This window comes from Zalophus californianus, chromosome 13 (assembly GCF_009762305.2).
Source record: "Zalophus californianus isolate mZalCal1 chromosome 13, mZalCal1.pri.v2, whole genome shotgun sequence".
Lineage (NCBI taxonomy): Eukaryota > Metazoa > Chordata > Mammalia > Carnivora > Otariidae > Zalophus > Zalophus californianus.
The window spans coordinates 61454041-61526129 of NC_045607.1; positions in this window are offsets into that span (position 1 = coordinate 61454041).

Here is a 72089-nt window from a genome sequence, read left to right on the forward strand (position 1 = left end):
ATGTGAAACCTAGAGGTTCATTTTTCATTTATGCCCTCCTCTCTTCCAAGTCCTCAGTCAAGCTCTACCAGGGACTGGGACAGAAATACTATCAAATGGGAAACACAGAGACTAGAGGATTGTCAACAGGCCATAGGAAACCATGGAATAGTGCAGTCAGATGCAGTAAGAGGTAGGTGGCAAGCAAGGAATGAATGCTGGTAGGGTTCAATAAGCCTCAAGGCAGATAATATGCAGTGAAACTACTTTATAAAAGAAAAAAGGATGCAAAATGGTGATTAGGAAATAATTCCATGGTTATGGTAGAAAAGTCCCAAAGCCTTCAACTGAACTACATGTGACTAAAAAAGAAAAGAGAAGCTGGAATATTGCTGGAGGAACACATGGTCTATCAAAGCTAGAACAACTTCTTAAGGTTTTTTCAGGGAAAACCAAGTTCAGAAATCTTACCCTCTTTTTCTCTTTCTTGCTTTGTTTCCCTATCACCCTTGCTTTCTTAACAGCAATCAATGAAAATCATTTCCATGAAGAATACACTGTAGTGAAAGCACTGTCATCAGGCCTGATTGTAATTCCACCTCTGCTACTTAATCACCAGTTCTGTGACGTTTGGCCAATGCTCTCACCTCTCTGGACCTCAGTCTCCCGAGGGTTAGGCTGGTTGATCCCTAGAGTCCTTCCTGATTCTCAAGTTCTTGGATTTTCTAATTCCAGACTTAAAAGTCTTTTTCTACCCCCATTTTTATTTATTTATTTTTTTAGTGTCTGTTTATCACAGGCACAGTCCAGATGGATTTCTCAGATCTGCCCGTTCCCAGAATCCACGACCCAATACAGAAAGCTTGATTATGAGTCAGGAATCTATAGAGACTTTTTGCTATAGTGGCCTAACTTGGGAAGAGATGGTATAAATTTTTTAGTTGGTCTCTCTGCCCGTTGGTGAACTGAACCCTCAAAACACCTCAGGTTTGCCTAGGCACTGGAAATTTAAGAAGGTTAATACTTCTAGGTAAGACTCAGAGCTGATGAATTATTTATTATTTTCAATAGGCATATCTCAGAACGAGCAAGATATGGCATTTTACTTGTAAGAAAATCACATTGTGGTCAGAGTGGCATGGGAGAGGTTGGTTTCACTTGGTGGAATTTTCCTGCTTCACTGACCATGGTTCACAGTGAGAGTTGAAACCTTGTAGGCTCAAAACTGTGAGTTGGCAACAAACCTAGAATGTGTCTAAATCTCTACATGGATATTAACCAGATTCCCAGAGATTACTACATAAACTTGGATATCAGGTTTTTGGGGTTTTTTTAATAGCGTTACTTTTTTAAATTTTATTTTATTATGTTATGTTAGTCACCACACAATACATCATGAGTTTTGATGTGATCCACGATTCATTGTTTTCATATAACACCCAGGGCTCCATGCAGTACATGCCCTCCTTAATACCCATCACTGGGCTAACCCATCACCCCACCCCCTTCCCCTCTAAAACCCTCAGTTTGTTTCTCAGAGTCCATAGTCTTTCATGGTTTGTCTCCCCCTCAGATTCCCCCCCTTCATTTTTCCCTTCCTTCTCCTAATGTCCTCCATGCTATTCCTTATGTTCCATAAATAAGTGAAACCATATGATAATTGACTTTCTCTGCTTGACTTATTTCACTTAGCATAATCTCCTCCAATCCCATCCATGTTGATGTGAAAGTTGGGTATTCATCCTTTCTGATGGCTGAGTAATATTCCTTCGTATATATGGACCACATCTTCTTTATCCATTCATCTGTTGAAGGGCACCTCAGCACTTTCCACAGTTTTGCTATTGCAGACATTGCTGCTATGAAAATTGGGGTGCATATGGCCCTTCTTTTCACTACATCTGTGTCTTTGGAGTAAATACCCAGGAGTGCAACTGCTGGGTTATAGGGTAGCACTATTTTTAATTTTTTGAGGCACCTCCACACTGTTTTCCAAAGTACCAACTTACATTCCCACCAACAGTGTAAGAGGGTTCCCCTTTCTCTACAACTTCTCCAAATTTGTTGTTTCTTGCCCTGTCCATTTTTGCCATTCTAACTGGTGTAAGGTGGTATCTCAATGTGGTTTTGACTTGAATTTCCCTGATGGGTAATGATGATGAACATTTTTTCATGCGTCTGTTAGCCATTTGTATGTCTTCTTAAAAAAAGTGTTTGTTCATGTCCTCTGCCCATTTTTTGACTTGAATATTTGTTTTTTGAGTGTTGAGTTTCAGTTCTTTATAGACCTTGGATACCAGCCCTTTATCTGTAGTCTCATTTGCAAATATCTTCTCCCATTCTTTGGGTTGCCTCTTTGTTTTGTTAACTGTTTCCTTTGCTGTGCAGAAGCTTTTTATCTTGATGAAGTCCCAAAAGTTTAGTTTTGCTTTTGTTTCACTAGCTTTTGGAGATGTATCTTGAAAGAAGTTTCTGTGGCTGATGTCAAAGAGCTTATTGCCTATAAAAAATCCTCTAGGGGGTGCCTGGGTAGCTCAGTCATTAAGCATCTGCCTTCGGCTCAGGTTATGATCCCAGGGTCCTGGGATCGAGCCCCACATTGGGCTCCCTGCTAGGCGGGAAACCTGCTTCTCCCTCTCCCATTCCCCCCTGCTTGGGTTCCCTCTCTCGCTGTGTCTTTCTCTGACAAATAAATAAAATCTTTAAAAAAAATAAAAATAAAAAATCTTCTAAGATTTTGATGGATTCCTGTCTCACATTGAGGTCTTTCATCCATTTTGAGTTTATCTTTGTGTATGGTGTTAGAGAATGGTCGAGTTTCATTCTTCTGCATGTGACTGTCCAATTTGCCCAGCACCATTTATTGAAGAGACTTTTTTCCATTGAATATTTTTTCCTACTTTGTCAAAGATTATTTGACCATAGAATTGAGGGTCCATATCTGGTCTATCTATTCGGTTCCATTGGTCTATATGTCTGTTTTTGTGCCAGTACCATGCTGTCTTGGTGATCACAGCTTTGTAATATAACTTGAAATCAGGCAACGTGATGCCCCCAGCTTTGTTTTTCTTTTTCAGCATTTCTTGGCAATTTGGGGTCTTTTCTGATTCCATACATATTTTAAGATTGTTTGTTCCAGCACTTTGAAAAATGTCATTGGAATTTTGATCAGGATGGCATTGAAGGTATAGATTGCTCTGGGTAGCATAGACATTTTAACAATGTTTATTCTTCCGATCCATGAGCATGGAATATCTTTCCATCTTTTTGTGTCTTCTTCAATTTCTTTCATGAGTGTTCTGTCATTCCTAGAGTATAGATCCTTTACCTCTTTGGTTAAGTTTATTCCGAGGTATCTTAGTTTATTCCGAGGTTTTTGGTGCTATTGTAAATGGAATCATTTCTATAATTTGTCTTTCTACAGTTGCACTGTTAGTGTATAAGAAAGAAACTGATTGGGGAAAGATGGTGGAAGAGTAGGAGACCTGGATTTCGTCTGGTCTCAGGAATTCAGCTGGTTAGGGATAAAACCATTCTGAACACGTACGAACTCAACAGGAGATCTAAGAAAAGAATAGTTGAACAGAAAAGTGACCACTTTCTGAAAGGTAGGACATGCAGAGAAGTGAATCCGAGGCGATATCCGGGAGGACAGACAGCGGGGTAGGGGACCTCCATCGGCCACTGTTGTCAAGTGATAGAGCCACGGAGCACAAAATTGGAACTTTTAGAAGTTGGTTCCTCCAAGGGACGTTGCTCCAGTGGCAAAACGGGGGTTGGAACCAGAGCGGGACAGTGTGCTCTCAGGACCCTCAGGGTCACAGAAAGACCAGGGGTGCCTGAGTGTGTCAGAGCTCCTGGGTATAAGAGCAGGGAAGCTGGCTGCAGAGATGGAGCCCAGGCACGAGCTCTCAGCTCTGGGTTGCCATAAACTGTGATCGGCAACACAGTCAGGTCACTGCTTCTCCAGCAGGGAAACAACAAGTGGCAGATCTGGGGAGACTCCCCTTCCTCCCCTGGGAGGAGTGGCATGGGAGCACACCGCAGGGATCTGCTGGGTTGGGAGTCTCCACACTGAGTCGGGTGCGAGAGATAGAACCGCTTTGTCACAAGCTGGGTGAGCACAGAGTACGGCCAGAGACAGGGGAGACGGGAGTGATTGACTGCTTTTCTCTGGGGGCACACTGAGGAGCAGGGCCCCGAGTTCTCAGCTCCTCCAGGGCAGAGATTGGGAGGTTGCCATTTTCACTCTCATCCTCCAAGGCTGTACCAAAAGCTTTCAGGGAACAAAAGCTCCCGAGAGCAACCACGAGCAGATTACTTAGCCCAGACAGGCAAGGGCGGGGCAATTCCGCCTCCTGCAAAAACATTTGGGAACCACGGCAACAGGCCCCTACCCCAGAAGATCAGCAAGAACAGCGAGCCAAGACCAAGTTTACCGATCAATGAGAACGGAGGAACTCCAGAGCTAGGGGAATACTGCACATAGAATTCATGGCTTTTTTACCATGATTCTTTAGTCTTTCAAAGTTAATTTTTTTAACTTTTTTTTTGAATTTTTCTTTTTCCCTTTTTCAACCAACATCTTATCAATACCTTTTTTAAAAAAAAACATTTTTATTTTTCAGTTTTAGAGTCATATTCTATCCCTTCAGAGTAGTTACCCTTATTTTTGGCATATATATATATAAGTTGGTTCTCTCTTTAAAATTTTGAGATACAGCTTCTTCTAACAGATCAAAATATACCCTAAATCTCTAGTGTATGGCTTTGTTCTAGTCTCCTGCCTGATCACATTCTCTCCCCTTCTTTTTTCTTTTTTTTTTAAATCTGCTTCTTTCTTTTTTCAAACAACTTCTTATCTTATCAATTCCTTTTATAAATTTTTTTATAATTTTCATCTTTACAGTCACATTCCATCCGTTCATCGTATCAACCCATATTTTGTACATATGCAAGTCTTTCTTTAAAATTTTGGGAGGCACTTTCTTCTAACAGACCAAAATACACCCAAAATCTTGCGTGTGGCACTGATCTATGCACCAGCCTGATCATATTTGATCATAATCTGTTTTTTTGTGTGTGTGTTCTGTTCTATGTCTGTTTTTGTCTTTTTTCTTTTTCTTTTTCTTTTTCTCTTTCCTTTTTCCTTCTTTCCCCTTTTTTCCCCCTGGTTTCAGGTCTTTTCTGAACTATTTACAGAATATCCTCTGGGGACATTGTTACCCTGTTAGCATTTTGTTCTCTCATTCACCTATTCTCCTCTGGACAAAATGACAAGATGGAAAAAAAATCACCTGAACAAAAAGAACAAAAGGTAGTACTGTCTGCCAGGGACTACTCAATACGGACATTAGTACGATGTCAGACATAGAGTTCAGAATCATGATTTTAAAGATACTAGCTGGGCTGAAAAAAGCATGGAAGTTATTAGAGACACCCTTTCTGGAGAAATAAAAGAACTAAAATCTAACCAACTCTAAATCAAAAAGGCTATTAATGAGGTGCAATCAAATGGGGGCACTAAACACTAGGATAAATGAGGCAGAAGAGAGAATCAGCGATATAGAAGACCAAATGATGGAAAATAAAGAAGCTGAGAAAAAGAGAGATAAACAACTACTAGATCATGAGGGCAGATTCGAGAGATAAGTGGTACCATAAGGCAAAACAACAGTAGAATAATTGGGATCACAGAAGAAGAAGAAAGAGAGAGAGGGGCAGAAGGTATATTGGAGCAAATTATAGGAGAGAACTTCCCTAATGTGGGGAAGGAAACAGGCCTCAAAATCCAGGAGGCACAGAGAACCTTTCTCAAAATCAATAAAAATAAGTCAACTCCCCGACATCTAATAGTAAAACGAGTCTCAGAGACAAAGAGAAAATCCTGAAAGCAGCTTGGGAGAAGAGATATGTAACCTATACTGGTAGAAACATTAGATTGGCAACAGACCTACCCACAGAGACCTGGCAGGCCAGAAAGGACGGGCGTGAAATATTCAGAGCACTAAACGAGAAAAATTGCAACCCAGAATATTATATCCAACTAGGCTGTCATTGAAAATGGAGAGATAAAAGCTTTCAGGACAAACAAAAACTAAAGGAATTTGCAAACACGAAACCAGCCCTACAAGAAATATTGAAAGATGTCCTCTAAACAGAGAGCCTAAAAGCAGCATAGACCAGAAAGGAACACAGACAAAAGACAGTAACAGTTACCTTACAGGCAATACAATGGCACTAAATTCATATCTTTCCATAGTTACCCTGAATGTAAATGGGCTAAATGCACCAATCAAAAGACACAAACTATCAGATTGGATTAAAAAACAAGACCCACTGATATGCTGTCTGCAAGAGACCAATTTTAGACCCAAAGACACACCCAGATTGAAAGTGAACGGGTGGAAAACGATTTACCATGCTAATGGATATCAAAAGAAAGCTGGGGTGCATTCCTTATATCAGACAAATTAGAATTTAAACCAAAGACTGTAATAAGAGATGAAGAAGGACACTATATACTACTTAAAGGGTCTATCCAACAAGAAGATCTAACAATTGTAAATATCTATGCCCCTAACATGGGAGCAGCCAATTATGTAAGGCAATTAATAAAAAAAGCAAAGAAACACATTGACAACAATACAATTAGAGGGGGGACTTTAACACTCCCCTGACTGAAATGGACTGATCATCTAAGCAAAAGATCAACAAGGAAATAAAGACTTTAAATGACACACTGGATCAAATGGACTTCACAGATGTATTCAGAACACTCCATCCCAAAGCAACAGAATACACATTCCTCTCTAGTGCCCATGGAACATTCTTCAGAATTGATCACATCCTAGGTCACAAATCAGGTCTCAAACGGTACCAAAAGATTGGAATCATTCCCTGCATATTTTCAGACCACAATGCTTTGAACCTAGAACTCAGTCACAAGAGGAAAATCGGAAAGAACTCAAATACATGGAGGCTAAAGAGCATCCTACTAAAGAAGGAATGGGTTATCCGGGAAATTAAAGAAGAATTAAAAACTCCATGGACACCAATGTAAATGAAAACACAACTGTTCAAAACCTTTGGGATACAGCAAAGGCAGTCCTAAGAGGAAAGTATATAGCAATACAAGCCTTTCTCAAGAAGCAAGAAAGTCTCAAATACACAAACTAACCCTACACCTAAAGGAGCTAGAGAAAAAAACAGCATATAAAGCCTAAACCCAGCAGGAAAAGAGAAATAATAAAGATCAGAGCAGAAATCAATGAAATAGAAACCAAAAGAACAGTAGAACAGATCAAGAAACTAGGAGCTGGTTCTATGAAAGAATTAACAAGATTGATAAACCCCTGGCCAGACTATTAAAAAGAAAAGAGAAATGACCGAAATCAACAAAATCATGAATGAAAGTGGAGAGATCACAACCGACACCAAAGAAAAACAAACAATTATAAGAACATAGTATGAGCAACTCTATGCTAGCAAATTAGATAACCTGGAAGAAATGAATGCATTCCTAGAGATGTATCAACTACCAAAACTGAGCCAGGGAGAAATAGAAAACGTGAACAGACCTATAACCACTAAGGAAACTGAAGCAGTCATCAAAAATCTCCCAAGAAAATAAAGCCCAGGCCAGATGGCTTCCCAGGGGAATTCTACCAAACATTTAAAGAATTAATACCTATTCTCCTGAAACTGTTCCAAAAAGTAGAAATGGAAGCAAGACTTCCAAATTCGTTTTATGAGGCCACCATTACCTTGATCCCCAAACCAGACAAAGACCCCATCAAAAAGGAGAATTACAGACCAAAGTCCTTAATGAACATGGATGCAAAAATTCTCACTAAAATACTAGCCAATAGGATCCAACAGTACATTAAAAGGATTATTCACCACGACCAAGTGGGATTTATCCCTGGGCTGCAAGGTTGGTTTAACATCCGCAAATCAATCAACGCTTTAACATAAAAATCAATTAACAAAAGAAAGAAAAAGAATCATATGTTCCTCTCAATAGATGCAGAAAAAGCATTTGACAAAGTACAGCATCATTTCTTGATCAACACTCTTCAGAGTATAGGGATAGAAGGTACATACCTCAAAATCATAAAAGCCATCTATGAAAACCCTACAGCGAATATCATTCTCAATGGGGAAAAACTGAGAGCTTTCCCCCTAAGGTGGAATGAGGCAGGGATGTCCACTATCACCATTGCTTTCAACATAGTATTAGAAGTCCTAGCCACAGCAATCAGACAACAAAAAGAAATCAAAGGCATCCAAATCAACAAAGAAGAAATCAAACTCTCACTCTTTGCAGATGATATGATACTTTATGTGGAAAACCCAAAGGACTCCACCCCAAAACTGCTAGAATTCATACAGGAATTCAGTAAAGTGGCAGGATATAAAATCAATGCACAGAAATCAGTGGCATTCCTATACACCAACAAGACAGAAGAAAGAGAAATTAAGGAGTTGTTCCCATTTACAATTGCACCCAAAACCATAAGATACCTAGGAATAAATCTAACCAAAGAGGCAAAGGATCTGTACTCAGAAAACTATAGAATACTCATGAAAGAGATTGAGGAGGACACAAAGAAATGGAAAAATGTTCCATGCTCATGCATTGGAAGAACAAATATTGTGAAGATGTCAATGCTACCTAGAGCAATCTACACATTCAACGCAATCCCCATCAAAATACCAACCACTTTTTCCCCTAAATGGAACAAATAATCCTAAAATTGGTATGGAACAAGAAAAGACCCTGAATAGCCAGAGGAATGTTGAAAAAGAAAAGCAAAGCTGGAGGCATCACAATTCTGACTCCCTGCTCTATTACAAAGCTGTCATCATCAAGACAGTATGGCACTGGCACAAAACAGACACATAGATCAGTGGAACACAATAGACAGCCCAGAAATGGACCCTCAATTCTATGGTCAACTAATCTTTGACAAAACAGGAAAGAATGTCCAATGGAAAAAAGACAGTCTCTTCAACAAATGGTGCTGGGAAAATTGGACAGCCACGTGCAGAAAAGTGAACCTGGATCATTTCCTTACACCACACACAAAAATAGACTCAAAATGGTTGAAAGACCTAAATGTGAGGCAAGAGTCCATCAAAATCCTAAGGGAGAACAGGCAGCAACCTCTTCGACCTCAGCTGCAGCTACCTCTTCCTAGAAACATCACCAAAGGCAAGGGAGCATGGACAAAAATGAGCTATTGGGATTTCATCAAGATAAAAAGCTTTTGCACAGCAAAAAAACAGTCAACAAAACCAAAAGACAATCAACACAATGGGAGAAGATATTTGCAAATGACATATCAGATAAAGGGCTAGTATCCAAAATCTATAACGAACTTATCAAACTCTACACCCAAAGAAAAATGATCCAATCAAGAAATGGGCAGAAGATATGAACAGACAGTTTTCCAAAGAAGACATCCAAATGGCCAATAGACTCATGAAAATGTGCTCAACATCGCTCGGCATCAGAGAAATCCATATCAAAACCTCAGTGAGATACCACCTCATACCAGTCAGAATGGCTATAATTAACAAATCAGGAAATGACAGATGTTGGCGGCGTTGCAGAGAAAGGGGAACCCTCCTACACTGTTGGTGGGAATGCAAGCTGGTGCAACCACTCTGGAAAACAGTATGGAGGTTCCTCAAACAGTTGAAAATAGAGCTACCATATGATCCAGCAATTGCACTATTGGGTATTTACCACAAAGATACAAATGTAGGGATCCGAAGGGGTATGTGCACCCCGAAGTTTATAGCAGCAATGTCCACAGTAGCCAAACTGTGGAAAGAGCCACGATGTCCATCGACAGATGAATGGTTTAAGAAGATTTGGTATATATATACAATGGAATATTTTGTAGCCATCAAAAGAAATGAGATCTTGCCTTTTGCAACGACATGGATAGAACTGGAGTGTGTTATGCTGAGTGAAATCAGTCAATCAGAGAAAGACCTGTATCATTTGAGCTCACTGATATGAGGAATTCTTAATCTCAGGAAACAAACTGTGGGTTGCTGGAGTGGGGGTCGGGTGGGAGGGATGGGGTGGCTGGGTGATAGACATTGGGGAGGGTATGTGCTATGGTGAGCACTGTTAATTGTGCAAGACTGTTGAATCACAGATCTGTACCTCTGAAACAAATAATGCAATACATGTTAAGAAAAAAAAAAGAAAAAGATGGTAGGAAGGAAAGAATGAAGCGGGGGAAATCAGAGGGGGAGACGAACCATAAGAGACGATGGACTCTGAAAAACAAACTGAGGGTTCTAGTGGGGTGGGGGTGTGGGAATGGGTTAGGCTGTTGATAGATATTAAAGAGGGCACGTTCTGGGTGGAGCACTGTTATGCACAAACAACGAATCATGGAATACTACATCAAAAACTAATGATGTAATGTATGGTGATTAACATAACAATAAAAAATTTAAAGAAAAAAATAAAACTGGTACTCAATTAAAAAAAGAAGAAAGCAACTGTTTTCTGAGCATTGATTTTGTTTCCTGCCTCATTACTGAATTGCTGTATGAGTTCTAGTAATTTGGGGGTGAAGTCTTTTGGGTTTTCCACATAAAGTATCATGTCATCTGCCAAAAGAGAGAGTTGACTTCTTCTTTGCCAATTTGAATACCTTTTATTTCTTTTTGTTTTCTGATTGCTGTTGCTAGGCCTTCTAGTACTATGTATAGAAACATATACTGGCCATGTAGGTAGCATGACTGTGAGTTATTTTCAAGATAAATGTTAGTAAATAATAGGACAGGGATACATTAAAATGGCAGAAATCACTCAGAGTTATACTACACAACTGACTTACGGGAAATAGGGACTTGGAACATGAACATACACCCATTACTCAGGTCATTCTCATTTTAATACAGGATCTCACTTAAACTTTATAACAGTGTTGGGAATTTGACACTCTTAATCTCCATTTTAGAGATGAGGACACTGATAGAATTCTATATCATTTGGATTTTGGTAATGTCTCAGGATATCCTCTATCAAATTTGATGTACATTCACTGAGACATGTTCCCTTCTTCCTGTATATTGTTGGCTTTGAGCACTCCTTTTCCTGAACATTTATGGTTAAACAATCTCTTTTGCTTTGATTCCTTCATGGTTCAGATGTGTTAATACTATCAATAAGAATATTCTCCTTATCATTGAAATCAGTCTACATACTGATTTTTATCATCTAACACTTAAGATACATTCATATTTTCAATTTTTTTGTGTGGCAACTCAATGTGTCTTCCATGACTGGATGTTTTGATCTCACCTAAATCAGTTGCTTATCTAAGGCAGATTACTGATGGCAGAACTCCAAGCAAATCTTCACATTTGCAATTCTCTCAGTGGATAAAAATAACCTATCACAACAATATCCATTATAATGACCACTTTATTCTTTCTTTTTGTAATAAGACCTTGTTACTGAGCTGAGGCTTTGCATGCAATAAGAGAAGATTGGCTTTTAAGAATTAAAGTCATCAATAAGTTTGATCTTATGGTCTTGGAAACCTTGGGGTGACTTACTTTAATTGGGATTAGAGATGCTGCTGTCATAAATCCAAACAAACTTACTGAAAGGCAAATCATTAAAATAACCCAAGTGCGTAAATCCACAAACAAAAGAATCTGGGGACAAATAATTCTGCACTAAAGGGTAATAAACATTGAAGAGAAGTTACAAAAAACATAGATGGCAGAAATAACTTGTCCAAAAGATAGAATTGGCAAGTGAGTTTATTAAAGAAAAAAATGGTGAAGAAGTCAACTGAAAAATAGGAACTAAGATTGAAATAAAGATAAAAATTAAATTGGTCATTTTCTTTTTCTCAATTGTCTTTATTAATCTTTCTTGTTTGATATATAAAATCTGTGCTGCAACTGACTTTCAGATTACATTACTGAGAGTAATAAAATGGCATATACCTCTCTTGGCAAGTCTGTTAATCCACTGGACTCATCAAAAAAAGTGAATGGTATAGTAGCAATAGTATGGTAGCAGTCAGAAAAAGATATTTAATCAGATGACCAGAAAATGGGAATCTGATACCAATTTTGCCACTGGCTTATTGTACTAAAATGTGAGTCACTCTCCCTATATATTTCAATAGTATATATTACACTGTATGCATATATGTGTAAATATGCATATTATATTATTATTCTTACCTTGACTATATCAGAGTCCCTTTCAGACTCTAAAGTAAGAGTGACTTTTTCTTAGGATCACTATTAAGATCATATCATCACTATTAATACACATATATTATTATATATTACATATAACTATGTATAAATTTGAGTCTAAAACTGCCTTGGGGTAGGTTATACCTACTGACTCAGGTTAGGTTTGGAGGAAAGATGTTAAAAAGACAAAGGAGCTATCTAGGTTAACTGCTTAGTGTAGAGAAGAGCTCCAAAGACACCCCAATCCTGTGAGATTATCGTACACTTAGCTTGAAGCCAAAGTCAAGGGAGCTGGATGATATTGTCTTTTTGAGATTTCAAGGCCAGACACACCCATTTCGTCGAGGTAGGTAAAGGTTAGGTGGATGTTTGTGCTAGCTGAACAGGGTGTTCTACTATGGATAGGGCAAGACACAGTGGATTATTCTTCCTCTCCATTTTCCCTTTTTCTAGTTTCCATGAAGACTGCCACCCTTCAGTTACCATTAGCTTTGCCACTTCAGCCAGGCAAGAAGCAATATTATTACTCAGGTTAACTCTTTCTGAAATTGTGCCATAGCCCTGAGGGCATGTGTTGCAATCTGCAATCTGCAAAGTCCCCTCAGCAAAATAAATATATACCATATATAAACCATCTGAGAATGAGGCATTTCCACATGTGAAACATGCACCCTACATGTGTTCTCCCTTTCTTGGGGACTCACCTTTTCCTGATCCTTCCCCTAAATTCTGAGAACACCTCAAAGAATCTACCTGTGTATCTACCACAGCCCTGAATAAGTGTGGACTAAAATAATCTGTTTAGCTCTGGTTTCAACCTGTAATCATTTGAGGAGGCACACTTTGCAAAATTCTTCTAGTAATATGTAGTGACTACAGCACCTGAGGATCTTGGAGAATTTGAGTGGAAATTGGAAGCATCAAGCTCACTACTGATACCACCCCCAAGGAAATGCCATGGGGGAAAACATTGAACTTGCACTTGGAGGGTCCTAGTTTATCGAAGATGCTGACTGGGTGTGTGTAGGCTGTGGGCCTGCCACAAGGCAGCAGAAGCATCCCCCAGGATCTATTTGTGAAAAGTTCTGTTAACTTTTATTCATTGTTGTGCAGAAACCTTAAGGATTCTCAGCACTGCCTAGAACCAAATGGTGTTTAAAGCACTCTTGGGAATCTTCGGTTGGGCAATGAACTTTATCTTTGTTTTGTTTTTTTTTTAAGATTTTATTTATTTATTTGACAGAGAGAGACACAGCGAGAGAGGGAACACAAGCAGGGGGAGTTGGAGAGGGAGAAGCCGGCTTCCTGTGGATCAGGGCGCCTGATGCGGGGCTCGATCCCCCTGGGATAATGACCTGAGCCGAAGGCAGATGCTTAACAACTGAGCCACCCAGGAACCCCTGAACTTTATCTTTGATTCCAAAGGGTGGCTCTTCATTGTTACTGCTGAACCAATTCTCCTTTGTTGCCCGAGGTGGCAGAGATGAACCTATGGATTCAGATTCCACGTGTAAGAATGCTATTTCCCCAAAAGGGCAGATGTGTTGTCATCTTATAGTCACCAAATCTGGAGAAAAAAAGTTAGAACATCTTCATTTCCCTTCCAGAAGTGTCTTTTGTAACAACATATTTGGAAGTTGTCCATGAGTCCGTTGACTTCTTCCATCAGAGAGGAGATTCCTGCCCCTCTCCAGATTCATCTTCTATCATTTCCCCCTAATCATTCTTACCTAACTACAGTCATGCTGTTAATAACTCCTGTAGATCTCATGTTTTGTTATTCCATATAGCACTTATCACTGCTTCATAGAAGGTGTATATACATATTTTATGAATGTTTATGTGTATGAATATATATATATTCATTGTCTGGTTCCTCCAATTAGAGTGTGAGTTTCATAAGAGCAGAGATTTTATCTGTTTTATTTCTTGCTCTATTCCAGGCATCTAGAACAGTACCTGGTATATAGTCAGCATTCAAGAAATATTTGTTGAAACAATGAGTGAATCTCAATTTGAGTTTCCAATGTGGTGCATTGATCAACATCAGCAGTTCCTTCACCTAGATATCCATCAGCATCACTTGGAGGATCTTAGATTCCAGGGCTCTACACCAGATCTACTAAATAAAAATATCAGGAGGAATCTGATTCAGAAATCTGTATTTTTAATAAGCCTGCTGGTGTTTCTTATGTTCACTAAGGCCTGGGAACCAGTGATCTAGGCCACAGGTTCAGGAATATGGGAGGAAACATAAAGTTAGCCTGTGGATATTGAGGTCAGCTTGGATTTGATGCCCAACTTTGCCATTTACTTGCTATTTAGATTACTAAATCTTTCTGAGCCTCAGCTTAAAATGAGCAAATACCAGTATCATAAAATATCAGAAATTCCAGGTTCTTAGGCCATGTAAGAGTCAGAAAAAGAGCTTAACTTTCCCATGGCGACACCCCATGGAGGTTGTATGTGTAGGGTTAGTACTATAGAACATTAGCACCAGTACTACTGTATAATCATAAAGCATCAGCCCAGGGGTGGATCACAGATTATCACTGAACCCCTCTGTTCAACACCATGAGATCCATAATATAGTAGTCCAGATGTTTTCTCATTGATAATGTGGAGGGCAGAAAGCTTACAGGTGGATGGAGTCAGGTCTGAATCAGGGACCTAAGAGAGTTGAACCATATGGACAGCTCTTTTTCATGGACTACTCAAGCTATGGCATAAGATCCTCTGACATACTTGCCCATGGCTGTGTTATTTGAGCTGAAACATAATGCAGGAAATGAACATTGCTTCAAGCTTAATTCACAATCCCAACATACCTTTCTCCCAAGTTGGAAAGCCTCAGGAAGCATTTCATTTTTTATTACTACTTGATAGAAAGTCTCTATGAAATCTGTTCAGCAGATTATTGGAGGTGTGAGCACTCCTGTTTAGCCACTAATGGCAACAGTATTAAGTGTAACTAATGCATTTGGTATTAGTGAATATAATACCAATGTAATTTCATAGCAATTCTCACATTCTTTTCTATTAAAATTCCATTGGATTTCCATGTATCAAGCCTTAGTACAGTCTCACAGGTACTTATATTATGGATACTATTTATTTCTATGAATATACAGAGTAAAAAAGAATCTGGGTTGCTTCCTGCTAGTGTTTTTTCTCATTATTAATCTTGTGTGCTACATATTGCTATTCATATTTGTTCAGTGAGCACTTCCTGGTTCATTGATTTTCCTAAGGAGTTGAGGGTGAGGGGAAATGCCTTCTGAGAAAGGGTGAGTATGTCCTGTCACTCACAAAATAGACTCCAGTGGTGCATCAGTAACACCATGGTCATTTGTTAGCAACTGTATTAACCATGTCCTAACCATGTTTGCTTTTTCTCCCACCGCAGTATATCTCAACCACACAGGGGCATCTAGAAATGTTATCTGAATTTTTTTAAAGTGTGTCTAGATGAGAAATTACTAGAGATCAGAAAAATACATTTCTAGTGACCCAATTTGAACCAGCAATTAATTAACTATGCATAGAAATGTTACTTAAAGAAAAAACTTTGTCAATATGCTGAAATTTCTTTTATAGATTTGTGATTAACTGCTAATTATAGACTAATTACCCTCTTTTTTATCACTGAGGATCTTGAGCGTTGACACAGAACCTATAAATGATGCTGAGGAGACAAGTGTGGATGTAATATGCTTCCACGTTGCCTAATGTGCTTCCTTCACTGCATGAGCAAAGATAAAAGGAGGAAGACCGTCCCCGTGTTACTCAAGGAGCAAAGCTGGCAGCCTGAGAAACCTGGTGTGAAAATGCAGGGATGGAATTTTCAGCAACCAGGAAAATGACTCTTGTGAACTTCTGATTTTATTTCAAAGAGAAGTTGAAGGTGATTGATAAGAGGGAGAAAATGGGTTTTGTTTCTAGGTAGCAGCTTTGAGATAAATCCTGGAAGCAACTGGCTTGAAGCAGTGTGTGTGTGTGTGTGTGTGTGTGTGTGTGTGAGAGAGAGAGAGAGAGAGAGAGAGAGAGAGATACAAAGACAGAAACTGAGACAGAGGGACAGAGAGACAATGCCTATGTGTGTTTGAGAGTTTGTCTGCCAGTGAAAGAGAGAGAATACTTTGTTTCCTCAGAAAATGAAATGGAAAAGTTCAATAGAACAGAAGACAATGTTATTGCTACTGAGGGAAGGATTCAATCATATTTGGTGGCTGCTTTGCAGTTGCTTGAAAGCTACCTTGATAGAGCTAATCTCACTACTCTATAGATATACTTCCTTTTCTATAGTAAATAATACCATAAGCCACTTCTGCTCAAGTTTTATTATCACTATAAACCTGAAAGTCACTTCTTGTGTCATTTAAGTCAACTAGAAAGACAAAGTACCCAGCCAGGTTGTGTTTGACCCAAGAAAACAAAAAACCTTCAACTCCCTTGGGTCTCAAAGTAATGTATTGAAAACTTCTGATAAAGGATATATACCTATTCATTGCTGTAGTGGGGTAGAAAGTCAGGTGCCATCCACCAGAATGTTTCCATAATGACAGGTTTTCTTAGGTCTGTTTTATATACTGCTTTATGCCCAATACCCAGTACAGTTCCTTGTACATATTAGGAATATGTACAATAAATATTTTTGGAATAAGTACACTGTCCTGTTTTCTTTTATCTGATGTTTCTGCTGAGTTCCATCATGCAAGGGAATTTTTATTCCATCTACAACAAAAATTTCTATTTTCTTTCTCTATCTCCCCCCTTTCCTCTCTATCTCTCCCTCTTCCTCTTCCTTTTTGTGTCCCTCTCCTTCTCCCTTATAACACACACATACACACACACACATGCACAGAGGCACATTCCCAGATGCTATAACATAGAAATTATACTATAGTTTTATTTGTCTAGAACTCATAATTGTTTTTCTGTTGTTTTGACAGGAAAATATAGGAAGTCTTAAAAAGAATAATTATCATAATGATTTATTAAGAGAAGTCACAGAAGGGAGTATCAAAAGAATCACATCTAAGAAAGAAACTTAAGATCTTTTCTCCAGATGGTCACTATTTATTCTGTTCAAAATACTGTAATGCATTAACTTGTATGTTTAGAAACCAAAAACTTCTTGATAATGAGAGCAGGGAGATGACCAGTATTTGGATTACTCAGGATTTTATAACCTAAAGTTAAGTATTCTTATATTCCACCAACTTTGCAATCCCTCCTCTATTTTTCCAGCAATTAAGAACCTATCAGCAAAGGGAGGGAGCAAGATGGCGGAGGAGTAGGAGACCTGGATTTCATCTGGTCCCAGGAATTCAGCTGGATAGGGATCAAACCATTCTGAACACCTACAAACTCAACAGGAGATGGAAGAAAAGAATAGCAGCAACTCTCTGAACAGAAAAGCGACCACTTTCTGGAAGGTAGGATGTGCAAAGTGAATCCAAGGCAATATTCAGGAATAGAAGGCAGGGAGAGGGGGCCTCCGTTGGCCGCTTCTGGCAAGTGATAGAGCAGCAGAGCACAAAATCGGAACTTTTATTTTTTAATAGATTTTATTTATTTATTTGAGAGAGAGAGAATGAGAGACAGAGAGCATGAGAGGGAAGAGGGTCAGAGGGAGAAGCAGACCCCCCGCTGAGCAGGGAGCCCGATGCGGGACTCAATCCCAGGACTCCAGGATCATGACCTGAGCTGAAGGCAGTCGCTTAACCAGCTGAACCACCCCGGCACCCCCAAATTGGAACTTTTAGAAGTCTGCTCCGCTGAGGGACGTCGCTCCAGTGGCTAAGGGGGGTGAGGGGTGGGGGATGGGGAGGGTAGTGGAATCCACTCTGGGACAGTGTGGTCTCAGGACCCTCAGGGTTACAGAAGGACCATGGGTGCCTGAGTGCAACAGAGCTCCCAGGTATCACAGCGGGGAAGCTGGCTACAGAGACAGAGCCAAGGAGTGGGCTCTCAGCTCGGGGTTACCATAAACCATGATCCACGGCACAGTTGGGCCACTGCTCTTCCAGCAGGGACCCAACAAGCGGCAGATCCAGGGAGACTCCCCTTCCTTTCCTGGGAGGAGTGGCACAGGAGCGCACCACAGGGATCTGCTGGGTTTGGAGACTCCACACCGAATGGGGAGCCAGAGATAGAAACACTCAGTCACAGGTCAGGTGAGCAAGGAGTGCAGCCGGAGACCAGGGAAATGGGACTGACTGACTGCTTTTCTCTGGGGGCTCCCTGAGGAGTGCAGCCCCGAGTTCTTGGCTCCTCCAGGGCAGAGATTGGGAGGCTTCCATTTTCATTCTCCTCCTCCAAAGCTGAACGGAAAGCTTGCAAGCAACAAAAGCTCACAAGAGCAAACCCGAGAAGATTACTTAGCTTGGACTGACAAGGGCGGGGCAATTCCACCCCTGGCAAAGACATTTGGGAACCACGGCAACAGGCCCCTCCTGCAGAAGATCAGCAAGAACAGCCTGCCAAGACCAAGTTTACCAATCAATGAGAATGGCAAAACTCCAGCGCTAGGGGAATACTGCACATAGAATTCATGGCTTTTTTACCATGATTCTTTAGTCTTTAAAGTTAATTTTTTTTAACTTTTTTTTTTTTGGAATTTTTCTTTTTGCCTTTTTCAACCAACATCTTATCAATCCCTTTTTTAAAAAACATTTTATTTTTCATTTTAGAGTCATATTCTATCCCTTCATAGTAGTTACCCCTATTTTTAGCATATATATATATATATATATATATATATATATATATATATATATATATATATATATAAGTTGTTCTCTCATTAAAATTTTGAGATACAGTTTCTTCTAACAGATGAAAATATACCCTAAATCTCTACTATATGGCTTTGTTCTAGTCTCCTGCCTGATCACATTCTCTCCCCCCCTTTATAACCCTCTTCTTTCTTTTTTAAACCAACTTTTTACCTTTCAATTCCTTTTATAAAATCTTTTATAATTTTCATCTTTACAATCATATTCCATCCCTTCACTGTATTAACCCTTATTTTTGTGCATTATATAAGTTTTTATTTCTTTAAAATTTTGGGAGGCATTTTCTTCTAAGAGACAAAAATACGCCCAAAATCTAGTGTGTGGCACTGAACTACGCACCAGCCTGATGATATTCTGTTTTTTTGTTTTGTTTGTTTTTGTTTTGTTTTGCTTTTAACTTTTCTTGCTTTTGTTTTGTTTTGTTTTTGTTTCTTTTTATCTTTTTCTTTTTCTTTTTTCTAGCTTTCCCTTTCTTTTCCCCCAGTTTCAGGTCTTTTCAGATTTGTATAGTCTATAATTTCTGGGGACGTTTGGTACCCTGTTAGCATTTTGATCACTCATTCATCTATTCTCCTCTGGACAAAATGACTAGAGGGAAAAAATCACCTCAACAAAAAGAACAAGAGGCAGTACCAACTGCCAGGGACCTAATCAATATAGAAATTAGTAAGATGTCAGAACTAGAGTTCAGAATGAGGATTCTAGAGATACTGGCTGGGCTTGAAAAAAGCATAGAAGTTATTAGAGAAACCCTTTCTGGAGAAATAAAAGAACTAAAATCTAACCAAGTCAAAATCAAAAAGGCTATTAATGAGGTGCAATAAAAAAATGGAGGCTCTAACTGCTAGGAAAAATGAGGCAGAAGAGAGAATTAGTAATATAGAAGACCACATGATGGAAAATAAAGAAGAGAAAAAGAGAGATAAACAACTACGGGATCGTGAGGACAGAATCCGAGAGATAAGTGATACCATAAGATGAAACAACATTAGAATAATTGGGATCCCAGAAGAAGAAAAAGGGAGAGCGGGGCAGAAGGCATATGGGAGCAAATTAAAGCAGAGAACTTCCCAATTTAGGGAAGGAAATAAGCATCAAAATCCAGAAGGCACAGAGAACCACTCTCAAATAAAATTAGGTCAACACCCCAACATCTAATAGTAAAATTTATGAGTCTCAGAGACAAAAAGAAAATCCTGAAAGCAGCTCAGGAGAAGAGATATGTAACCTACAATGGTAGAAACATTAGATTGGCAACAGATCTCTCCACAGAGACATGGCAGGCCAGAAAGGACTGGCATGATATATTCAGAGCACTAAATGAGAAAAATATGCAGCCAAGAATACTATATCCAGCTAGGTTGTCATTGAAAGTTGAAGGAGAGATAAAAAGCTTCCAGAACAAACAAAAACTAAAAGAATGTGCAAACATGAAACCAGCCCTACAAGAAATCTTGAAAGGGGTCCTCTAAGCAAAGAGAGAGCCTAAGAGCAGCATAGACCAGAAAGGAACACAGAAAACATACAGTAATGGTCACATTACAGGTACTACAATGGCACTAAATTCATATCTTTCAAAAGTTACCCTGAATGTAAATGGGCTAAATGCCCCAATCAAAAGACACAGGCTATCAGGTTGGATAAAAAAAACAAGACCCATCGGTATGCTGTCTACAAGAGACTATTTTAGACCCAAAGACACCCCAGATTGAAAGTGAAGGGGTGGAAAAGCATTTACCATGCTAATGGACACCAAAAGAAACCTGGGGTGGCAATCCTTATATTAGACAAATTAGATTTTAAAACAAAGACTATAATAAGAGATGAAGAAGGACACTATATCCTACTCATAGGGTCTATCCAACAAGAAGATCTAACAATTGTAAATATCTATGCCCCTAACATGGGAGCAGCCAATTATATAAGGCAATTAATAACAAAAACAAAGAAACACATTGACAACAATACAATAATAGTGGGGGACTTTAACACCCCCCTGACTGAAATGGACAGATCATCTAAGCAAAAGATCAAAAAGGAAATAAAGACTTTAAATAACACACTGAACCAAATGGACTTCACAGACATATTCAGAACATTCCATTCCAAAGCAATGGTATACACATTCTTCTCTAGTGCCCATGGAACAAATGATCCAGTACCCAAAGAAGAAATGATCCAATCAAGAAATGGGCAGAAGACATGAACAGACACTTTTCCAAAGAAGACATCCAAATGGCCATATCATAAAAGCTATCTATGAAAATCCCACAGGGAATATCATTCATAATGTGGAAAAATTGATAGCTTTCCCCCTAAGGTCAAGAACATGACAGGGATGTCCACTCTCACCACTGCTATTCAACATAGTATTAGAAGTCCTAGCCACAGCAATCAGACAACAAAAAGAAATCAAAGGCACCCGAAATGGCAAAGAAGTCGAACTCTCACTCTTTGCAGATGATATGATACTTTATGTGGAAAACCCAAAAGACTTCACCCCAAAACTGCTAGAACTCATACAGGAATTCAGTAAAGTGGCGGGATATAAAATCAATGCACAGAAATCAGTGGCATACCTATACATCAACAACAAGACTGAAGAGAGAGAAATTAAGGAGTCGATCCCATTTACAATTGCACCCAAAACCGTAAAATACCTAGGAATAAATCTAACCAAAGAGGCAAAGGATCTGTACTCAGAAAACTAAAGAATAGTCATGAAAGAGATTGAGGAAGACACAAAGAAATGAAAAAATGTTCCATGCTCATGGATTGGAAGAACAAACATTGTGAAGATGTCAATGCTAGCTAGAGGAATCTACACATTCAAAGCAATCCCTATCAAAATACCATCCACTTTTTTCAAAGAAATGGAACAAATAATCCTAAAATTTGTATGGAACCAGAAAAGACCCCGAATATCCAGAGGAATGTTTAAAAAGCAAAGCAAAGCTGGTGGCATCACAATTCCGGACTTCAAGCTGTATTACAAAGCTGTCATCATCAAGATAGTATGGTACTGGCACAAAAACAGACACATAGATCAGTGGAACAGTATGGAGAGCCCAGAAATGGACCCTCAACTCTATGGTCAAGTAATCTTTGACAAAGCAGGAAAGAATGTCCAATGGAAAAAAGACAGTCTCTTCAACAAATGGTGTTGGGAAAATTGGACAGCCACATGCAGAAGAATGAAATTGGACCATTTCCTTACACCACACACAAAAATAGACTCCAAACGGTTGAAAGACCTAAATGTGAGACAGGAGTCCATTAAAATCCTAAAGGAGAACACAGGCAGCAACCTCTTCGACCTCAGCCGCAGCAACTTCTTCTGAGAAACTTCCCCAAAGGCAAGGGAAGCAAGGGCAAGCAACCTAGAGCAATCTATACATTCAGTGCCATCCCTATCAAAATACCATCCACTTTTTTCACAGAATGGAAAAAATAATCCTAAAATTTGTATGGAACCAGAAAAGACCCCGAATAGCCAGAGAATGTTGAAAAAACAAAGCTGGTGGTATCACAATTCCGGACTTCAAGCTCTATTATAAAGCTGTAATCCTCAAGGCAGTATGGTACTGGCACAAAAACAGACACATGTCAATGGAACAGAATAGAGAACTCAGAAATGAACCTCAACTCTATGGTCAACTAATCTTTGACAAAGCAGGAAAGAATATCCCATGGAATAGAAAGTCTCTTCCACAAATTTTATTGGAATAATTGGACAACCACATGCAGAAGAATGAAACTGGACCATTTCCTTACACCACAGACAAAAATAGACTAAAAATAGTTGAAAGACCTCAATGTGAGACAGGATTCCATCAAAATCCTAAAGGAGAACACAGGCAGCAACCTCTTCGACCTCAGCTGCAGCAGCTTCTTCCTAGAAACATTGCCAAAGGCAAGGGAAGCAAGGGCAAAAAGGAACTATTGGGAATTCATCAGGAAAAAAGCTTTACCCAGCAAAGGAAGCAGTCAACAAAACCAAAAGACAACCAACAGAATGGGAGAAGATATTTGCAAATGACATATAAGATTAAGGGGTAGTACCCAAAATCTATAAAGAATTTATCAAACTCAACACCCAAGGAACAAATGATCCCATAAAGATATGGGCAGAAGACATGAACATACATTTTTCCAAAGAAGACATCCAAATGGCCAACAGACACTTGAAAAACTGCTCAACATCATTCGGCATCAGGGAAAAACAAATCAAAACAACAATGAGATACCACCTCACACCAATCAGAATGGATGAAATTAACATGTCAGGAAAGGACAGATGTTGGTGAGGATGTGGAGAAAGGGGAACCCTCCTACACTGTTTTGGGAATTCAACCTAGTGCAGCCACTCTGGAAAACAGTATGGAGGTTCCTCAAAAAATTGAAAATAGAGCTACCCTATGACTTAGCAATTGCATTACTGAGTATTTACCCCAAAGATACAAATGTAGTAAACTGAAGGGGCACCTGCACCCCCATATTTATAGCAACAAAGTCCACAAGGGCCAAACTATGGAAAGAGTCCAGATGCCAGATGTCCACGACAGATGAAAGGAAAAAGAAGATATAGATAGATAGATAGATAGATAGATAGATAGATAGATAGATAGATAGATAGATAGATAGATATACACATATATATGGGAGGGATGGGGTATCTGGGTGATGGAAATTGGTGAGGATATGAGCTATGGTGAGTGTTGTGTATTGTATATGACTGATGAATCACAGACCTGTACCCCTGAAACAATACATTATGTGTTAATAAAAATAAACATTTAAATTAAAAAAGAGATATAATAAAGATAGCTTGAGTTTCTTCCTGGGAATGACTGTGAAACAAAAGTTCCTCAGCCCAAGTCTTTGAAATAAATCTTTGCACTTGTCCCTGGTGAAGTAAGAATCCCTTGCCAGAGCCAAGAAAGGCTAATGAAGTAGCAACATCAGCTTCTCTTAGAACACCGTGGTGCTACTGATGGACCACTCAATAACTTGATGCCACTTGTCAGGAACTCATTGAGGTCCGGCAAATTTTATCTAAAAATTTTCATAATGTAAGGAACTGCTGGGGAAAAGGATAACAAGACAAGCAAAGAAAGTACAGAATCTTCTTTGAACTATATCATTGCTAAAGATTAGAGTAGATCAAAGAAGGAGGTTATATTGAAAAGTGTAAACTGAAATTTCTTAGTCTTGACAGATATCATCTCTAAGGATTAAATTCAATGGCAATGTTTTCAGTTTTAACATTAGAATCATTAGTGTTAAATGACTAAATCTAAAGAAATGTTGCATGACTTAGTCACAAATAAATGCCTTAATGAACTTGAAGGGAAATTAATGTCTCTAAATGAAATTCCTAACAACCTGTAATTACTACTCTGTTTTCTACTCTGTTTTACAACTGAATTTCACCTAATTCTGGGTTCAGGAAGGTAACACAAGACACAGAGAGATCACCGGACTAGATAGACATTAGAAGAGCTGATTTTTAGTCTTTCATCTGCCAATAACTAGTTGTGTGATCTTAGGAAGGACACAAAATCATTGTGGCTTATTTCCCTTCTCTGCTAAATGAATAGGCTAAACTAGATAAATTTAAGACTTCTTTAGACTCTAAAACATTAAAAATGTGTGGCTCTAGAAAAGGGTTTTTAACATATATTTTTTAGAACCCTCATTCTGTAGGATGAAAAAAAACAGGTCTTGGTTCAAACAAATGTGGGCAATCTACAGGTAAGCAAAGTTATTTGATTTTTTTTTTACTACAGAATATTTCTGAACCATTGATATGTAAATATGCTTCCTGTATTCATTCATTCTATCAACAGTTATTTATTAAGGGCTTACCATGTACTAAAAACTAAAGATACTCTGTTGAGTACAAGCAGGCATAGTTCTTGTCCTCATAGAGTTTACAATCTAGTGGGAAAGGTAGACATTTATCACATAATTATACAAATAAAACATTAAATAATCATTGTAGTACTGCTTTAGAGAGGTACACAATGCTATAAGTGTGCACAAGAGGAGATTTCAATCTGGTCAGGGAAGACCAGGAGAGATAATAACACCAAGAAGGAAAGACAAGTTTAGTTGAGGAGGAAAGGGGAGGAGATTTCTAGGTAAAAAGAATATGTTTAAAGGCCCTGTGGTGGCCAGGAATATATGAGGGACTGGAAAAAGTCTCTAAAATTGAGATACAGTAGACAATGTTTCTCTCATTATTTGCTCTTAAAACTCTTCCTCCTCCTCCCCCCTTCTTTCCTCCTCCACTCCTCCTCCTCCTCCTCCTCCTCCTCCTTCTTCTTCTTCTTTTCTTCTTCTTCTTCTTTTCTTCTTCTTCTTCTTCTCCTTCTTCTTTTCTTCTTTTCTTCTTCTTCTTCTTCTTCTTCTTCTTCTTCTTCTTCTTCTTCTTCTTCTTCTTCTTCTTCTTCTTCTTCTTCTTCTTCTTCTTCTTCTTTCTTTCAAAAGTGCACCATGGAAATCATGTTCCCTGAAACAGACTTTTTATAACACTTCTTTAAAGTAATTTAATATGTGTTGGCTCTGGCTTGGACCCTGCCTAAGGGGACTGATTTCTGGAATGCCGACGGATCCTACTACATGTGACCACTTTCCTGAAGAAGACCACTTTCCCTCATGTTTGCTTCTTCATGCATAATTTTTCTTTCTGCATTTGGCTTATTTTACTTAGCATAATGATCACCAAATTCATTCATGTTTTTGTAAATAACAGGATCTCCTTTCTTAATGCTGAATAATACACCATTTTATATATCACATCTTCTTTATCCATTCATCCATCAGCTGACACTTAGAGTATTTCCATGTCCTGGCTATTGTGAATTATGATGTAGTAAACATGAAAGAATGGATATCTCTTCAATGTACTGATTTAATCTTCTTTCAGTATATAAGTAAAAGAAGGATTGCTGGATTATATGGTAGCTCTATTTTTATTTTTTTGAGGAACCTCCATACTGTTTTCCATAATGGCTACAGTAATGTACATTCCCACTAACAGTAGATCAGGGTTCCCTTTTCTCCACATCCTCACCAACACTTATCTAATTTCTTTTTTTATAACAGCCATCTTAATAGGTGTAAGATAGTATCTTATTGTGGATTTGATTTGATTTGCCCTGACAATCAGTGACTTTGAGTACCTTTTCATATGCCCTTTTGGCCATTTGTATGTCTTCTTTGGAAAAATGACTATTCAGTTCCCCTGCCCATTTTTAATTGGATTTTTGTTTCATTTTGTTTTGTTTTGTTGTTGCTATTGAGTTGTATGAATTCCTTTTATATTTAGATAGTAACCTCTTATCAGATATATGATTTGCAAATATTTTGCAAATATGGAAAAATTTGTTAGACTGGATAATGCCAGTGAATATTTTTACATACCATATATTTGTCGTGTAAAGGATGCTTGATGTCTAAAACTATGAATTGATTGTATATGTGAGGTATAGAGGAAGGTGAGATAGTAAAGAGAAAAGATTTATTTCAAAACTGACAGCACCTTTTCCTCTTTCTTCAGAGGTGCAGAGCAAACCACTTTCAGAGCAAAGATTTAAAGACAAATTTCTTCATCAATTTGAAGAGGAAAATATGAGATTTCTGATAAAGCCAAGATTATCTTCTGAAATGGAGATGATCACAATAACAATGGACTAAATAGGTCAGGTAGTATAAAAGGCAACAATCATTGCAGTTAGCATTGAAGTGATATTATCTTTACAGGGAGAATAGCCTGAGATTGGGAATATTTTCAGTAACCAAAATAAAATAGAACAAAGAAAAGCTACAGTGGCTTAAAAATAGGGGTTCATTTTTCTCCCATCATAAGAAGACTGGGGGTAGGCAAATGCTCACTTTGGTCTAGTGGCCTGACAGTGTTTCTATAATTTTATTTTCTTTTTCTCATAGTCAGAGATGGTTGCCACAAATCCAGTTATCCAATTACCACATCTATATTCAAGATAGGAAAGCAAAAGTTTTTCTAGTGACTGTCTCCCACAAATTTCCCTTTACATCTTAATTAACTAGAATTGGGTCATATGACTACCCCTAGCTGTAAAAGAGGCTAAGAAAGACGAGACAGGATAGTCAAAATTGACTTGGACCAATCCTGATTCATCATCAGAAGCCAAGCAATTTGTTGCTTAATGAAATGGGGTTTCATTAGGAAGGAAGAAGAAGGGAGATGGGATGTTGTGTAAGCAAATAATAGTTTTCTCAATGGGAGACTTTGGAAAGTTTGTTATTGCTGCTCCCGGTGTTATTGTTCATTTTGTTTGTTTGCTACTTTAGTCTTGTCCTGGAGAAGTTGGAGATTCAGACTCCAAGTCAGGGAGATATCATCAAATCATTCTTTTTGGTTGGAGGCAAACTGGACTCTAACATGGCACTAGGGTGGAAGTTCCCATACATTTCCTTTCCAATATTCCAACAGAGAAACTACCTTATAAATACTTCCTAGAGAACTTATTAAAATATACCTTTCTCAGCCCCCTCCCACTCAGGTATTCCAATTCACTAGGTCTGTGTTTAACGGGGTACTACACAATTCCCACGTTATGCTTCTACACAGGAAAGCCTGGCATTTAAGGAGGATTGGGTCTGGAGATTATGAGAACATAATGAGCATGTACGCCCTTCCTCCCCTCCCCGCCCCCACCACATTAAAATCATTTTCTAGTGTCCCTAAGCCTTGATGATAATCTTGTCAGAGCCTGGTCTTTGTCATGCTAAGGGAATAAAGAGATAGTCCTGGGCCAAAATTTGGGAAAAGGCAGTATAAGGATGAAGATCTAGAGCTTGGGGGAGACAGTTATACAACAGTGAGGGAGATTTACAGAGGATCAGAGCCACAGTTGGTGCCAGATAGCTGGCTAAGGTGACAAGAGCAGCCAGAATAGATTTGTGAAATGTTGTACACATCTTCAGCGATACTCAGAAAAACCCAAGGAGTAGAATCAGGATAAACACTGGATTTCTTGGATTAGGTAGGATGGAGACTTAGATTATTTCTGACTGGGCGTTAAAGGAAAACGTGACCCTTGAGGACCGGAGATGTATGGATACCTGGATTATGTTAATATTTATTGACTACATAAAAAGAAAAAGAGAAAATGAAAGAAGCACTGAATGAAAGCCCATTGTGTGAAATACACCATCAGGGTTACCATGGAAGGCAGGTAACACTGAATCCATTGGTGCTAGTGAAGAATCTGGACTTAGATTAAATAGGGGTGCATGGGTGGCTCAGTTGATTAAGCATCTGACTTCAGCTCAGGTCATGATCTCAGGAGCCTGGGATAGAGCCAGCATTAGGCTCCCTGCTCATCAGGGAGTCTGCTTCTCCCTCTCCCTGTGCCTGTCCCACCACTTGTTCTTTCTCTCTCTCTCAAATTAATAAATAAAAATTTTTAAAAAGATTAAACAGAGGGCCCCTGGGTAGCTCAGTTGGTTAAGCGACTGCCTTCAGCTCAGGTCATGATCCTGGAGTCCCAGGATCGAGTCCCACATCGGGCTCCCTGCTCACCGGGGAGTCTGCTTCTCCCTCTGACCCTCTTCCCTCTCGTGCTCTCTATCTCTCATTCTCTCTCTTGAATAAATAAATAAAATCTTTTAAAAAAAGATTAAACAGATATTTACAGCTGCAATGTGATAAATGGTAGAGACTGCTTTTGAGACAAGATCATTTATTCCAAATCTTTTGTTCTTTTCATGACATCATTTGCCTCTCTACATATATATAATCTTCTGTCAAATTAGAAAGTGACACTGGTGAATTGTTGGAATCTAAGCATGAGGTCTTTACCACCTGTTGCTGTCAGTCACTGAGATTTATTCTGTTTGTGCCCACTAATGGTGAAAGCCCCTTCCCCAACCTCTTTCCCATTGTAGCCAAGCTTGTGATGGATATACTTTAAAGGATCCTGAGAGATTCTTTTGTTCTTAGGAAAAAAGGAAGGAGATTGAAGATAATGCATGTGTAAGTGGCTCTAGGATTTCATGACCCAAGAAGACCTGCACAGATTATTAAACAGTTTCAAGTGACTTGACCATGACATGGAGCCTCCAGGGAACTACAAGATCATTGTCACCACTGTCCCAGTGGATGAAGCTGAATGACTCAAGTACTCTCCAGCTCTCAGAGAAAATGAAACAGGAAAGAAAGCAAATGGTATTTATTTGCCTGGGCCACTGGGCCAGTTCAGCCATTGTGAATTCTCTAAGGCATCATTGCTGTGGAATACGTTTGCACACATATATTTACTTTGTGGAATAGCCAAGAATCCAAGAACAACTGGTTGAGTTGACCTTATGGAGGAACAGGCTAGCTATTAAAAGCAAGGCCCTACTCATTTCCCCTTTACACTGTCTCACCTATTCACTATCTCACTCATCTGTTTATATTGCTTAAATAAAAGTTGTATAAGTTCAATACATACCAATAGCAGGTATAACAGGCTAGGTTATGCTGCTGTAACAAATAACCCGAAATTCTAGCAGCTTAGAACAACCAAGGTGTTTTTCTTGCTTCTTCTATGTATCCACTGTAAGTTGGCAGTGGCCTTTGCTCCATTTCATCCTCATTCAGGGAGCACAGATGATGGAGACACCACCACCTGGAATTCTACAGGTCAGTGGGGCAGATGGAGAGAGAGGTGGAGAATCATGCATATTAAATTTCATTTCACTTACATTTCACTGGCCAAAGAAAATCAAATGACAACACACTTCAAGTGTTATGGGGAGTGCATTTCTTTCTTGTGTCTAGAAGGAGAGGGAAATAGTATATCAGTGAAAAATAACAATGTCTGCTACAAAAATTGATGTGCTACTACAAAAAACGCTGTCTGTTAATTTGATCCAATGCACCACAAACTGGAAATGGCCTCAGAGGTTGTATATTTACAAATTAAGCTTTCCTTGGTACCAGTGCAAATCCTGACCTGGACGACAAATTTTGCAAGGGACACTCTGTAAAACACTGACTCCAGAAACTTCTCGGCAGCATCGATACATTGACATTTCTCCACCACCATTCTTCCCATGCCTAACTTGATCTGAGACACAACAGCCATGTGAAAATATAAAATCACTGGTTTTTGTCATAATTGATTTCCTTAAGGACTCCAATTTTTTCATCCCAAACTCATACCTGAGCTTTACTCTATCCTGATACATTCTCCCCAAAGGGGCTCAATGATGCTGTGAGACTCACCACAGAGAGGGAGCTCTTATTTTATGTTACCTGGTGATTTAAAAGTAACTTGAAGTTTTATTGCTTGTCTAATTCAAACATTTCCAAGCCAGAATAGGTAAATTAAAATAACTTCCTTAAAAAGACTGATCGACTATTTCTGCACAGGGGTTATGTGCCTTCCCCTTACCTTCAGTCAGTGAGGGGTTTTTTGGGACTAGAATTGCAGTGAATTATGAGATGGGATTGAGAGGCACCTGGGTGGCTCAGTTGGTTGTGTCTGCCTTTGGCTCAGGTCATGATCCCAGGGTCCTGTGATCAAAACCTGCATTGGGCTCCCTGCTCAGAGGGGAGCCTGCTTTTCCCTCTCCTCTCTCTCTCTCTCGTCTCAAGTAAATAAATAAAAACCTTAAAAAAGAGAGAGAGAGAGAGATGGGATTGAGCTGTGGCATGCCTTATGTCCCAAACTCATAGGCTGAGGAGCATAAAAACCTATCAATGAAACCTACTATGTGCCAGAGTTGATACCAAGTGGTTCTTAAACCTAGGAGGTCCAGGGGTTGATGCCAAGAAGTTCATGAATACCTATCATGGAATGCAAGATTGTTGGCATTTATGCATATATCTGTTCTTCTTGGAAGAAGCTTTGTAGTTTTCATCAAATTCTTAAAAGGATCATGATCCATAAAATATCAAGAATCTGATAAATAAGAAAGTTTATGCTCTCCAGAAATTTATATAAACCTGGAGTTTTCTGAAGGATAAGTGCAAGTTGCTTTACATAACAGATGTATTCCTAAAAGTCAGATATGAATCACATAATATTTAAACTGTAGTGGTACTTATGTAAACTAATCCTTCAATAAGATGATCATGGACTATTTTATTAATTTTGTATAAGTTCAAATTTTGCAAAAGGGAAATATATAAGGTATTTCAGATAAATTGTATTTCCTAGGTAGCATCAAATTACGTGTTAAAATTCATAAGACATAAACATATGCATATATGCACACACACACACACACACACACACACACACGTCTTTCATGTTCCCGAACTTACAGGTCATGGAGGACACATCAACATACTCTTTACATTATATTTCCCTTCTTCTATGTCCATGCCATTCCCTTGTGCCACCCTCTCCCCATAGTCCCATAGTCCAGGATATTTTGACAATTTTCTTACCACTTCTCTCAATGACAGGGCCACTTGTTCAACACTATGACATGTATAATATCATGCATAAGTATAGTTTAATTTCTACATGACAGAAGATAGAAATTTATGAGCTTAATTCAATAACACACATTTCATCCCTCTTTTCACAGGTATCTTACCCCAAATATAACTTCTCATTTTCTTTTAGAAGTTTAAATATAATGACCATGGAATACCAGAAAGAATACAACATTTACAGTCAAGAGCCCTGGGTTTAATTCCTGGCTCCACTCTTTATCTGTTCCATGTAACCAACTCACTTATCTTTTCTGAACCCGTTTCCCTATCTGTAGAATGTAAAAATAGTACCTAAGTTTAAGATTACATGAAAAGTTGCCATTAGGGGCGCCTGGGTGGCTCAGTCGTTAAGCGTCTGCCTTCGGCTCAGGTCATGATCCCCAGGTCCTGGGATCGAGCCCCACATCAGGTTCCCTGCTCGGCTGGAAGCCTGCTTCTCCCTCTCTCACTCCCCCTGCTTATGTTCCCTCTCTTGCTATGTCTCTGTCTGTCAAATAAATAAATAAAAAATCTTTTTAAAAAAGTTGCCATTAAAGAAAATAATGTATGAATAATAATGAATGAACCTAGCATGTGGGCTGGTAAGTAGAAAATGCTCAGGTACTCAAATGTTAGCTGAATCTGATCACAGCAAGTGAATTCAACCAAAAGATGGAATATTTCACATTAGATTGGTCTCTTAATATTTCTATTTGGGTCTAGAAACACAACACCTGAAGAGCCTATTTTCAGATTTTCCTAAAACTTTTTTAAGAATACATTTGAATAGCTAGCAGGGATACAGAACTAAAATAAGATAAAAGTCTTAATCGTTTGCATCCTATCTACTGTGCTATTGCATTGCATAGCAATAGTCTTATATGAAAAAGATGTTTCCCATATTGCATTTGAGTTATCAGTTATCTAAAATGACATACTGAGAAATGCCTGGAAGGGGCGGAGCAAGATGGCAGAGGAGTAGGAGACCTGGATTTCATCTGGTCTCAGGAATTCAGCTGGATAGGGATCAAACCATTCTGAACACCTACAGACTCAACAGGAGATCGAAGAAAAGAATAGCAACAACTCTCTGAAGAGAAAAGTGACCACTTTCTGGAAGGTAGGACGTGCGAAGTGAATCCGAGGCGCTATTCGGGAGGATAGACAGCGAGGGGGGAGGCCTCCCACGGCCGCTTCTGGCAAGTGATGGAGCAGCAGAGCACAAGATCAGAACTTTTAGAAGTCAGCTCCGCTGAGGGACATCGCTCCAGTGGTTAAGCGGGGGGTGGAACCCTCGCGGGACAGTGTGGTCTCAGGACCCTCAGGGTCACAGAAAGACCATGGGTGCCTGAGTGCGGCAGAGCTCCCAGGTATCAGAACAGGGAAGCCGGCTGCAGAGATGGAGCCGAGGATGGGGCTCTCAGCTCGGGGTTGCCATAAACCGTGATCTGCAGCACAGTCAGACCACTGCTCCTACAGCAGGGACCCAACAAGCGGCAGATCCAGGGAGACTCCCCTTCCTCCCCTGGGAGGAGTGGTGTGGGAGTGCACCGCAGGGATCTGCTGGGTTTGGAGACTCCAGACTGAGTTGGGTGCCAGAGAAAGAAAGGCTCAGTCACAGGCGGGGTAAGCAAGGGGTGTGGCCAGAGACCGGGGAGACAGGAGTTATTGACTGCTTTTCTCTTGGGGTGCACTGAGAAGTGGGGCCTGGAGTTCTCGGCTCCTTCGGGGCGGAAATTGGGAGGCTGCCATTTTCGTTCTCGTCCTCCAAAGCTATACCGAAAACTTGCAGGGAACAAAATCTCCCCAGAGCAAACCCCAGCAGATTACTTAGCCTGGACACGCAGGGGCGGGGCAATTCTGCCTCCTGGCAAAGACATTTGGGAACCATGGCAACAGGCCCCTCCCCTAGAAGATCAGCAAGAACAGCCAGCCAAGACCAAGTTTACCTATCAATGAGAAAGGTAGAGCTCCAGCGCCAGGGGAACACTGCACATAGCATTCATGGCTTTTTTACCATGATTCTTTAGTCTTTCAAAGTTAATTTTTTAACTGTCTTTTTTTTTTGAATTTTTCTTTTCCCCTTTTTCAAACAACATCTTATCAATCACTTTAAAAAAATTTTACTTTTCATTTTTAGAGTCATATTCTATCCCTTCATAGTAGTTACCTTTATTTTTGGCATGTATATATAAGTTGTTCTCTCTTTAAAATTTTGAGATACACTTTCTTCTAAAAGATCAAAATATACCCTAAATCTCTAGGGTATGGCTTTGTTCTAGTTTCCTGCCTGATCACATTCTCTCCCCTTTTTATTATTTTTCTTTCTTTCTTTTTTCTTTCTTTCTTTCTTTCTTTCTTTCTTTCTTTCTTTCTTTCTTTCTTTCTTTCTTTCTTTCTTTCTTTCTTTCTTCTTTCTTTCTTTCTTTCTTGAATCCTCTTCTTTCTTTTTTCAGTTTCTTATCAATTCCTTATATAAAATTTTTTATAATTTTCATCTTTACAATCATATTCCATCCCTTCATCATACCAACCCATATTTTTTACATATATAGTTTTCCTTTCTTTAAAATTTTGGGAAGCACTTTTTTCTAACAGACCAAAATACACCCAAAATCTAGTGTGTGACACTGATCTATGCACAAGCCTGATAATATTTGATCATATTCTATTTTATTTTGTTTTGTTCAGTGTTTGTTTGTTATTATCTTTTTCTTTTTCTTCTTTTTTTCCTCTTTTTTCTTTCTTTCCTTTTCTTTTCCCCTGCTTTCGGGTCTTTCCTGATTTGTTTAGAGTAAATTTTCTGGGGACGCTGTTTCCCCGTTAGCATTTTGTTCTCTCATTCATCTATTCTCCTCTGGACAAAATAACAAGATGGAAAAAATCACCATCTGCTAGGGACTACTCAATACGGACATTAGTACGATGTCGAACCTAGAGGTCAGAAGCATGATTTTAAAGATACTAGCTGGGCTGAAAAAAGCATGGAAGTTAATAGAGAAACGCTTTCTGGAGAAATAAAAGAACTAAAATCTAACCAACTCTAAATCAAAAAGGCGGTGCAATGAGGTGCAATCAAATGAGGGCACTAACTATTAGGATAAATGAGGCAGAAGAGAGAATCAGCAATATAGAAGACTAAATGATGGAAAATAAAGAAGCAGAGAAAAAGAGAGATAAATAACTACTGCATCACGAGTGCAGAATTCGAGAGATAAATGATACCCTATCTAAACAACACTAGAATAACTGTGACCCCAGAAGCAGAAGAAAGAGAGAGAGGGGCAGAAGATATATTGGAGCAAATTATAGGAAAGAACATCCCTAATTTAGGGAAGGAAACAGGCATCAAAAACCAGGAGGCACAGAGAACCACTCTCAAAATCAATAAAAATAGGTCAACACCTCGACATCTAAGAGTAAAACTTACGAGTCTCAGAGACAAAGAGAAAATCCTGAAAGCAGCTTGGGAAAAGAGATCTGTAACCTATACTGGTAGAAACATTAGATTGGCAACAGACCTATCCACAGAGACCTGGCAGGCCGGAAAGGACAGGCATGATATATTCAGAGCACTAAACGAGAAAAATATGCAGCCCAGAATACTATATCCAACTAGGCTGTCATTGAAAATAGAAGGAGAGTTAAAAATCATCCAGGACAAACAAAAACAAAAGGAATTTGCAAACACAAAACCAGCCCCACAAGAAATATTGAAAGGGGTCCTCTAAGCAAAGAGAGAGCCTAAAAGCAGCATAGACCAGAAAGGAACACAGACAATAGACAGTAATAGTCACCTTCCAGGCAATACAATGGCACTAAATTCATATCTTTCAATACTTACCCTGAAGGTAAATGAGCTAAATGCCCCAATCAAAAGACACAGGGTATCATATTCAATAAAAAAACAAGACCCATCAATATGCTGTCTGCAAGAGACTCATTTTAGAACCAAAGACAGCCCCAGATTGAAAGTGAGGGGGTGGAAAACAATTTACCATGCTAATGGACACCAAAAGAGAGCTGGGGTGGCAAACCTTATATCAGACAAATTAGATTTTAAAACAAAGACTGTAATAAGAGATGAGGAAGGACACTATATCTTACTTAAAGGGTCTATCCAACAAGAAGATCTAACAATTGTAAATATCTATGCCCCTAACATGGGAGCAGCCAAATATATAAGGCAATTAAAAACAAAAGCAAAGAAACACATCAACAATACATAAGAGAGGGGACTTTAACACTCCCCTCACTGAAATGGACAGATCATTAAGCAAAAGATCTACAAGGAAATAAAGACTTTAAATGAGACACTGGACCAAATGGACTTTACAGACATATTCAGAACACTCCATGCCAAAGCAACGGAATACACATTCTTCTCTAGTGCCCATGGAACATTCTCCAGAATTGATCACATCCTAGGTCACAAATCAGGTCTCAACCGGTACCAAAAGATTGGGATTATTCCCCGCATATTTTCAGACCACAATGCTTTGAAACTAGAACTCAATCACAAGAGGAAAGTCAGAAAGAACTCAAATACATGGAGGCTAAAGAGCATCCTACTAAAGAATGAATGGGTCAACCAGGAAATTAAAGAAGAATTAAAAAACTCCATGGACACCAATGTAAATGAAAACACAACTGTTCAAAATCTTTGGGATGTAGCAAAGGCAGTCCTAAGAGGAAAGTATATAGCAATACAAGACTTTCTCAAGAAGCAAGAAAGGTCCCAAATACACAACCTAAACCTACACCTAAGGAAGCTAGAGAATAAAACAGGAAATAAAGCCTAAACCCAGCAGGAGAAGAGAAATAATAAAGATCAGAGCAGAAATCAATGAAATAGAAACCAAAAGAACAGTAGAACAGATCAATGAAACTAAGAGATGGTTCTTTGAAAGAATTAACAAGATTGATAAAGCCCTGGCCAGACTTATCAAAAAGAAAAGAGAAATGACCCAAATCAACAAAATCATGAATGAAAGAGGAGAGATCACAACTAACACCAAAGAAATATAAACAATTATAAGAACATATTATGTGCAACTCTATGCCAGGAAATTAGATAACCCGGAGAAACAGATGCATTCCTAGAGATGCATCAACTACCAAAACTGAACCAGGAAGAAATAGAAAACCTGAACAGACCTATAACCACTAAGGAAAGTGAGACAGTCATCAAAAATCTCCCATCAAACAAAAGCCCAGGGCCAGATGACTTCCCAGGGCAATTCTACCAAACATTTACAGAAGAATTAATACCTATTCTTCTGAAACTGTTCCAAAAAATAGAAATGGAAGGAAAATTTCTAAACTGGTTTTATGAGGACACCATTACCTTGATCCCCAAACCAGACAAAGACCCTAACAAAAAGGAGAATTACAGACCAATATCCTGGATGAACATGGATGCAAAAATTCTCACCAAAATACTAGCCAATAGGATCCACCAGTACATTAAAAGGACTATTCACCACGACCAAGTAGGATACAGCCTTGGGCTGCAAGGTTGGTTCAACATCCACAAATCAATCAACATGATACAATATTTTAACAAAAGAAAGAACAAGAATCATATGATCCTGTCAATAGATGCAGAAAAAGCACTTGACAAAGTACAGCATCCTTTCTTGTTCAAAACTCTTCAGAGTATACGGATAGAAGGTACATACCTCAATATCATAAAAGCCATGTATGAAAACCCTACAGCGAATATCATTCTCAATGGGGAAAAACTGAGAGCTTTCCCCCTAAGGTCAGGAAGGTGGTAGGGATGTCCACTATCACCATGCTATTCAACATAGTATTAGAAGTCCTAACCGTAGCAATCAGACAACAAAAAGAAATCAAAGGCATCCAAATCGGCAAAGAAGATGTTACACTCTCACTCTTTGCAGATGATATAATACTTTATGTGGAAAACCCAAAAGACTCCACCCCAAAACTGCTAGAACTCATACAGGAATTCAGTAAAGTGGCAGGATATAAAATCAATGCACAGAAATCAGTGGCATTCCTATACATCAAACACAAGACCAAAGAGAGAGAAATTAGGGAGTCAATCCCATTTACAACTGCACCCAAAACCATAAGATACCTAGGAATAAATCTAACCAAAGAGGCAAAGGATCTGTACTCAGAAAACTGTAAAATACTCATGAAAGAAATTGAGGATGACACAAGGAATTGGAAAAACGATCCATGTTCATGGATTGGAAGAAGAAATATTTTGAAGATGTCAATACTACCTAGAGCAATCTACACATTCAATGCAATCCCCATCAAAATACCATCCACTTTTTTCAAGGAAATGGAACAAATAATCCTAAAATTTGTATGGAACCAGAAAAGACCCCGAATAACCAGAGGAAAGTTGAAAAAGCAAAGCAAAGTGGTGGCATCACAATTCCGGACTTCCAGCTCTATTACAAAGCTGTCATCATCAAGACAGTATGGTACTGGCACAAAAACAGATACATAGATCCATGGAAGACTATAGAGAGCCCAGAAATGGGCCCTCAACTCTATGGTCAACTAATCTTTCACAAAGCAGGAAAGAATATCCAGTGGAAAAAGACAGTCTCTTCAACAAATGTTGTTGGGAAAATTGGACAGCCACATGCAGAAGAATGAACCTGGACCATTTCCTTACACCACACAAAAAATAGACTCAAACTGGTTGAAAGACCTAAACGTGAGAAAGGAGTCCATCAAAATCCTCAAGGAGAACACAGGCAGCCACCTCTCGACCTCAGCCACAGCAGCTTCTTCCTAGAAACATCACCAAAGTCAAGGGAAGCAAGGGAAAATGAACTATTGGGATTTCATCAAGATAAAAAGGTTTTTGCACAGCAAAAGAAATAACCGACGGAATGGGAGACAAAAGACAAACGAAAAGACAACCAACAGAATGGGAGAAGATATTTGCAAATGACATATCAAATAAAGGCCTAGTATCCAAAATCTATAAAGAACTTATCAAACTCAACAACCAAAGAACAAATAATCCAATCAAGAAATGGACAGAAGACATGAACAGACTTTTTTCCAAAGAAGACATCCAAATGGTCAACAGACACATGAAAAAGTGCTCAACATCGCTCGGCATCAGGGAAATCCAAATCAAAACCTTAATGAGATAACACCTCACACCAGTCAGAATGGCTAAAATTAACAAGTCAGGAAACCACAGATATTGGCGGGGATGTGGAGAAAGGGGAACCCTCCTACACTCTTGGTGTGAATGCAAGCTGGTGCAACCACTCTGGAAAACAGCATGGAGGTTCCTCAAAAAGTTGAGTATAGAGCTGCCATATGATCCAGTAATTGCATTACTGGGTATTTACCCCAAAGATACAAATGTAGGGATCCGAAGGGGTACGTGCACCCTGATGTTTATAGCAGCAATGTCCACAATAGCCAAACTGTGGAAAGAGCCAAGATGTCCATCGACAGATGAATGGATAAAGAAGAAGTGGTATATATACACAATGGAATATTATGCAGCCATCAAAAAAGGAATGAGATCTTGCCATTTGCAACGACATCGATGGAACTGGAGGGTGTTATGCTGAGAGAAATAAGTCAGTCAGAGAAAGACATGTATCATATGACCTCACTGATATGAGGAATTCTTAATCTCAGGAAACAAACTGAGGGTTGCTGGAGTGGGGGTGGGGTGGGAGGGATGGGGTGGCTGGGTGATAGACATTGGGTAGGGTATGTGCTATGGTGAGCGCTGTGAACTGTGCAAGTCTGTTGAATCACAGACCTGTACCTCTGAAACAAATAATGCAATATATGTTAAGAAAAAAAAAAGAAGAAGAAGAAGAAGAAGAAGATAGCAGGAAGGGAAGAATTTAGGGAGGTAAATCAGAGGGGGAGATGAACCATGAGAGATGATGGACTCTGAAAAACAAACTGAGGGTTCTAGAGGGGAGGGGGTTGGGGGATGGGTTAGCGTGGTGATGGGTATTAAAGAGAGCACGTTCTGCATGGAGCACTGGGTGTTATGCACAAACAATGAATCATGGAACACTACATCAAAAACTAATGATGTAATGTATGGTTATTAACATAACAATAAAAAATTTTTAAAAATAAAATGACATACTGAAAATATGTAAAATATACCTAAAACCCTATTTTCCCCCTTTAATGGTCAGGAAGTTGAGGGGTCCTTGAAAGTTCTATTACGATTATCATATGATATTGGCATTTCACATGGTTCAACATACTACAAGTACGGTTTTGAAATAGACATTTCTGATTCCAGATACTCCATGCCTAGCATGGAGCTGACTTTTAAAAAAGGGAAGGGAGTTAATCTTCCGGGAAGATAAAAGTCCATATCCATCAAACAATAACTTCCCATTCCCCTTACTGGTAGTCCCAGGCAACCACCATTCTACTGTGTTCTTATGAATTTAACTAATCTAGGTACATCAAATAAGCTACAGTCACACAGTATTTACCTTTTTGTGACTGGCTTATTTCACTTAGTATGACTTGTTCACATTTCATGCATAATTTGCAGCATACAACAGGATTCCCTTCCTTTTTAAGACTGAACAGTGTTCTATTATATCTATATACTGCATCTTGCTAATTCACTCACCCCATCTTTTATTTTAATAAACATCACTTGAATACTTTTTTCAACAAAGGACACATATGAGTCACATATTTCTGAATATGAATATTTCTTTCTTTTTCTATCACTCCTTCTGAGCCATTTATTAGACAGATATTGCATCTTACCTTATCTTTTAACATTTGCCTTCAGATTTCTCTCCCTTTGCCCAAGTTTAACTTTGTATTAAGGGTGACGTCTAATTTTTTTCGTGATGTAATTCACTATGTGTGAGTTTTTTTTTGAGTTTGCCTTTTTAATAATATCTTTTTCTTATTTCTTGACTTGAGTACCTTCTCATGTTTACAAGTATTATTAATTAATTTCTTCGAGGTTTTCTGTTTTATTTTTTGCTTTTTTCTGTTTCTTACTTTGTCTCTGAATTATTGTAGTTTTTTTCCTGTATTATATACATTTTTGCTTGTGGTGTTCATGTTACATGTTTTCTTCAGAACTGTGACAATTCTCTCTCCCTGTTCATATTTGAGAATGAGGCACTGACAACCTAGCAAATGCCTGGTGGACTTCACTGAAGGACGCTAAGATGGTGAGCAAACTTCTTCAGGGGACTTCCATAGTTTTCAGTACCTGTACATCTTTTCCCCTGGACCAGTTGGTTACTCTAGAGAGAAATTCTCTAATCTGCATGGGCATATGTGAGTCAAAAGGTTGAGGCATGGTGAAAGGAACAGAGGCATTGGCCATCAGCCTGGAGGCCAGCATTCTGGAAGCTGAGAAGAAGCAGGACAGTTGATGATGCATCATTCTTACATATTTCTCTGGTTTTCTGGATGGTAGCTCACCCTTTTCCCCAGCTGTGTTTAGAGGTCCTTAGGCCAAAGCTTGTCTGGGTCAATTTCTCATGAAATTAAACTTCTACCTTCTGTCTGGTTAGGAAAGTACAAATCCCTACAACCAAGAACAGAAAAGTGTATTCAAGGTTCCAACCATTCCTTCTACAGACTTTTAAGCAATCCTATTTTCAGCCCTACTGCTCTATCCGGCCTTCAGAGGTTTCCAGTGACTCTTCTTTCTGAGCATTTCCAGAGTTCTATGGACACAAACTGGCTCCCTTCTTGTTTACTTTTCACTCTGTGGGCTTTAGTTTCTGCTTTCTTTATTTGGCTTGGTCAGTTACCACTGGTTGATCTTGTTCTCATCCCCAAAACATTGTTGACATCTCCCTTCTATCATCCTTCCCTCTGCCGCTGTCTTTGTCTTTGTGAGTTTTATTTTTTATTTGGTTATGGTCACTTTGAAAGGAAGCTACGATAAATGCTTGTGTTCTTTCCTCTTAACTTAAACCTAAACCATTGATATAACTTTTTGCTACTTCCAAAATTTCCCTTTGGTCAGGAGATATTCAGTGTTACTGCCAAGGAAAACAAATTACCTCCTTTCATGTGTTTTATCCAGCCGATCTCAAATCTTTAACTTTGTTCATTTCATTAGATTTCTAGTTCTACAGAGGCATGGGATTTTAGAATTGGAGGGACCTTTAAATAGCCAAATTCAGCCCTCCTTAAATAGATGGTCTCTCTACTGGCTTAACTACATAAGGTTACCTGTATTTAAAACAACATTTGACAAAAAAAAAAAAGATGTTTCTCTATAGATTTCATTCTGATCTCTCCCCTTTCACTCACAATCCACATCCAAACTCTGCCTATTCCTATTCTTTTGAACTCATAAATGTTCTTGAATGCAGCCAATCTCAACATCCCTGCCACGACCATTTTTTTGGCCCTCCTTCTTTACCTAGAAAACTGTTCTTCATCTTTCAAAACCCAGTTTGATCTTCTGACTATTACCTTCTTTGCCTCCCATGAGATTTTTCCAATGTTTTTTGTGACTTTTATCACTCGTTAACACGAAATTTGTTTTCATGTCATCTCCTTTCCCCATTAAGACCAACAGTTTCTTCCCAGACAAGGATAACATCACGTCTACCTCTGGCTGGGGGTGACTTGAGGAAGCACTTTGTGAAAATGTGCTGTGTGTCTGAAAAAGGACATCCATGACATGACAAGGAAAAAAATGCAATATTTGTTAACAAGGATAAAATAGTAACAGAGAGAGATCATTCCAAGGAATGACTTTTGAGTAATCCTTGCACCAGATCATGTAACTCTAGATGAATGCACCTATATTTATATCTGTATCTATATAGATTTTATTCTTATAATCTCTTGTATACATATCAAAGGCAGCATTAATACAAATCCTGATACCTTGGACCCGTAATTACATGAAATTTTTTTCCTAAGCACAACTTCAGGAGACAGGCTTATATGGATGAATAAAAAAGAAATTTGGATTAAGAAAAAAGAGTTGTAAGTGCTGGTAGTTTTGGGTATAATTAGATGTTAGATGCCATTACTCTGCTTGAACTCCCATTTCATGCTTTGTGGCAAGTATGTTCTCCTTAGGGTTTCTTTACATTTCCTAAGATGGGAAAGTACAAGGGTATTACATTCCCAAAGTAATCCATAACTTTGATTTTCAGCTCTAACAAAATTCTTGTACTCTGTCGAGTTGAATTTTATTGAATTTTGTGGGTTACCAAGGTAGGTTATCATTCTTTAGTAATCAGAGTTCTCCAGACTCAAGAGATAGATGTGAGGGGTGGGGGAAGAGATTGATTGATTGATTGATTGATTTTAATGAATTGGCTCATGAAATTGTGGAGGCTGGGAAGTCCAAAATCAGCTGGCAGAATTTCCTCTTCCTCTGGAGTGGTCAGTCTTTTTCTCTTAAGACCTTCAGTTGATTGGATGAGATCCACCCACATTATGGAGGATAATTGGCTTTATTCAAAGTCTACTTATTTACATGTTAATCTCATCTTAAAAGTACCTTCTCAGCAACATCCAGACTAATTTTTTTTTTCTTTTTAGTTTTTATCTATTTATTTGACAGAGGCAGAGAGCACAAGCAGGGAGAGCTGCAGGCAAAGGGAGAGGGAGAAGAAGACTCCCCACCAAGCAGAGAGCCTGATGTGGGGTTCGATCCCAGGATCCTGGGATCATGACCTGAGCCGAAGGCAGACACTTAACCGACTGTGCCACCCAGGTGCCCCCAGACTAATTTTTGACCAAATATCTGGGTATCATGGCTTAACCAAGTTGACACATAAAATTAACCACCCCACACTCCAACATAGAGCCATGTAGTGACTAAAAGCACAGGCTCTAGAGTCAGGCTTCCTGGGTTCTTTATTCTGGCTCCATTCAGACAAAGTCACACAGCCATTTTCTACTGTGTAACTTTAGGCAAATACTTAACTTCTCTGTATTTCATTTCCTCATCTGTAAAACAGAGATAAATAAGTGTACATACCTTATGATCATAAGGTGTTTATAAGATTACATGAGTTAATGTGTGCAAAGTGTTTTGAATAGTGCCTGATGTTCTCTTAAATATGCAAGAAATGTTAGCTATAATTATTTTTATTAGTAGTGTTTGATCAAACACCTCACACCTAAAATTGTTTATTGTTCATGCTACTACAAGGATAATAATTCACTTTTACACTATCCCATGCTGCAACCCACTTCTTACCATCTGGTTTGCTCCATATTCCCTTCTCCAACCTAGGATGTCCTCAACTCTGAACAAGATTCATGATCCCAGTGTTAGTCAAGTGTCATTCCTGAACCATCTGCCTCAGAATGACCTGGATGTTTATTTAAAATGTGGATCCCTGCATGTGCCCTTTATTAAATCAAAGTGTGCATACAATGTAGGAATCTACTTTATTTCTTTTTTTTTTTTTAGTTATTTTATTATGTTATGTGAATCACCATACATTACATTATTAGTTTTTGATGCAGTATTCCATGATTCATTGCCTGCATACAACACCCAGTGCTCCATTCAGTATATGCCCTCTTTAATACCCATCACCAGGCTAACCCATCCCCCTACCCCCTCCCCTCTAGAACCCTCAGTTTGTTTCTCAGAGTCCATATTCTCTCATGGTTCATCCCCCCCCCCGATTCCCCCCCTTCATTTCTCCCTTCCTACTATCTTCTTCTTTTTTTTTTTTTTTAACATATAATGTATTATTTGTTTCAGAGGTACAGGTCTGTGATTCAACAGTCTTACACAATTCACAGCGCTCACCATAGCACATACCCTACCCAATGTCTATCACCCAGCCACCCCATCCTTCCCACCCCCCACCACTCCAGCAACCCTCAGTTTGTTTCCTGAGATTAAGAATTCCTCCTATCAGTGAGATCATATGATACATGCCTTTCTCTGCTTGACTTATTTCCCTCAGTATAATACCCTCCAGTTCCATCCACGTCACTGCAAATGGCAAGATTTCATTCCTTTTGATGGTTGCATAATATTCCATTGTATATATACCACATCTTCTTTATCCAGGAATCTCCTTTCTTAACACCCCCAGGAAACACTTATTTCAAATAAGGTTGGAATATCCCTGTTCTGGCTGCCCATGTAAAACCACTCCAGCTCCACCCACACATATAAAATCAGAATGTCAGCATCTCTGAGCAAGACCTGAGTCTCATCAATCTTATAAAGCACTCCAGGTGATGCTTATGTACCAGGATTCAGAACTACTGACTCATTGACAAACTGCCCATTTAGGTCTAACTTATAGATCTCAAACCTTCCAAGGTACACAGATCATCTATTCTTTAGTAGCAAAAGTGTGGACAAGATTCATTTTCTTTAGATGGAAGTTGGATTTTAAATACCATTTTCTCTCCCTCTTACCTGTTTCTTCTTTCACATGTAATTATTTTTTTTTTAGGGGCTGTCTCAGGATTTTCTTCCCTAGTGACATGCAGTTCAACAATACTTCTACCATTTTACCAATTTGCTGTTCTTTTCACTAATAAGTGGCAGAAGTTACATCTCTAATGATTCATGAGGTTTGCCCAGCATTAAGCAAGGTCTGTTTTGGGTCCATTTGATCTCCTCAGCAGCTGAAAGTGGAGAGCAGAAGCATCTATCACACACTTAAACCACACCAACTAACTGCAGAAGTTTGTTTCCAGTGGAAAAAAAGCTCTCCTTGGGGAACTGGAGATTGACAGTCACTAAGGCCAGGTACTGAGAAAGGAATTCAGTGTTTTATACTGTTTTGTTGTTGTTGTTGATGTTGTTGTTGTTGTTGTTTTTATAACTCCACTAGGTCAAACACTTGAGAATGACCAACCTCTCAATCTTTCACACCCTTATGTTGAATCAAAGGAACTGGCACTATTTTCTAAATATGAACTGCAGTTTTTGGGTAGATTGTTTTGTTGATGTTGTCTTTTACCTTTGATGTAATTATTTTCTTTCTTTCTTTTCTTAAAACACATGAGAGATTTTGGAACTGAAGATTGAAGTAATTTTCCAGTGTGATAAACAGTTTTCCAAACAACAAGATTCATCAGAGCTGTCAAAAAGAAGTCACCCTACAAACTTCATCCTGGGTTCCCTGGTCTCTATCTTCCTTGAAGCCATCACACAAATCATGAGGCAGGACACAAATCCAGGAGAGGATTCCACCTGCTAGCACTGCTTTGCACTATTCAACTGTTTCCAGAAGGGAACTTGGAGACTGCAGAAAAAAGACAATGAAGTCTAGAAAGGTCGACCCGCAGCCTGTCTAATTTCACCCAGACAGCTAATTACAGACTCAGAGCCTGATTCAAGAATCCCAATTCCCTATGTATTATTATTATGCTTTATTGTCTGGATACTAATTGCTCCAAAATCTTTCTCTCTCCATGTCCAACCTCTCTTCTGAGTGCTGGATGTAAATTTCCATTTATCTGCTAAACATCTCTGTTGGGTTATGCCCCAGCAACCCCATTCCCAACATGCTCCAAACCAGATGGGGTCTTCTCCAGCTACCGCTTTTTCTCTCTCCTGAGTTCTCCAGACTATCGAATAACAGTATTGACTTATTCTCAAAATCTACAATCCTTTATTTTCTCCGAATCTTCTTTCTCCTCCAACCCCCACTTCTAATGAATGCCTGATTTATCAATTTGATGTCATAGAATATTTTTGAAACTGCTCTATTCCTCCTCTTATATCCTCCACCCTTGATCACAGTCCCTGCATCTTACCAGGCCTCCTACCTTCAGCCAGCTCCTTCTCTAAGCCTCCCTCTAATTCAATGGCCAGGAATGGTTTTCTCAATCTTCCCAAACTAGAAAGAGTCTGTTCTTTGGACTAGACCCAAATTGTGATTCTTTTTATTGTAATGAAATGGTAACACCAGGATATCAAGGAATAGTAACCAGTTAACAGTTCTACCCAAACCTTTTATTTCCTTTTTTTTAAAGATTTTATTTATTTATTTGACAGAGAGACAGCAAGCACAAGCAGGGGGAGTGGGAGAGGAAGAAGCAGGCTCCCCACTGAGCAGGGAGCCCAATGCGGGGGCTCGATCCCAGGATCCTGAGATAATGACCTGAGCTGAAGGCAGATGCTTAATGACTGAGCCACCCAGATGCCCCTTTTTATTTCTTATTAAATGCAATGCCTGATGTATAATGAGATATTCCCTAAATTGCTTTCAGCCTTTTGCCTGAAGGTGAAAAAATTCAAGTGTCCATATTTTCCCTGAACACTTGCAGGCTAGCATAGATCAGATATTGAATAACATAGAGTTTATGACCAGAACTAGTCCCTGGGGCTAAGTCTCATTGGTCTCCAGACCAAAATTTTTGCAGATGTTCTTATTTTCCCCGGAGCAAAAAAATGCAGATATGTTACATGAACAAACACAAATCAGTTTGACAATCTCACTTAGAAAAAACAGTCAAAATATAGTACTATGTCCCATTATTATAAGAAGGGAAATTGTTATAACACAGGGTAATAAATGATTCAGTCCTTCTGTAGGGACCTCACTGGAATTGCCCTATAACATATTGCCTATAACAAAGTCTAAATTCAATCACCTGGAAACTTCATGATCATTACAGCAAAATATCTTGGCTTCATCTTTCACATCTCCTATCAACACTTACTGTTTTGCACTGGCAGAAATATACTATGCACTTCATGATTTTTCTTTCTTTGTACAGGCTGTTCCCTCTGCATAAGTGCTCTTCCCATCACAACATTCCAAAATCCTGTTCATTCTTTAAAGCCCTTTATCCTCCATAACACTCATTCCCCCATCAAAAAAAAAAAAAATCAATCTTTCCTTTATGTTCTGATAGTATTTTGTTGATGCCAGTGGTTTAACATTTAGCACTTTGCATTAAAATTGTCTATGATAGATTGGGAGCTCCTAAGAGGCAAAGCTTGCTTCTTTGTCTCTGGGTATACAGTACTTGGCACAAAGGAGCCAGTCAATTTATGCAACTGAACTGCAGTAGCCATCCAGTTTGTCAGGTCAATGACGTCAGATCTGAAAGGCTGCTACAATCTATACACATTTAAACTTGTCTCTGGATTCTCACAGTGTGAAAAATAAAACAAAAAAGAATGAATTTATGAACAGGAAGCAAAATGAACAAAAAAGTAAGGTGTAATTATTATCAGAATCACCCTAAAACTATGACCAATATTCTTCAAAGTCAGTAAACAGTAGAAGGGACCAACATTCTCTGATACTGGACAGATACAGCCGGAAAATGAGGGTCATCCTGTTTAATCTTTAAAAAATAAATCTCCTCCACCCTCACTGAATGCCTATAAGTGGGGTAAGAAAAAAAGAAATAAGGTACAGAAGAAAAGAAAGGATAAACACAGTCAGAGAAGAATAAAACTGGTTGAGAAGAACGGGATGTAAGAAAAGACCTAGAAGAGAAAAAAGGCCATTGAGAAACACAAGAAGCAACAGAGGGATGGATGAGGAAAGAGATAGGTAAGAGAAAAGAAGGAAGAAAACTAATATATCCACTGGGTGTTTGCTCTGTATTAGTTAGGCAATGTGTTTCTTTTAACTAGGTAAAGAAATAAAAAAGTTTGAGGAAAACAGAAAAGCATAGTAGGTCATACTGAGTTGAGAATCCTCTGGGTTCATCTAGGCCCCAGACATACTGCTCAGGCATCTCCCAGACAAACATGCTCAGTGACGCCATACATACACACTCCCCTTATGAGATCTCATAGTGCCTACCTAAAGAAAGGGAAATTAAAATGCTGTAGGAAGGATTTATTAGTAATGTTGTACATAAAATATGTTTCCTTTTGCTTGAATGATCTCAACAGATTTGTCTCTTTCTCTGTCACCAGGCAGGAGTTTCTGAACAGAGTCTCTGGAGAGCACTTTCAAAATGGGATCAGCTATACATCTTTCCCTGGGCACCATTTACTTAGACACAACACCAATTTGGACTGGGAAAAAGTTAAACCTTTTTTTTTATAAATATGGTCTTTTTGATAAGGCCCAAGAGGGAGAAATATATACATATATACATACATATTTCAAACCAAATAGCATGCTTTCTCTGTCCAAGAAGTCAGCGTTTTTCAAGTGTCTTCCATGAGAAAGGGGCTCACACTTTACAAGTTGTGAACCTTTGCCCTGTAGCATTCATTCACACAGCAGAGCTGGTTTTGACAGCCCACATCTGGGCCCAGTCTGCGTGTGAACTGCTTAGCTAACAGCCCTCTGCTTGGCCTCTGTGCAGACTGACTTCCAAAAATGGACCTTTTTTTTTTCCTCTCTGAAATGAGTTCCCTCCACTTCAGAGTCTCAGAACTTAAAATCTTAGCATATTTTTAACAAAAATGAAGGACGTTGGAGTTAGAGAAAACTGGAGAGAAAAGGGAAGGAAGATCTACAAGATGCCAAAGATCTACAGATGAAAATAAGCACAGTAAATTCACATGATTACAGAAACACCTTTCACACTCTTGACTGTGCATTGGCCCCATGAAATGCCTTGGTTTCAAAAAGGGAAATAATAGTAGTTGACATTCATTGAGCATTTATTACATGCCAGGCACTGAGGTAAATTCTTTCCCTACATCTTCTCATTTAATCCTCACAACAGACAGTGGATATTATAATAATTGCAGTTTTACAGATGTAGAAACTCAGGCTTAGGGAGGTGGAAGAACTTGCTCAAGATTAGAAGACTAATAAATGGCAAACCAGTAATTAAATCCAGATCTCCCTAATCACTACGTTAAGCTGCCTTGGGAGTAACTACTAGAAACACAAGTTATTTTAAAGGTATTAGATTCTCCTTTCTTACACCAGGAAGGTAATGCTTCCATAAGACTCTTTAACAAGCTAAGATATGCTATAGCAAGCCCTTACCTGTATACTTCCATGATTTTAGAGCTTTCTCACAGGTACCTCATTTTATTCTCCAAACAAAACTATGGAATTATTAGAGAAGGTTCTGAACTTATTTGATAGATACTGTACCTGAGCTTTATTTGTTGAATATCTCAGCAGATGCTACCACCATTGCTAGAAATACAGAGAACTTTGGCACATAGTAGGTGGTCAATAGACATTGGTGTGATTAATAAAGCCATCCCAGCCAGGGCTTCCTTGGACATATATTCCTGAAGTCAGTGAAGAACTACTGAAGGATTAAATACAGAGAAAGACATGTGGCAGGCAATGAAAGGCAGGGAGACCTGTAAGGAACCTGCTGAGGGTATCCAGGTGGGAGATGAGGGCTTCCTAAAATAAGATACTGTTATAGGAATGGAAGGAATTAAATGAGTTTGTGAAACAGTAAAAAGTTAGGAATGACAGGACGTGGTAAACTACAAATGGGGTGGGAGAGGAAATAGTCATGGAAATGCACGTCAAAGGTTTTGGATGGTTGGATGGATGGTTCCTTCCCTGTATGTTTTATACATTTTTGCCTGTTCCTACATACAGCAATCTTCTTGTGATACCTAAATGGTCTTTTGCAAGTTCATCTCCCCTATTGGACTGTAATGCCTTGAAGGTGGGGAGCATTCTAACTTATTTCCATATCCTCTAATGTCAAATATTTGTTGTAAGATAAGTAAGAATGCAAGAATAAGTTAGACATGACTCATCTTCAGGCCAGGTGGACATCAATCTCTTCCTTTGCAATTCATTCTTTAGGCCACCTTCCCTTCCCTGTACTTCCCTTAAGTCTAACTTAGACTTTTGCAGGAGTGCAATCCCTTCAGGTTAGATTCTGCTTGAAGGGAATTACTATCATTTGCCACACAAATGTGGCACATTTATGAGGCATAAATAAAATCAGCCTAACTTGAGTTGAAGTACAAGGCCTGAGCTGGTGCTCTACTTCCCCAAACTCCTGAGGGTCACCACCTTCCAATGCATCATTGCTATGCCATGAATGAATAAGGCAAGCTCTGGGAAAGAGCTGCAGATGGGTAAGAATGATAGAGGTCTAAAGAGGTTTTTCTAACCTTTCTGTAAAGCGAACTGAACCAGCCACCTTTCATTGTTCTGAGGTGAACAAAAGCTGTGACTGTGTGTGTATGTGCATCTGTGTGCATATATCCCAAGGCAGAATAAAGAAATTAGGAAATTAGATTTCTTTAATTTCCCATTTCCTTAATTCCCTAATTTCCTTTAATACCACCATATACATACATATATATTCATACACATATATATTCATATCTCCTTAAATAGAAAAAAATGTGAAATTTCCTTGAAGGTTTAAAGCTTGAAATTATTATACTCAGGCTTTACATTTTGCACAGCCTTTATTTTTCACAAGGTAGCAAACTGCAGCTCAACAGAACCGAAAAATTGCTTCTGTTATATGGGGACTTCAATTTCTAATAACAATGCAGTGGAAAATAATCATTTCCCCCTGCCCATTGAACATATTTACTGAGCAAGGCAAGATACCAACCTGTGCCTGAAGCTACTTATTCAGGACCAGGTCCAGCCACACAGCAAGAGGAAGGCCACAGAGAAGATATAAATAGTGTTAATAATCATTCTTATCTCCCACTACTATCTCCTGCCCCTCACCTCTTCCTTTTACTCTATTTTGCTGCAAACTAACATTTATTCACTTAATTCTTCTGCTTTTGATACAAACAGCCAAAGTTGCTTTATGGGAATTGTCTACGTATTTTTGGCAAAAGCCCCTAATTCAGAAAGGAGAATACTCTCTACTCTAGACAGCTCTGCACGTTTACACTAACTCTGAACACACTGATTTGAGTGCACCTGAAAAGACTTTCAATAAAAGGAAGTTTCAACTAAAATATCATCACTGAGCAGGCACACAGTCACTCAATATTCCATATTACTTGCTGAGGGTCAATGTAGAGACTTTAGGTCACAGAGATATTGGCTCAAAATTACTAGGTCTGTGACCCAGGAAAAGTAACTTAACCTTCAAGAGCCTCAGTATTACTATTTGTAAAACTGCATAATAATGGTTGCCTGGTCTGTATTTGATTATATATGACACAATATTTGGCTCATATTAGATATAACATCATCAGTAGCTAATATTAATGCTGTTATTATCATTATCATTATTAAATCAGAATCTTCCATTCACATAGGAGGATCTATTATCCTCTGCCATTGGCATAGTTCTCTTTCATGAGCAGATACAGGTTGTAGATCTTGATGTATTCTTTTAGCCAGCACTCTCTCCTAGCCACCAAGGGCACAAAAAGTTCTCCTTTTATAAACGTGGATTTCACAAGAAGACTCAATGTCCCTGTCCAAAAGACCCCAGGGATTACATCCTTCTTAGGGAATCCTAAGATGTTTCCCTTTGCACATCACTTTTAAGTGGCAAAATCTCACAGCAGGATAAGAATGAGGTTTTTCTCTCTTCACTGCTGGCTGGAACCTGTCTCCCCTAAGGTCTGCTTTTTCAGCTCATATATCCATGGTAGAGCATGGAGCTTGGAATGTGATGAATACTCAGTAAATTTTGAATTAATTGATTTTTTTAGTTTTTAATTTTATTTTTTATTATGTTATGTTAATCATCATACATTACATCATTAGTTTTTTTAAATCATGTTATGTTAATCACCATACATCACATCATTAGTTTTTTATGTAGTGTTCCATGATTCATTGTTTGCATAGAACACCCAGTGCTCCATGCAGAACGTGCCCTCTTTAATACCCTTCACCAGCTTAACCCATCCTCCCACACACATCCCATCTAGAACCCTCAGTTTGTTTTTCAGAGTCCATCGTCTCTCATGGTTTGTCTCCCCCTCTGGTTTGCCCCTTCATTCTTCCCTTCCTGCTATCTTCTTCTTCTTTTTTTTTTTCTTTTTAACATATAATGTATTCTTTGTTTCAGATGTACAGGTCTGTGATTCAACAATCTTGCACAATTCACAGCACTCACCATAGCACATGCCCTCCCCAATGTCTGTCACACAGCCACCCCATCCCTCCAACATCGCACCCGTCCAGCAACCCTCAGTTTGTTTCCTGAGATTAAGAATTCCTCATATCAGTGAGGTCATATGATACATGTCTTTCTCTGATTGACTTATTTCGCTCAGCATAATACACTCCAGTTCCATCCACGTCATTGCAAATGGCAAGATTTCATTCGTTTTGATGGCTGCATAGTGTTCCATTGTATATATACACCACTTCTAATTTATCCATTCATCTGTCGATGTACATCTTAGCACTTTCCATAGTTTGGCTATTGTGGACATTGCTGCTATAAACATCAGGGTGAATGTACCCCTTCAGATCCCTACATTTGTATCTTTGGGGTCAATACCCAGTAGTGCATTTGCTGGATTGTAGGGTAGCTCTATTTTCAACTTTTTGAGGAACCTCCATACTGTTTTCCAGAGTGGTTGCACCAGCTGGCATTCCCACCAACAGTGCAGGAGGGTTCCCCTTTATCCACATCCCCGCCAACATCTGTCATTTCCTGACTTGTTAATTTTAGCCATTCTGACTGGTGTGAGGTGCTATCTCATTGAGGTTTTGATTTGGATTTCCCTGATGCCGAGAGATGTTGAGCACTTTTTCATTTGTCTCTTGGCCATTTGGATGTCTTCTTTGGAAAAATGTCTGTTCATGTCTTCTGCCCATTTCTTGATTGGATTATTTGTTCTTTGGGAGTTGAGTTTGATAAGTTCTTTATAGATTTTGGATACTAGCCCTTTATCTGATATGTCATTTGCAAATATTTTCTCACATTCTGTTGTTTGTCTTTTGGTTTTGTGGACTGTTTCTTTTGCTATGCAAAAGCTTTTTATCTTGATGAAATCCCAATAGTTAATTTTTGCCCTTGCTTCCCTTGCCTTTGGCGATGTTTCTAGGAAAAAGTTGTTGCGGCTGAGGTCGAAGAGGTTGCGACCTGTGTTTTCGTTAGGATTTTGATGAACTCCTGTCTCATATTTAGGTCTTTCAACCATTTGGAGTCTATTTTTGTGTGTGGTGTAAGGAAATGGTCCAGTTTCATTCTTCTGCATGTGGCTGTCCAATTTTCCCAACACCATTTGCTGAAGAGACTGTGTTTTTTCCATTGGACATTCTTTCCTTCTTTGTCAAAGTTTAGTTGACCATAGAGTTGAGGGTCCATTTCTGGGATCTCTAATGTGTTCCATTGATTTTTGTGTCTGTTTTTGTGCCAGTACCAAACTGTCTTGATGATGATAGCTTTGTAACAGAGCTGGAAGTCCAGAATTGTGATGCTGCCAGCTTTGATTTTCTTTTTCAACATTCCTCTGGCTATTCGGAGACTCTTCTGGTTCCATACAAATTTTAGGATTCTTTGTTCCATTTCTTTGAAAAAAGGGGATGGTATTTTGATGGGGATTACATTGAATCTGTAGATTGCTCTAGATAGCATTGACATCTTCACAATGTTTGTTCTTCCAATCCATGAGCATGGAACGTTTTTCCATTTCTTTGTATCTTCCTCAATTTATTTCACAATACTTTATAGCTTTCTGAGCACAGATCCTTTGTCTCTTTGGTTAGGTTTATTCCTAGGTATCTTATCGTTTTGGGTGCAATTGTAAATGGGATCGACTCCTTCATTTCTCTCTCTTGTGTCTTGTTGTTGGTGTATAGGAATGCCACTGATTTCTGTGCATTGATTTTATATCCTGCCAGTATACTGAATTCCTGTATGAGTTCTAGCACTTCTGGGGTGGAGTCTTTTGGGTTTTGCACATAAAGTGTCATATCATCTGCAAAGAGTGAGAGTTTAACTTCCTCTTTGCCGATTTGGATGCCTTTGATTTCTTTTTGTTGTCTGATTGCTGTGGCTAGGACTTCTAACACTATGTCAAATATCTCTGGTGATAGTGGACATCACTTCTGCCTTCCTGACCTTAGGGGGAAAGCTCTCAGCTTTTCCCCATTGAGAATGATATTCGCTATAGGTTTTTCATAGATGGCTTTTATGATATTGAGGTATGTACTCTCTATCCCTATACTCTGAAGGGTTTTGATCAAGAAAGGATGCTGTACTTTGTCAAATTATTCTTCTGCATCTATTGAGATCATATGATTCTTGTTCTTTCTTTTGTTAATATATTGTATCACTTTGATTGATTGGCGGATGTTGAACAAACCTTGCAGCCCCCAGGGATAAATCCAACTTAGTCATGGTGAAAAATCCTTTTAATGTACACTTGGATCCTATTGGCTAGTGTTTTGGTGAGACTTTTTCCATCCATGTTCATCAAGGATATTGTTCTGTAATTCTCCTTTTTCATGGGGTCTTTGTCTGGTTTGGGGATCAAGGTAATGGTGGCCTCATAAAATGAGGTTGGAAGTTTTCCTTCCATTTCTATTTTTTGGAACAGTTTCAGGAGACTAGGTATTAATTCTTCTTTAAATGTCTGGTAGAATTCCCCTGGGAAGCCATCTGGCCCTGGGCTTTTGTTTGTTGGGAGATTTTTGATGACTGCTTCAATTTCCTTAGTGGTTATAGGTCTGTTTAGGTTTTTTATTTCTTCTTGGTTAATTTTGGTAGTTGATACATCTCTAGGAATGCATCCATTTCTTCCAGGTTATCTAATTTGCTGACATAGAGTTGCTCATAATATATTCTTATAATTGTTTGTTTTTCTTTGGCGTTGGTTGTGATCTCTCCTCTTTCATTCATGATTTTGTTGATTTGGGTCATTTCTCTTTTCTTTTTGAGAAATCTGACTAAGACTCTATCAATCTTGTTAATTCTTTCAAAGAACCAGCTCCTAGATTCATTGATCTGTTCTACCGTTCTTTTGATTTCTATTTCATTGATTTCTGCTCTGATCTTTATTATTTCTCTTCTCCTGCTGGGTTTAGGCTTTATTTGCTGTTTTCTCTCCAGCTCTTTTAGGTGTAGGGTTAGGTTGTGTGTTTGAGACCTTTCATGTTTCTTAAGAAAGGCTTGTATTGCTATATACTTTCCTCTTCACACTGCCTTTGCTGTATCTCAAAGATTTTGAACAGTTGTGTTTTCATTTTCATTGGTTTCCGTGAATTTTTTAAATTCTTCTTTAATTTCCTGGTTGACCCATTCATTTTTTAGTAGGGATGCTTTTTAGCCTCCATGTATTTGAGTTCTTTCCGACTTTCCTCTTGTGATTGAGTTCTAGTTTCAGAGCACTGTGGTCTGAAAATATGCAGGGAATAATCCCAATCTTTTGGTACCAGTTGAGACCTGATTTGTGATCTAGGATGTGATCTATTCTGGAGAATGTTCCATGGGCACTAGAGAAGAATGTGTATTCCGTTGCTTTGGGATGGAATGTTCTGAATATGTCTGTGAAGTCCATTTGGTCCAGTGTGTCATTTAAAGTCTTTATTTCCTTGTAGATCTTTTGCTTTGATGATCTGTCCATTTCAGTCAGGGGGTGTTAAGGTCCTGCAATATTTTTGTATTGTTGTCAATGTGTTTCTTGACTTGTTATTAATTGCCTTATATAATTGCCTGCTCTCCTGTTAGGGGCATAGATGTTTACAATTGTTAGATCTTCTTGGTGGATAGAATATTTAAGTAGGATATAGTGTCCTTCCTCATCTTTTATTACAGTCTTTGGCTTAAAATGTAATTTTTCCGATATAAGGATTACCACCCCAGCTTTCTTTTGGTGTCCATTAGCATGGTAAATTGTTTTCCATCCCCTCACTTTCAATCTGGGGCTGTCTTTGGGTCTAAAATGAGTCTCTTGCAGACCGCATATTAATGGGTCTTGTTTTTTAATCCAATCTGATAGCCTGTGTCTTTTGATTGGGGCATTTAGCCCATTTACATTCAGGGTAACTATTGAAAGATATGAATTTAGTGCCATTGTATTGCCTGTAAGGTGACTGTTATTGTCTATTGTCTGTTTTCCTTTCTGGTCTATGCTGCTCTTAGGCTCTCTCTTTGCTTAGAGGACCCCTTTCAAGATTTCATGGAGGGCTGGTTTCGTGTTTGCAAATTCCTTTAGTTTTTGTTTCTCATGGAAGCTTTTTATCTCTCCTTCTATTTTCAATGATAGCTTAGCTGGATATAGTATTCTTGGCTGCATATTTTTCTCGTTTAATGCTCTGAAGATATCATGCCAGTCCTTTCTGGCCTGCCAGGTCTCTGTGGATAAGTCTGTTGCCAATCTAATGTTTTTACCAGTATAGGTTACAAAGTTCTTCTCCCAAGCTGCTTTCAAGATTTTCTCTTTGTCTCTGAGACTCTTAAGTTTTACTCTTTGATGTCGGGGTGTTGACCTATTTATTGATTTTGAGAGGGGTTCTCTGTGCCTCCTGGATTTTGTTGCCTGTTTCCTTCCCCACATTAGGGAAGTTCTCTGCTATAATTTGCTCCAATATACCTTTTGCCCCTCTCTCTTTCTTCTTGTCCTGGGATCTCAATTATTCTAATGTTGTTTTGTCTTTTCATATCAGTTATCTCTTGAATTCTGCCCTCCTGATCCAGTAGTTGTTTATCTCTTTTTTTCTCAGCTTCTTTATTTTCCATCATTTTTTCTTCTATATCGTCAATTCTCTCTTCTGCCTCATTTATCCTAGCAGTTCGTGCCCCCATTTTTGATTGCACCTCATTAATTGCCTTTTTGATTTTGAGTTGGTTAGATTTTAGTTCTTTTATTTCTCCAGAAGGGTTTCTTTAATAACCTCCACACTTTTTTTCAAGCCCAGCTAGTATTTTAAAATCATGATTCTTAACTCTAGGTCCGACATTGTACTAATGTCCATGTTGAGGAGGTCCATGGCAGACGGTACTACCTCTTGTTATTTTTGTTGAGGTGATTTTTTTCTTCTTGTCATTTTGTCCAGAGGAGAATAGATGAATGAGAGAACAAAATGCTAACAGTTTAACAACTTCCCCAGAAAATATACTCTAACCAAATCAGAAAAGACCTGAAACCAGGGGAGACAAAAGGGAAAGAAAGAAAAAAGAGAAAAAAAAATAGAAAAAGAAAAAGATAAAAACAAACAAAAACAGAGCAAAACAAAACAAAACAAAAAAACATGATCAAATATGATCAGGCTAGTGCATTGATCAGTGCCACACAGTAGATTTTGGGTGTATTTTGGTCTGTTAGAAGAAAGTGTCTCCTAAAATTTTAAAGAAAGAAAGAGTTATATATATACAAAATAAGGGTTGATACAATGAAGGGATGGAATATGATTGTAAAGATCAAAATTATAAAAGATTTTATAAAAGGAATTGTTAAGATAAGAAGTTTGAAAAAGGAAAGAAAAAGATTTAAAAAAAAAAAAAGGAGAGAATGTGATCAGGCAGGAGACTAGAACAAAGCCATACACTAGTGATTAGGGTATATTTTGATCTGTTAGAAGAAACTGTATCTCAGAATTTTAAAGAGGGAACAACTTATGACAAAATGCCAAAAATAAGGGTAACTACTATGAAGGGATAGAATATGACTCTAAAAATGAAAAATAAAAATTTTTTTTAAAAAAGGGATTGATAAGATGTTGGTTGAAAAAGGGAAAATGAAAAATTCAAAAAAAACAGTTAAAAAAATTAACTTTGAAAGACTAAAGAATCATGGTAAAAAAGCCATGAATTCTATGTGTAGTATTCCCCTAGTGCTGGAGTTCTCCCATTCTCATTCTTTGGTAAACCTGGTCTTGGTTGGCTGTTCGTGTTGATCTTCTGGGGGAGGCACCTGTTGCCGTGGTTCCCAAATGTCTTTGCTGGAGGCAGAATTGCCCCACCCTTGCAGGTCCAGGCAAAGTAATGTGCTCGGGTTTGCTCTCGGTAGCGTTTGTTCCCTGCAAGCTTTCCCTACGACTTTGGAGGACGAGAGTGAAAATGGCAGCCTCCAATCTCCACCCTAGAGGTGCCAAGAACTTGGGGCCCCACTCCTCAGTGTGCCCCCGGAGAAAAGCAGTCAATCCCTCCCATCTCCCTGGTCTCCAGCCGCACTCCATGCTCACCCAGCCTGTGACTGAGTGTTTCTATCTCTGGCACCCGACCCCTTGTGGAGTCTCCAAACCCAGCAGATCCCTGCGGTGCGCTCCCATGTGCACCTCCCGGGGGAGGGAGGGGAGGCTCCCTGGATCTGCCAATTGTTGGGTCACTGCTGGAAGAGCAGTGGCCTGACTGTGCTGGGGATCACGGTTTATGGCAACCCTGAGCTGAGAGCCTGCATCTTGGCTCCGCCTCTGCAGCCGGCTTCCCTGCTCCGATACCTGGGAGCTCTGCTGCACTCAGGCACCCCCAGTCTTTCTGTGACCCTGCGGGCCCTGAGACCACACTGTCCCGCGAGGGTTCCACCCCCAGCTTAGCCACTGGAGCGACGTCCCTCAGCGGAGCCGACTTCTAAAAGTTCCATTTTTGTGCTCCGAGCTTCTATCACTTGCCAGAAGCGGCCGATGAAGGCCCCCTCGCCCACCGTCTATCCTCCCGAATATCGCCTCGGATTCACTTCTCTGCACGTCCTACCTTCCAGAAAGTGGTCGCTTTTCTGTTCAGAGAGTTGTTGCTATTCTCTTCACTCTCCTGTTGAGTTAGTAGGTGTTCAGAATGGTTTGATCCCTATTCAGCTGAATTCCTGAGACCAGACAAAATCCAGGTCTCCTACTACTCCACCATCTTGCTCTGCCCCCTGACACATTCATTCTTTAGTAGGATGCTCTTTAGCCTTCACGTATTTGAGTTCTTTCCAACTTTCCTCTTGTGATTGAGTTCTAGTTTCAAAGCATTGTGGTCTGAAAATATGCAGGAAATGATTCCAATCTTTTGGTACAAGTTGAGACCTGATTTGTGACCTAGGATGTGATCTATTATGAAGAATGTTCCATGGGCAGTAGAGAAGAATGTGTATTTTGTTGCTTTGGGACAGAATGTTCTGAATATGTCTGTGAAGTCCATTTGGTCCAGTGTGTCATTTAAAGTTTTTATTTCCTTATTGATCTTTTGCTTAGATGATCTGTCTATTTCAGTGAGTGGGGTGTTAGGGTCGCCCACTATTATTATATTGTTGTTGATGTGTTTCTTTGGTTTTGTTATTAATTGCTTTACATAATTGGCTGCTCCCATGTTAGGGGCATAGATATTTACAATTGTTAGATCTTCTTGTTGGATAGACCCTTTAAGTAAGATAGAGTGTCCTTCCTCATCTCTTATTACAGTCTTTGTTTTAAAATCTAATTTGTCTGATATAAGGATTGCCACCCCAGCTTTCTTTTGGTGTCCGTTAGCTTGGTAAATTGTTTTCCACCCCTTCACTTTCAATCTGGAGGTGTCTTTGGGACTAAAATTAGTCTCTTGCAGACAGCATATCAATGGGTCTTGTTTTTTGTCCAATCTGATAGCCTGTCTTTTGATTGGGGCATTTAGCCCATTTACATTCAGGGTAACTATTGAAAGATATGAATTTAGTGCCATTGTATTGCTTGTAAAGTGATTTTTACTGTATATTGTCTGTGTTCCTTTCTAGTCTATGTTACTTTTAGGCTCTCTCTTTGCTTAGAGGACCCCTTTCAAGATTTCTCATAGGGCTGGTTTCATATTTGCAAATTTCTTCAGTTTTTGTTTGTCCTGGAAGCTTTTTATCTCTCCTTCTATTTTCAATGTCAACCTAGCTGGATATAGTATTCTTGGCTGCATATTTTTCTCATATAGTGCTCTGAAGATATCATGCCAGTCCTTTCTGGCCTGCCAGGTCTCTGTGGATAGGTCTGTTGCCAATCTAATATTTCTACCATTGTAGTTACAGATCTCTTCTCTCACGCTTCTTTCAGGATTTTCTCTTTGTCTCTGAGACTCGTAAGTTTTACTAATAGATATCATGGTGTTGACCTATTTTTATTGATTTTGAGGAGGGTTCTCTGTACCTCCTTCATTTTGATGCCTGTTTCCTTCTCCAAATTAGGGATGTTCTCTGGTATAATTTGCTCCAATATACCTTCTGCCCCTCTTTTTTCTTCTGGGATCCCAATTCTAATATTGATTCGTATATGGTATCACTTATCTCTCGAATTCTGCCCTCGTGACCCAGTAGTTGTTTATCTCTCTTTTTCTCAGCTTATTTATTTCCATCATTTGGTCTTCTATATCATAATTCTCTCTTCTGCCTCACTTATCCTAGCTCTTACAACTTCCATTTTTGATTGCACCTCATTAATAGCCTTTTTGGTTTTGATTGGTTAGATTTTAGTTCTTTTATTTCTCCAGGAAGTGTTTCTCTAATATCTTCCATGCTTTTTTCAAGCCCAGCTAGTATCTTTCAAATCATCATTCTGAACTCTAGTTCCAATATCTTATTAATGTCCTTATTGAGTAGGTCCCTGGCAGTCGGTACTGCCTCTTGTTCTTTTTTTGATGTGATTTTTTACGTCTTGTTATTTTGTCCAGAGAATAGATGAATGAGAGAACAAAATGCTAGCAAGGTAACAGCATCCCCAGAAAAAATATACACTAAACAAATCAGAAGAGATCTGAAACCAGGGAAAAAGAAAAAGGAAAGAATGGAAAAAGAAAAAAAAGAAAAAGATAAAGATAAAAAGAAACCAACAACAACAACAACAAAAAAACTCAGAATATGATCAGATATGATCAGGCTGGTGCATAGATCAGTGCCACACACTAGATTTTGGGGGTGTTTTGGTCTGTTAGAAGAAAGCACCCCTCAAAATTTTAAAGAAAGAAAAACTTATATATGTACAAAAATAAGCATTTATACAATGAAGGGTTGGAATATGACTGTAAAGATCAAAATTATAAAAGATTTTATAAAAGGAATTGTTAAGATAAGAAGTTGGTTGAAAAAAGAACGAAGAGGATTAAAAAAAAGAAAAAGGGGAGAGAATGTGATCAGGCAGGAGACTAGAACAAAGCCATACACTAGAGATTTAAGGTATATTTTGGTCTGTTAGAAGAAACTGTATCTCAAAATATTAAAGAGAGAACAACTTAATGTTAACTACTATGAAGGGATAGAATATGACTCTAAAAATGAAAAATAAAAGAGATTTTTAAAAAAGGGATTGATAAGATGTTGGTTGGAAAAGGGAAAAAGAGGGCGCCTGGGTGGCTCAGTCGTTAAGGATCTGCCTTCAGCTCAGGTCATGATCCCAGGGTCCTGGGATCGAGCCCCACGTCAGGCTCCCTGCTCAGTGTGAAGCCTGCTTCTCCCTCTCCCACTCCCCTTGCTTGTGTTTCCTCTCTTGCTCTCTTTCTGTCAAATAAATAAATAAAATCTTTAATGAAAAAAAGAAAGAAAAAGGGAAAAAGAAAAATTCAAAAAAAAAGAAAAACAAAACAAAATTTTTAAAAATTAACTTTGAAAGACTAAAGAATCATGGAAAAAAGCCATGAATTCTATGTGCAGTATTACCCCAGTGCTGGAGTTCTGCCGTTCTCATTGATCGGTAAACTTGGTCTTGGCTGGCTGTTCTTGCTGATCTTCTGGGGGAGGGGCCTGTTGCTGTGGTTCCCAAATGTGTTTGCCAGAATCAGAATTGCCCTGTCCTTGCTGGGTGCCGGGCTAAGTAACCTGGTTGGATTTGCTCTTGGTCGCTTTTGTTCTGTGCAAGCTTTCCATACAGATTTGGAGGATGAGAGTGAAATGGCTGCCTCCCAATCTCTGCCCCGGAGGTGCCAAGAACTCGGGGTTCCACTCCTCAGCAAGCCCCCAGAGAAAAGCTGTCAATCACTCCCATCTCCCAGGTCTCTGGCTGCACTCTGTGCTTACCTGGCCTGTTACCAAGCATTTCTGTCTCTGGCCCCCAACCCCGTTTGGAGTCTCCAAACCTAAGAGATTCCTGCAGTGTGCTCTGGCATGGCTCCTCCTGGGGGAGGAAGGGGAGTCTCCCCAGATCTGATGCTTTTTGGGTCCCTCCTGGAAGAGCAGTGGCCTGACACTGCCGTGGATCACGGTTTATGGCAACCCTGAGCTGAGAGCCCACTCCTATGCTCCGCCTCTGCAGCCGGCTTCCATGCTCCAATACCTGGGAGCTCTGTTGCACTCAGCCTCCCCCAATCTTTCTGTGACCCCAAGGGTCCCAAGACCACACTGTCCCAGTGAGGATTCCACCCCCTGCTTAGCCACTGGAGCGATGTCCCTCAGTGGAGCCGACTTCTAAAAGTTCCAATTTTGTGCTCTGCTCTCAATTATTTCCCAGTAGTGGCTGACAGAGGCCCTCTCCGCCGCCATCTATCTTCCTGAATATTGCCTCGGATTCACTTCTCCACACATCCTACCTTCCAGAAAGTGGTCGCCTTTCTGTTCAGCGAGTTGCTGCTATTCTTTTCTTCAATCTCCTGTTGATTTTGTAGGTGTTCAGAATGGTTTGATCCCTATCTAGCTGAATTCCTGGGACCAGACAAAATTTAGGTCTCCTACTCCTCCACCATCTTGCTCCCTCCCATGAATTAATTGATTTTTTAAATGTTTTCCCTAAACTGTCAGTCTCCTAAATTAGGAAGTTAGGGAATAATTCATAAAGAAAAAGTTTGAAATCTGGGTAGGGAGTACAGTGCTATCTCCTACATAATTTTACTCATAGTTTCCTAAAAGACCCACCTCATTCCTTAGTCTTTTATGTCTACAGCATTTCTGGTCATTATGATCATGTGCTATAATTAGCAAGGCTTTTAAGGTTGGAACAGTGGAGTTATTTATTTCCATCCAGAGACTATACTGGCAATTTGTTGAAGCTGCCACCTGGTGGCGCTTGATTTATGGTTTCACATCCTGAAAAGCCTAGCTCCCCACAGGCATGGTTAACTGAATCACAAAGAATAAAATGCATTTGCAACACACTTTTGAATTAACCTAGGCTACTTCTTTAAAAATTAAGACAGTGAAAACAGCAAAATTGGATTTCTATTACTCTATATTAATTTACAATCATTTAAGCACTTATCATTTAAGCTGTACTCATGATAAATGACCCCAAAGGGGCTCAGCATAAAGTTATGAAACCACTTGAATCAGAATTTTGGAATCCTTCACTGTTAGTTCCTCTTTGGTAAATTTAGAAAATATTACTTGCCTTAGCTACCTCAGAGACCATTTGTGAGGATGCAGTGAAATAATGACTTAAAAGTCTTTAGAACCTGTGAAGTAATATACAAATGTGAGTCATTAATGTTATTCCTACAGTCCTCCCTAGAGCAAGGCAAGAGGCCTCCAGAGACCATCCTCTTCAGATAGAAGGGTTTCCATGTTGAGTCCTATGTACTAAAAGGGCACATGTGAAAAGACACACAGCTTACATGACATGGGGCATGAAAATGTTAGAGAATTAACAGCCATACTCTCTGGGTTGTTGCAGCCAGGAAAGAGGAGACTGTCTAATAATATTTATCTACAGGAAGTCAAAGTATCACAGCATTAATGTTTCTTCCCAAAGTAAGGAAGCAGTTTTCAATTTGAACTTTAATTAGGAAGTGATTCTTTCCTCTAACGGGAGTTTAAATCACACCATCCTTTGCCATAGCATGTTGAGAAGGATGTATGAACACCCGGAAGAAGATGGCAATATGGAGTACTCCTGGTTCAAAAAGGAAGACAGGGCTTCTGCTCCTATCTCGTTGAGTTACTAGTACCAGACTTGACACACTATCTCACCAGAAACAACTAGAAAACTCAACAAAATATATGAAACAAGTTTTCAGACATTAGACCACCAGCAGCCTCAGACTATAGTTGCTGAGAGAAAGGAAACAAGCCTTACAAAGTCACTGGCTTTCTACCTGGAGGCATCTTGTAGGTGTGAATCAAGGAGGGATAACCCAGGCAGAGTATAACCATCTCACCAAATTGGGAAGATATCAGAGGTAGTGAAGGCCAAGGCGGTTGGAATTTAAGGAGCAGAGTACTGAAGAGGAAGAAGATACAAAAAGAAAGAATTCCAGAGACCTGCATATGGGCCCCTTGTAATCTCTGCCCAGGACTAAACTACTTGTGCAGGGTGACACTTCACAAATCAGTCAAAGAACTGCTTCTATCAGGAGCTGTAAACTGAATAGTTCCAAGAGTTTACATAAAGTGAGGGGAGAGTGAGAGAGAAATAGAGACAGAGAGACAGACAAGAACCAAGCATATAACACCCTGGAGCACACTGGTGTGCAATAATAATGAGACCCAACTGAACATAATAAAAATAAATAAATAAATCTTTAAAAAAATAATGAGATCCAGAAAAATATCAATGGAATAGAAACACAAAGAGAAGTAATTTAGACCAAAAGAGACAATTTTCTTGATAAGATGCTTACATTAAACTAGAACTCTGTTATATTTAATTTATAGCGTTGCAAATTGTGGGGTCAGTGATTCTCAACAAATCTCTGGGTGGCTTTGAAAAGTCCTAAGTTATAAAATCATTGGGTTACTGCTATAAATACAGACTTTATGAAACCATTCTGGCAACAGCCAGAATTACATGCCTAGAGTGAAAAAAAAAAAGAGCAGCAGTTTAGCTGGTGTGCATTAGTTTATCGGTATCAGCTAGTAATATTAACACGATTCCATTTTGAGCTGTTAGATCTTCCCCAGGATCAACCCAAGTGTTCAACCAACCTAGATTTTCCTCAGGACCTCTTGAATCTGCCTGTAAACCAGAACCTAAGGGATTAAGACATGGCAAAGCAAGAAACCTCAGGACACCTGACAGCTTTGATTACTTGCTGTTCATGCCATAGTTTTGTTACATATTTTTAGCATAACCCCTAGTAAGCAGTAATTTTACCATAGCCTTAATTACAAAGTATATTTTCCTCTGGACATCCTATACATTGAAGACATACAATATGTTTCTAAGTCAATGTCATTCTTTAAAGAGATGACAGTTCTGAAGAGCCCAAGATCACAAACCAGCTTATAGCAGGGAAATGGCCTATCTACTCAAAGATTATGTCAACAAAAAGAGCCAGACCCTTAACTAGAGTTTCCAATTTGGTCAAAATATTCCTTGTGGAAGAGATTACTAATCAGGGAATAGAAAATCTGATTAGTGTAGTTAGCATGCTCCTTACTAGCACTCAGTATTGTCTAGAGGAATGAATGCCCAGTCTCCTTTGATGCCTGTGAGAATCGGGCCTGCCGTAGACTTCCTTTATTCATTAAACATTTACCAATAATACTTTGTGGACAGATATGATGTGTAGGTATAGGGAAAAAAAAGAAAGTCACTCATATTTCATTTACTTTCTTTAATAATCTTAACATTACCTATATGTCACATAGTCTTTAAATGATCATCCTTAGGAATTTAAGTAAGATATCAACAAAGATAAATAAAGCCACTGAACTATGGTTGTTATAAAAACAAGGACCGAGTCTGATTTTTACACAACTTTATCCTCAGCTCATATCGTAGTTTCTGGCATGTAGTAGGTGCTCAATAAACGTACATTCCTTTCTAGCTCACTTTCTCCATCCTCATCCAGGCCAGTAAGTCTGTGTCATCCATCCATCCATCCATCCATCCATCCATCCATCCATCCATCCATCTATCCATCTACCTATTATTGAGTGCCTTCCATAATCCTTGCACTTTTCATTTTATATATTGTATCTGTGTCAGCTAAGTTTCAACCAGGGAAACAAAATAACTAAAAGATATAACTCTATATAATAAAAAGATTTATTATAGAAATTTGAGTTATGTAGCTATAGGAGCTGATTAAGCAACCCCTATAAAGCTGTTGTTTTCAAGTCTTATGCTGAAATTGAAGTCCACAGGAAGTAAAGTGAAGAGCAGAAAATAGAAATAAAGTGAAGGAGAGCAAGGACAAGCTAGAAGGCACAAGACAAGCTAAAACCCATGAAAATAAACTGGAAATTGTCAGTTGCTTGCCTCTGATATTGATAATAAGGGTGTTCTCCAGAATCTTGGGCTCTTCATCACAGAGCTAAGTATATGACCTAGAAACTGAAGGAGGATCCAGGAGAAGGGAGAACTTACAGAGCTGGCCAATGAGACAGCAGATAAGCAACAATATCTTCGAGCTATAAAATGGTTTAAATTATAATATTACTTCCCTTCCATCCTCCAAAGCTCAGTGAAGCATCTCTCTTGTGGTCCACTCTATCCAGAAACAGACAAGGAAGAAAATTCTGAAAAAAGTAGTTTAGCCAAGCTGACAGGTTACAAAGCCAACCATAGCACTCTACTTAATCTCCTAATCTTAGGAAGTTAGTGTTATTATTTCCCTTGTACAGACGGAAAAATTGAGACTGGAGAGTTTATGATCTCATAGTTAGTAATGGACACAACTAGGATTTAATTGTAAAGTTCCCTCCCACTTCAGTGTTATGGGGGAAAAAAAAAACAGATGCTAATTAGAAGCAGAGTGGGTGTACCAATACCCTGTTCCAGAAGACAATAATGCACAATAGTAGATATTGGGGAAGAGCTGATCACTGCTCAGGCACAGTTGTAGCTAAAAACATAGCTAGTAAAGCAGACATTGAAGATACTTCTAGTAAGACACAGAAGCAGTTATACAGAGGTTTCTATGTGGAGGCCTGCTTTTGAAAACCAGGGCATCAGATTGGCTGCAGGAATCAAGATAGCCAGAGCTACAACACAACTGCAGGAGGCATGATTCATTCAAAATATAATGTAACTCTGCCCTCCAGAATTATGTCCCACAATCGTTCTGAAGTCAGCAGGCCATGTGCTGGACTGTTCAGTTATATATACACCACAGAGAACAGCACCACCTCTAACAATTTGACAATTTAATGAGTAGTTAAATACTCTTGAGAGACAACGCTCATTTACACAGAGTATTCACATGTTAACCAGTTCTTTGCATCCAAAAATACACATGCACACATGTGTACACACACACACACACACACACATACGTGCATACAAAGGAACATTCCTCATGGAGAGAAAGTTGAGAATTGCGATGTCACTTGCAGTTTTTCATATTCTGGCTACTGTTACTGTGTTAGTGCTGCCATACCTGTGTTTGGCAGTCTGTCTAGAAGTGAATTTTCTGATGACAACTGATTTTTCAAGTTTCGTCTCATATAGTTTTGAAAGTTGATTCTCTTAATGGCATGTGACCGCATATAACCATAACATGTAGATGCAGTTATTAGAGACTGTCCATCTCCCATTCTAAGTAAGAACAGGAAGGAAATATCTGCCGTAAGAAGAGCTGTTCCATTTATGAAAATGATGAATAGTTTCAAAAAAGTAGGGTCATTTATAACAATAGGTGTCAGAAGGTTTGGTACATGAACAATAGACTGAGCCTGATAATATCCAGAAAAAAAGGCCAGCATTGTGTCAGGGGTACAGTCAATCCCAGCAAGGTTGCATTATTAAACACTTCTTGCATTGTGCAAACAGCCTGTTTACAGTCATGACCTCCGGAAAGATCTCTCTTCCCACTTCACTGTTGCCAGGCTGAAGAAGAAAAGTGGGAGGGGCAAGGGTGGACTCCTCATTTCCATCAACACACATGTGCTGTGCATGGAATGGACAACCCATTCCACTCAAAAAAGAGATAATCTTTTCCATTCACCTCTTTGGCACTCCTATCTGGGATAACCCATTCCACTTTTTTAAAAAAGTGCTTTTCAAGAATTTGATTCAACATACTTATTTGGAATCTTCCTGAGCTCTATCATATTCCTCCAAACTATTGGGCACAGAGTGCTAGGAAATTCGTCTGAGCTCTCAGAGTGAAATATTCTTATGGTGGGTTCAGGAAAGGAATACAAGATTCTCCCTCTGAAAACCAGTCTTCAGACTTACCTTTTCAGCTTTACAACTGCTTTATCTTCAGACCAGCACTGTTGATGCTCTGGGAATGTATTTTATTTTACCTCAAGAAAATAATTTCAGATGTCCAAAGAAGACTGGAATACTCTATTCTGTTGTGGGGATAAACAACTCCTCTAATATAAGGATCATTTTAACTTAAAATAATTAAAAGAGAGAAGTCTCATTAAATACACTGGATATAAACTGATCAAATTTTATTTTGCTTTCCAAAATTGGCCTGCATTTGAAAATGTAAATAACATGAGGGTAGAACTGCATATGCTGTCTTGAGAAACTAGAGTGAAGCATGAAGAAGGACAACAGGGCTCTGTTGAGCATTTATTAATGAAGCTTTCAAGCACCAGGTACAGGACTGTTATAATACCTTCAAGTCCCTAACTCATTCTACCATTGGATTGTTGATAATTAAAACAGATAATTGCAGAGGAGAGCTAGAGCAACCTCTTCTTTTCATGTATGCAGTAACTAATAATTTAGGCCAAGTAACTTAGTCAAGGAAACCCAGAAATATGGGAATCCCAAGCCAGAGCCCTTTCCATTCCCTTATTGTGTCCCTCTACACAAGGAACTAAAAAAAGCTGGAGGACTTTAAGATAAGGATAAGAGGGCTCACTAAGAAAAAGTCTTGATGCAGTGCATTGAACCTACATTTCTACTCTGAAGTCATTTTTCCTCATTTCTGTAATGTAATTTTTCAGATGTTTACTATTCTTTTCTATTGGATTCTGCTTTAAGGGGCTGAAGAGTACACCAGTGATTCAAAGCTACATTCTCTTCTTCATTAAGAGAAATATCTTTAGGGGGGCAGAGCAAGATGGTGAAGGAGTAGGAGACCTGGATTTTGTCTCATGTCAGGAATTCAGCTGGATAGGGATCAAACCATTCTGAACACCTACGAACTCAACAGGAGATCAAAGAAAAGAATAGCAACAACTCTCTGAACAGAAAAGCGACCATTTTCTGGAAGGTAGGACGTGTGGAGAAGTGAATCTGAGGTGATATTTGGGATGACAGACGGCGGGGGATGGGGCCTCCGTCTGCAGCCTCTGGCAAGTGATAGGGCAGCAGAGCACAAAATCGGAACTTTTAGAAGTCAGCTCCTCTGAGGGACGTCGCTCCAGTGGCTAAATGGGGGGTGGAACCCTCGCGGGACAGTGTGGTCTCAGGACCCTCAGGGTCACAGAAAGACCGGGGGTGCCTGAGTGTGGCAGAGCTCCTGGGTATCAGAGCGGAGAAGCCAGCTGCAGAGATGGAGCTGAGGCATGGGCTCTCAGCTTGGGGTTGCCATAAGCTGTGATCTGCAGCACAGTCGGGCACTGCTCCTCCAGCAGGGACACAACAATCGGCAGACCCAGGGAGACTCCCCTTCTTCCCCGGGGGAGCAGCGTGGGAGCACTCTGCAGGGACCTGCTGGGTTGAGAGACTCCACACCGAGTAGGGTGCCAGAGATAGAAATGCTTGGTCACAGGCCGGGTGAGCACGGAGTGCGGCCAGAGACCGGAGAGACGAGAGTGATTGACTGCTTTTCTCTGGGGGTTCACTGAGGAGTGGGGCCCGAGTTCTTGGCTCCTCCAGGGTGGAAATTGGGAGGCCGCCATTTTCACTCTTGTCCTCCAAAGCTGTAAAGAAAGCTTGCAGGGAACAAAAGCTCCCGAGAGCAAACCTGAGCAGATTACTTAGACCGGACCTGGCAAGGGCTGGGCAATTCTGCCTCTGGCAAAGACATTTGGGAACCACAGCAACAGGCCCCTCCCCCAGAAGATCAGCAAGAACAACCAGCCAAGAACAAGTTTACCGATCAATGACAACAGCAGAACTCCAGAGCTAGGGGAATACTACACATAGAATCCATGGCTTTTTTACCATGATTCTTTAGTCTTTCAAAGTTAATTTTTTTAACTGTCTTTTTTTTTTAATTTTTCTTTTTCCCTTTTTCAACCAACATCTTATCAACCCATTTTTAAAAAACATTTTTATTTTTCATTTTTAGAGTCATATTCTCTCTCTTCATAGTAGTTACCCTTATTTTTGGCATATACATATAAGTTGTTCTCTCTTTAAAATTTTGAGATACACTTTCTTCTAACAGATCAAAATGTACCCTAAATCTCTAGTGTATGGCTTTGTTCCAGTCTCCTGCCTGATCACATTCTCTACCTTTTCTTTTTTTCTTTTTCTTTTTAAAGCTTCTTCTTTCTTTTTTCAAACAACCTCTTATATTATCAATTCCTTTCATAAAATTTTTTTATAAATTTTTTTATAATTTTCACCTTTACAGACACATTCCATCCCTTCATCATATTAACCCTTATTTTTGTACATATGTAAGTTTTTCTTTCTTTAAAATTTTGGGAGGCACTTTCTTCTAACAGACCAAAATACACCCAAACTCTAGTGTGTGGCACTGATTTATGCACCAGCCTGATCATATTTGATCATATTCTGTATTTTTTTGTTTTGTTCAGGTTTTGTTTGTTTTTATCTTAATCTTTTTCTTTTTTTTTATCTTTTTCTATTTTCTTTCTTTCCCTTTCTTTTTCCCAGTCTTTGGGTCTTTTCTGATTTGTTTATAGTATATTGTCTGGGGATGTTCTTACCCTGGTAGCATTTTGTTCTCTCATCTATTCTCCTCTGGACAAAATGACAAGACAGAAAAAATCACCTCAACAAAAAAAAACAAGAGGTAGTACCAAAAGCAGGGACCTACTCAATACGGATATTAGTACGATGTCTGACCTAGAGTTCAGAATCATGATTTTAAAGATACTAGCTGGGCTTGAAAAAAGCATGGAAGTTATTAGAGACACCCTTTCTGGAGAAATAAAAGAACTAAAATCTAACCCATTTGAAATCAAAAAGGCTATTAATGAGGTGCAATAAAAAATGGGGGCACTAACTGCCAGGATAAATGAGGCAGAAGAGAAAATCAGTGCTATAGAAGACCAAATGATGGAAAATAAAGAAGCTGAGAAAAAGAAGGATAAAAAACTACTGGATCACGAAGGCATAATTCAAGAGATAAGCAATACCATAAGACAAAACAACATTAGAATAATTGAGATCCCAGAAGAAGAAGAAAGAGAGAGAAGGGCATAAGGTATATTGGAGCAAATTATAGCAGAGATCTTCCCTAATTTGGGGAAGGAAACAGGCATGAAAATCCAGGAGGCACAGAGAACCCCTCTCAAAATAAAAATAGGTCAACACCACAACATCTAATATTAAAACTTACAGGTCTCAGAGACAAGGAGAAAATCCTGAAAGCACCTCGAGAGAAGAGATATGTAACCTACAATGGTAGAAACATTAGATTGGCAACAGACTTATCCACAGAGACCTGGCAGGTCAGAAAGGACTGGCATGACATATTCACTGCACTAAACGAGAAAAATATGCAGCCCAGAATACTATATCCAGCTACGCTGTCATTGAAAATAGACAGAGAGATAAAAAGTTTCCTTGAAAACAAAAACCAAAGGAATTTGCAAACACGAAACCAGCCTTACAAGAAATATTGAAAGATGTCTTCTAAACAAAGAGAGTCTAAAAGCAGCATAGACCAGAAAGGAACAAAGACAATATACAGTAACAGTCACCTTACAGGCAATACAATGGCACTAAATTCATATCTTTCAATAGTTACCCTGAAGGTAAATGGGCTAAAGACCCCAATGAAAAGACACAGGGTATCAGATGGGATTAAAAAAAAAAGACGCATCCATATGCTGCCTGCAAGAGACTCATTTTAGACCCAAAGACAGCCCCAGATTGAAAGTGAGGGGGTGGAAAACCATTTACCATGCTAACAGACAC